The sequence below is a fragment of the Myotis lucifugus genome, unplaced genomic scaffold (assembly GCF_000147115.1).
Source record: "Myotis lucifugus unplaced genomic scaffold, Myoluc2.0 scaffold_13, whole genome shotgun sequence".
Lineage (NCBI taxonomy): Eukaryota > Metazoa > Chordata > Mammalia > Chiroptera > Vespertilionidae > Myotis > Myotis lucifugus.
Genome location: NW_005871061.1, coordinates 8159127 through 8231215, shown reverse-complemented (window position 1 = coordinate 8231215; position 72089 = coordinate 8159127).

The following is a 72089-nucleotide window of genomic DNA, read 5'->3' as shown; positions in this document are numbered from 1 at the left end:
ATCTATTGATATGATCATGTGATTTCTGTTTTTCAATTTGTTTATGTGATGTATCACGTTTATTGACTTGTGAATATTGAACCAGCCTTTATCATTGGAATAAATCCCATTGGTCATGGTGTATGATATTTTTAATATTTTGCTGGATAAGATTTGCTAATGTTTTGTTAGTGATTTTAGCATCTATGTTCATCAGGGATATGGGCCTGTAATTCTCTTTCTTTGTAGTGTTTTTATTTGGTTTTGGAATTAGGATAATGCTGGTCTCATAAAAAGAGTTTGGAAGTATTCCTTCCTATTGGATTTTCTGAAATAGTTTGAGGAGTATAGGTGTTAGTTCTTCTTTGAATGTTTGGTAAAACTCCCTTGTGAAGCCATCTGGACCTGGGAGTTTATTTTCTGAGAGTTGTTATTATTATTATTATTATTATTATTATTACTGCTTCTATTTCAACAATTGGTGTTAGCCTATTCAGGTTTTCTGATTCATTTTTGGGAGATTGTATTTTTCTAAAATTTGTGCATTTCATCCCCATTTTCCAGCTTGTTAGCATACTGTATAGTTGTTCATAGTATTTTCTTTTTTTTTTTTTTAATATATTTTATTGATTTTTTTACAGAGAGGAAGGGAGAGAGATAGAGAGTTAGAAACATCGATGAGAGAGAAACATTGATCAGCTGCCTCCTGCACATCCCCTGAGGATGTGCCCGCAACCCAGGTACATGCCCTTGACCGGAATCGAACCTGGGACCTTTCAGTCCGCAGGCCGACGCTCTATCCACTGAGCCAAACCGGTTTCGGCCATAGTATTTTCTTATAATCTTTTGTATTTCTGTGGAGCCAGTTGTTACTTCACCTCTTTTGTTTCTGATTTTGTTTATTTGGTTCCTCACTCTTTGTTTCTTGACGTGTCTGGCTAACAGTTTATCAATTTTGTTTATCCTTTCAAAGAACAAGCTCTTGATTTCATTGATTTTTTTTGTATTGCTCTTTATTAATTCCTTCCTTCTACTTACTCTGGCCTTTTCTTGTTGTCTTCTAGTTCTTTAAATTGTAGGGTTAAATAATTTATAGCTGATTTTTCTTCCTTTTTGAGGTAGGCCTGTAGTGCTATGAACTTCCCTCTCAGGACTGCTTTTGCTGTGTCCCAGAGATTTTGGATTGTTGTGTGTTCATTTTCATTTGTTTCCAGGAAGTTTGTGATATTTTTCTTGATCTCATTGATAATCCATTCATTGTTTAATAACATGCTATTTAGTCTACATGTGTTTGAATGTTTTGGGGTGTTTTTACTGTGGTTGATTTCTAATTTTTACTGTGATCTGAGAAGATACTTGATATGATTTCAATCTTCTTGAACTTGTCTTCTGTCCTAACATGTGGTCTACATTTGTGAATGATTCATGTGCACTGGAGAAGAATGTATATTCTGCTGCTTTGGGGTGAAATGTTCTATAAATGTCAATTAATTCCATCTGATCCAGTGTCCTTTAGAGGCATTGTTTTCTTATTAAGTTTTAGTCTAGAGGACATATCCAGTGAAGTCAGGGGGTGTTAAAGTTCCTACTATGACTGTATTGTTGTCAATCTCTCCCTTAAAGTCCTCTAGAAGTTTTTAATATATTTAGGTGCTCCTATATTGGGGGCATATATGTTTACCAGGGTTATATCCTCTTGGTGGATTGGTCCCTTTAGTATTATGTAGTGACCTTTGTTGTCTCCTGTGATGACCTTCATTTTGAAGTCTATTTTGTCAGATATGAATATTGCTACTTCAGTTTTTTTTTGTTTTTGTTTGTTTGTTTCTTTTCCATTTGCATGGAAAACATTTTTCTATCCCTTCACTCTCATCCTGTGTGTGTCTTTTGTTCTGATGTGGGTCTCTTATAGACAGCATATAGTTGGGTTATGTTTCACCTTGTCTCACAGCTCCCTTAAGCTGTCCTCCTGTTTTTTAATTGTTTTTCCTTTTTGGTTCTCTGACAGTGATTTTTTCAACCCTGTCTTATAATTCACTAATTTGATCCTCAGTTTCCCATAATCTGCTTTGCATTCAGCTACCCTATACCTTTTAATTGGAGCATTTAATCCATTTACATTTAGGGTTATTATTGAGAGGTACTTATTTATTGCCATTTTAATTCTGTATGCCTAGGTTTCTCTCTCTTTATTTCTACTTCTCATTACAGCAGTCCATTTAGTATTTCTTGTACTGCTGACTTAGTGGCAATGTACTCCTTTATTTATTTTTTATTTTATTATTATTATTATTATTATTATTATTATTTTTGTCTGAGAAGCTCTTTATTTGACCATCTATTTTGAATGATAGCCTTGTTGGATATAGTAATCTTGGTCTCAGATCCTTTCTTTCCATTACCTTGAGTACTTCATGCCATTCCATTCTGGCTTGTAGAGTTTCTGATGAGAAATAAGGTGTCAGCCTTATGGGAGCTCCCTTGTAGGTAACATTTTGCGTTTCTCTTGCTGCGTTTAAGATTCTGTCTTTATCTTTAATTTTTGACATTTAAATATGATGTGTCTGGGCATGGGCCTGTTTGGGTTCTTCTTGCTTGGATTTCTCTGTGCCTCATGCCCTTGTGTGACTTTTTTCCTTTACCATGTTAGAGAAGTTTTCTACCATTAGTTCTTCTAACATGTTCTCTATCCTTTTTTTCCCTTTCTGCCTCTTCTGGCATACCTTCTATTCAAATATTTTTATGTTTCACCTTGTCTCACAGCTCCCTTAAGCTGCCCTCCTGTTTTTTAATTGTTTTTCCTTTTTGGTTCTCTGACAGTGATTTTTTCAACCCTGTCTTCTAATTCACTAATTTGATCCTCAGTTTCCCATAATCTGCTTGCATTCCTTCCAATGTATTTTTTTTAAAAAAATTACATCTTTATTGTTCAGATTACTACAGTTGTTCCTCTCTTTTCCCCCCCATATCTCCCCCCCACCACTGACCTCATCCATAGGTGTACAATTTTTGTCCAGTCTCTTCCCGCACCCCCCACACCCCTTCCCCCCCCCCCCCCGAGAATAGCAGTCCACTCCCTTTCTATGCCCCTGATTCTATTATATTCACCAGTTTATTCTGTTCATCAGATTATTTATTCACTTAATTTTTAGATTCACTTGTTGATAATGTGTATTTGTTGTTCAAAATTTGTATCTTTACCATTTTCTTCTTCTTCCATTCTTAAAGGATACCTTTCAGCATTTCATATAATACTGGCTTGGTGGTGATGAACTCCTTTAGCTTTTTATGATCTGTGAAGCACTTTATCTGACCTTCAATTCTGAATGATAGCTTTGCTGGGTAAAGTAATCTTGGTTGTAGGTTCTTGCTATTCATCACTTTGAATATTTCTTGCCACTCCCTTCTGGCCTGCATAGTTTCTGTTGAGAAATCAGCTGACAGTCGTATGGTTACTCCCTTATAGGTAACTGAGTTTCTTTCTCTTGCTGCTTTTAAGATTCTCTCTTTGTCTTTTGCTCTTGGCATTTTAATTATGATGTGTCTTGGTGTGGTCCTCTTTGGATTCCTTTTGTTTGTGGTTCTCTGCGCTTCCTGGACTTGTAAGTCTATTTCTTTCACCAGGTAGGAGAAGTTTTCTGTCATTATTTCTACAAATAGGTTTTCAATATCTTGCTCTCTCTCTTCTTCTGGCACCCCCATAATTCGGATGTTGGTACGCTTGAAGTTGTCCCAGAGGCTCCTTACACTATCCTCATATTTTTGGGTTCTTTTTTCTTTTTGTTTTTCTGGTTGGGTGTTTTTTGCTTCTTTGTATTTCAAATCTTTGACTTGATTCTTGTGATCCTCTAGTCTGCTGTTGGAACTCTGTATAATATTCTTTATTTCAGTCAGTGTATGCTTAATTTCTAGTTGGTCCTTTTTCATAACCTTGAGGGTCTCACTAGATTTCTTGAGGGTCTCATTAAATTTATCAGCAGTTTCTAGAAAATTCTTGAAAAACCTTATAAGTGTGGTTTTGAACTCTATATCCAGTAGTTTGCTTTCCTCCATTTCTGTCATTTGTGACCTGTTTCTTTGTCTCTGCATTTTGGCTGCTTCCCTGTGTTGATAGAGTGGCTTTCTGTGCTAAGTGTCCTATAAGGCCCAGTGGCTCAGCCTTCCCAATTACCTGAGGTGGACACTCTTGGTACACCCCTTTGTGGGCTTTGTGCACAGTCTTGTTGTAGTTAAGCCTTGATTGTTGTAGGTATCACTGGGAGGAATTGACCTCCAGGCCAATTGGCTGTGAGAATCAGCTGTGTCTGCAGTGGGAGAACTTCTGTGCTGGAGACACCCTTCTGGGGCAAGACTTGCGTCAGTGGGGCTTTGGTGCTCACTGAGTCTTCCCCCTGAGTGTGTCCCTTATGGATCTGAGGAGTTGTAATCTGGATGGTCCCACTCTGACCACTGGGTACACTGGCTTTTGGATCTCTAAGGAGGTGCTAATTTAGCCTCTGCCTGAGGCTACCCAGCAGGAGCTATGGAGAGATCTGCCGATTCCTCCTCTTTGTTTGTGGTTTGGAGGTGCCCAGATGTGGCCCATCTGTGAAGTAATGCAAGCTGCTGTGGGGCCTTGGGCCTTCTTTTGGAAGTTCTGGGTCTCTCTAACCCAGCTGCAGTTTGTTAGGTAATTTTCAGATTGCAAAGGACCAGGCCTTTCATATGCAAAAGCCTCTGTGCACAGCTTGGGTGGGGCGGGGTCTCAGGGGATCAACAGGGCGGAGCAAACAGCTATGGCTGCTCCTCAGTCCTACCCTAAGAGGCCCCACGTCTCAGTGTCCCGGTAATCACTGCAAGCACCTCCGAGAGAAAGCTGCCCTCGAGTTCAGACAGATGCCAGACGGTCCAGTTTCTCCCCGTATGAGTCTGGGTCCCCAGAGACTCACCCAGAACTGGAGTTCAGAGCAGTTGGGAGCTTGTGACTCCCTCCCAATTGAAAAAGACAACCTTGTCCTCAGTTGCCAGCCCTTTCTGCGTGCGCTTCCGTACCTCTGCACTTTACTTCCACACCTCCTCTGAGTTTCAGTGTACTTTTCTCTTTCCTTCTTCTTGTAGAATTTCCACTCAGCCAGCCTTCCTGTGGTTCTGAATATGTCTGTTTTGTCTTTTAGTTGTATTTTTGAAATGGTTGTGCGAGGCAGCAATTTCTGGTGTTTACCTATGCCGCCATCTTGGTTTCTCCCCAATGTATTCTTTTTTTTTTAAAATATATTTTATTGATTTTTTTTTACAGAGAAGAAGGGAGAGAGATAGAGAGTTAGACACATCGATGAGAGAGAAACATCGATCAGCTGCCTCCTGCACACTCCCCACTGGGGATGTGCCCGCAACCAAGGTACATACCCTTGATCGGAATCGAACCTGGGACCTTTCAGTCCGCAGGCCGACGCTCTATTCACCAAGCCAAACCAGTTAGGGCCCCAATGTATTCTTCATTTGTGTTATGTCATTCTTGATTTCTGACTTCATTTTTTCATAGATGTTATAACTTTTTTCATGCTGTTGAGCATCTTTACCATCATTACTGTGAACTCTGTTTCAGATAAATTTGTTTCTCTGCTTCGTTTATCTCTTCTTCTGGAGCATTCTCTTGTTCTTTCATTTGGGGGTTGTTTATTTGTCTCCTCATTTCGGCTTTCTGTTTGGGTTTGTGACTATGTATTAGGGAGATCCTCTATTCCTCTCAATCTCTAGTGCAGGACAGTGTCAAATGCTATTTCTGACTAATTAGATCAGGAGAAGACTCAAAGCCTCCAGAGACCACCTCTGCCTACAGACTGATAGAATTCCAACTTGAATTGCCCCCATGTAATTGTCCTCAGGTGTGGTGAAAGTTTTTTTAAACAGGGTGGGGCAGTTGCTTCTGCCTGAAGGCTAATTGTTAATTTTAGTCTCTCAAGTGGCCTCAGGGCAAGTTGTTTTCCAATAGGGTGTGTCAACTGTTTTTCCCCCAGGTAAGGCAAATGTCTGTATGGGAAAGATGTCCTCCACTGTGTGAGGGAATGACTCAGCACAGGATATGGGGGAGGGGAGGACTGTCTGCCTTCTGAGCTCAAACCCCTGAGTCCCTAATCCTGGCTTTTGCTCACACAGCTCCAGTCCACTCTGCTCTCCCTCTGTGCGAGCACAAGATGGGTGGTTCCATAGGCAATTATGTGTGTTGGCCCTTTAAAAGTGTACCTGAATTTTCAGCTGTCACTCCCTGACAGGCAGCAACCCAATGCTCCTTTTCACAGCCAGATTTTTTATGGGTACTGTTCTCAGTTCTGGTTCTCTCTGCTGGGGGCCCAGCTTTTGTATTAGATCCCAGAGTTCTCAGTGGCAATCCCCCACAGATGAGATATCTCTCTGGAACTTCAGTTGTTGTCTGTGAGCTCCTGGACAGCCCTTTCATGCTTCCACCCCTCCTACTAGTCTCTATGTGGTCTCCATTTTAGGTCCTTGGGTATCAGGGTTCTCTCCTGCTAGTCTTCTGTTGATTATTCAGGAAGTTTTTCTGTACTTTAGTTGTAATTCCAGTTTGTTCCTGAGAGCATGTCCGTGCAGCAACCACTTACTCTGCCATCATTTTTAATCTCTCAAGGCCACTATATTTATATCAAACAATTACATAAGGTCAACATAGTGTCACGAACAGAGGTTCACTACATAAAATAAAAAGGATCAAAGCACAATGAAGTTGTAATCATAAACTTATATGCAGCTATCTATAGAGGAAGTAAAATAATTTCCCCTAAACCCTTCTAGATTCTTGGCTGATAATTAGGAGATAAAAGCTTTTTTTGTGTCTGCTGGCTCTTGATTGCCTTCAGCTTCACATACCAAAGTAGATAGTTTGGGTTGGCACATTCTGCTACACTTCACACCTAACGGCATTGCCTCAAATTATATGAAGCAAAAAATAATACAACTGCAAGGAGATATTGCCAATTATATCCACATAGTGAGATAATCAATGTAGCTCTCTCATGAGATTGGAAAATAATATACTAGATTTCAAAAAACAAAATAAGCTTGATTTATTGCACTTATATAAAACACTGCAACAACCAAATAGGAAAAAAACAAACATGTGGAGCATTAATGAAAACTTACCATCACAAAACAAGTCTAATTCTAAAACTATTTTGTTTCATTGAAAGCATTTTTCAAGAATTCTATAAATCTCATCGAGATGACAAAAGGAACTTTACATATTAAAAATTCTGAGCATACCAGACAATATCTTGTTATTGTCTAAAAGTCATACCCTTGGCCCCACCCCAACATGGCTATAATCTTCACTTAAGGTTAATATTAAAAAATAAAACATCTACATCACTTTGAAATTTTATTTAAAACTTGATTTCAAAGTTATAAAATACAGGATTCATATTTTTTTTTCTGTATATCATTCTGTATCTTCTAATTCATTAGTTTTTACACGTAGCTCCCAGACTCAACATTATTAGAATGAAATCAGGTATTTACCACCATCCTACTCAGAGATCAAAAACTAAAATGAATCTTAAAAATATTGGGTCTTTAGAGAGCTAGTCCTTTTTTAGACAACTGATCTACAAATCACCAAAATACTTCAGGGTTAAAAGTTGGCATTTGGTATGTATTAGTAAATAGCATTAGGCTTAAATAACTTTTTATTCTCTTTAACTTTAAATATTAAAAATAATAAATTTCTTTAAAATGTAAAAGTATGTTGTATTATGATAAATTAAACACAGTATATTTGTTTTCCATTCTAATTACTGGAAATATAGCTTTGCTATTTATAAATAGTTAAATTAACACATCCACATTTTAAAAAACACCTGTTTCTGTGGAGGTTTTTTTAAGCATCAGTGAAAAACTTACCCTTATCTGAAAGGTCACTGAAAATTTTTAACCAAAGTTTTAAGGCATTACTGCAATTTAGATATAATATAATAGTGGCGACAACTTGCTACATAAGATTTTTTGTGTGTGTGCTTTTTGCCCCTGTGGCGTGAAGGAATTTTTAAATTAAATTTATTGGGATGACATTGGACGATTTTGTTTTTCTTATGCCCTTCCCCCCCAGGTTATTATATTAGCTTCCTTCTGAATGTGGTTAAATGGTATAATATCTTAACTATGGTTTATAAAGCTATTTGTAGTACAATTTTAGTTTTGGTAATATTATTTTAGCTGTGTGACATTTATAAGAGACTGCAATACATTTTATTATAAGCTAAAGCAGTGGTTCTCAACCTTCTGGCCCTTTAAATACAGTTCCTCATGTTGTGACCCAACCATAAAATTATTTTTGTTGCTACTTCATAACTGTAATGTTGCTACTGTTATGAATCGTAATGTAAATATCTGATATGCAGGATGGTCTTAGGCGACCCCTGTGAAAGGGCCGTTCAACCGCCAAAGGGGTTGCGACCCACAGGTTGAGAACCTCTGAAAAGGATAGCATTATTTGAGTTTTTATTGGTTTTAAATATTACTTTTTGATGTTTTCAGACATTTAGTTTATTACTTTGCATCTACAGAACTAAATCAAAACTAAAATTTGAATATTCTACTTTGTGCTGTCATATAATTTGCCTGTTGGAAATAAATTTCAGAATTTCAGGAGTATAATTCACTTGCACGTAGGCACACTAATATCCTGATCTCTAATCATGAAAAAAAAAATAGGTGGAAAAGATCACTTAATGCTTTATCTCTTGTAGATCTGAAAAAAAATCATATTTGAAAACTTTGACCCACTTTTCTGTCTCTAATTATTATCACTACAGTTGTATTGATCAATTTTATGATTACCTTATTCCTTTATTATTATTATTTTTCTTCTTGAAGGTAGAAGGTGGTGTTAGCTACTATTGTGATAATCACTTAAAATCTACATAATAGCTATCTGTTAAATGAATCTTTCAAGATGCAGGCAAAAGTGCTCAACTTTGATTATTTATAAATGATGTTCTATAGTTGTTTAAAAGATGTGATAGTCCTAACCTGTTTGGCTCAGTGGATGGAGCATCAGCCTGCAGAATCAAGGGCCCCAGGTTCAATTCCAGTCAAGGACCTGTACCTTGGTTGTGGGCACATACCCAGTAGGGAGTGTGCAGGAGGCAGCTGATCAATGTTTCTCTCTCATTGATGTTTCTAACTCTCTATCCCTCTCCCTTCCTCTCTGTAAAAAATCAATAAAATATATTTTTTAAAAAAGATGCTGATAAAGAAAGTGGGGTGGGGTGATGTGCTAATATAGCTAAAACAAACCAGATCAAGTGATAGAACCTAGAATTTTAGTTTCCCACATTAAAGGAAATATGTTTTAACTAGAGGCCCAGTGCACAAAATTCATGCATGGTGGGGGGGTTCCTCAGCCTGGCCTGCACCCTCTCCAATCCGGGAACCCTCAGGGGATTTCTGACTGCCTCTCGCAATCTGGGACCGCTGGCTCCTAACTGCTCACCTGCCTGATCGCCCCTAACCCCTATGCCTGCCTGATCACCCCTAACCACCTCTGCCTGCCTGCCTGCCTGATCACCCCTAACTGCTCCCCTGTTGGCCTGATCTCCCCTAACCACCTCTGCCTCCCCCACACCCAGGACCCAGGATTCCCTCCTCCAGCCAGTACAGGCCCAGGACCCAGGCTTCCCTCCCTCTGGCCAGTGACAGGCACCCAGGACCCAGGCTGACTTTGCCCGGGCTGGCTGCAACCACAGGGGACCGTGGGTGGGTGGCTTCACCTGGGCCACAGCTGCAGGCACCTGGGACTGAGGGGCAGGCAGCTTGTTCCTCTCCCAGGCAGGCCGCAGGTGCAGGCACAGCCACTGGTGCCTGGGACTGCAGGGCAGGCAGCTTGCCCCTCTCCCGGGCCACAGCCTGGCTGGTCCCCGTTCCTCTCTCCCCAATGTTGAGTGTCTGAGCCATTACAGCGTGATGGCATGAGGGTGTGATGACCGTTTGCATATTAGCTCTTTATTATATAGGATAATCACTTAACACAATTAAAAATACCTTTACAGATGACAATCCCAAATCACTGAGAAAATTGATAAATTCACACATTCTACACCTTGGAGCTATGACTACTATTTTTGTCTCAATTTTTTGCTTATTTTATAATTGTATGGTAAATAAATAAGTTTTGACTAAGCTCAATCATATAGAAAATTTTCATACTTAACAAAATCTGTTTTTCTCTTCATGAAAAGTTAAATTTTAATATCATTTTTGTAAAATATGCTTTAGATTAATTAGAACAATAATCCTTTAAAAGTACACTAGAAAAATATCTTAAACTTTGGCCTTTGCATAGATAATTTTTCAAAATTTGTGGTTGTTTCATTTACATAATGGATCCAAGTCATTATTCTGGAATTGACCATTAACAACATCCTTAAGAAAATCTTGATAATTAAACTGGATGAAGAGAGAAAAGATAACTAAAAAGTATTTTTAATCATTGAATTCTTTATATGCTCAGGACATTAAATTTTATAAGTGTTCTCAATGTAGGAAATATACTAATGTTTGAATTGGTACTATGTAATGAAAATTTGTTTTGGCTATAGTTCATTTTTTTAAATTGTTTTCCTTTAGATAAATACTGATTCACTAGATGTTACCCTTTAGATAAATACTGATTCACTAGATGTTTTTAGAAAGAGTAAAATATTTTGTCAAGGATACAGTTGAATTTAGCAAATTAGAATCATTTTAGTTTTGTATTGATCTTGGTTTTCTAGAATTATTTTAAGAACTAGAAGGAAAGATCCCAGTTTGAACTGGGAGTAAAAGATGAATAGTATGGAAAACATACATATCATACATGGAAAGATATATAAAGAAATAAAAATTGATATGAACAACAGGTAAAAATGAATAAAAGAGGTTAAGAAAATACAGAATCAGCTATAACTTAGCTAAAGTTTCAATGAAGGCAGTTTATCTTTGGTATATTTCACCTTGCCTTTCTGTATAGTTTTCTTCTTGTGACTTACAGCACCATAAGGAGAAGAGTTAATAAATCATTAACAATTATTATCAGATTCACTTGCATATTCAAATGGATACAAAAAGAAAATTTTCAAGGGAATAAGTCTTTAATGATATAATTTAAGTCATAATGGCATTTGAATGGAGACATTCATCTAGGGCTGAGGGGCCCCTAGACTATGCTTTATATCATTTTGTGCTATGCCAGACTATACTTGCTGTAGCAAGGAGTGTCCTTTTTAATGAAGCTGCTCTGTGACTTTTTTTTTTCCTCATCACCACTTTGTGCCATATTGAAGAGAAACAAAGTTGAGGTTGTAGAAAGTTTTTTTTTTTCTCAAACTATTCAAATAGTGACATTATTCTGAAATCCCAAGAGACAAAAGGTGGCAGGACAGAAAATGAACACTGACAGATGATCAGCCTAGTTCTCTACTAGGCCTGTAACATGGGTATAGAAGAACAGACACTGTTGGTCTCCTTAAGGCATTCATTACGAAAAGAAATTACAATCTGTAGGAAAGGCCAGGAGGATAAGTTCACATACAGAAACCAGTAACTGTGGCTTCGGTTTCATAAGCAGTGGTATGACCAGCTAGATTCAAGGGGTTGCCTAGGCTATTTCCTTTATCAATTCTAGGCTTTCCTAAGCCAAACATATTCAGATACAAATGGGCTCAAGTTGTATTAGCCTTCTTCTGTTTGTGTGAGGGATAGTAAAGTCTTTTATGCACTCTCTTGGGAACTGAGATCAATGTGTGATAAAACACAACACACTGGAGCAAATTAAAAAAAAATGAGCGGCATTGAACTGTTGCAGTGTTCACTTTAAACTTCAGTTTCCTCAAATAATAATGCTTACCACATTTGGGTCCTTATAAGATGAAATGACGTGGTATTTGTGAAGTGTTGAGAACAGCACATAACATGTTGTAGCTACTCAATAAATTACCAATTTCAGCTCAGACAACTCAAGTATTATTCAATTATATATATTGGCAAAATACAAAATTTTTTTGTGTGGAAGATTTGATTTGATGAACATCTTTAAAAACTAGGTTTTAAAATCACTTGTCTCATTGATCTAAAAATCGTTCCAAATTTAGTTTGTTAATGCTTACACCCTCGATCCCTCTACAATGTATCTGGGAAAAGGAAGACACCTGTAATAATGTCAACATTAAAAATTTTCAATAAAATAACCCAAAAAGAAACAGGTGGCATGGTATTTGTAAACTAAACCAAAATGAATGGAAAGTCACTGACTACTAAAATGTCTTCATTTAAAAACTAAGAGGTCCTTTAACACTGGTAATATATGAGTATTTTAGAAAGTACCTAGGCAAATCTTTTTATAAGAATAACTTTGTTAATTATACGTATGTTACAAAGAATATAACTAACACAAAAACATAATTAAAATTGAGTGAATTTTTAATGGGTCAAAAATAGATGTAAGGAAGAAAATGGAAAATAGAATAAAGATAGTTCTTAAACAACCAATGACTGAAAAATATTTTTTGGTTTATATTAACATTATATTAGGACTTCTTAAAAATAAACTATTGAGAATATAAATTTGTCCACCCACACAAAAATAAAGTTAACTTCTGATTTAGAAAGTATCTTTGTCTAAATGAGATTTGTGACTGTAGAACCAGATTATTTCATTCACAGCAAATTACTTATTAAATTCATTTGTGGCAAATCTTCTGTATATTACCAGTTCCAATCTTTGTTAAATTGAAAGTATGATCCAACTTCTCAGAAAAGCATCGTTTATAATTGTACTACTGTTTATTTAAATTGAATGTAAAAATTTTAATTAAACTCACTGAATAAAATATTAATGAAGTTATAAACTGGAAATTCCTCAAAATATGTAATTGGGGGGGAGGTCTGAATGTATAATATTGTGAAAAGAAGAGCAAATTAAATGAATAGGAAAATTAAAAAATTTATTTTGACACAATGAAAATACAGTGACCTGCTTTGTATTTTCTTGGGCAAAGCAAACTGCATGGATAATTATAAAAATACCCTATGCAAGAGTTTTGGCCCACTTTATTTTGACCCTCAAAACATAATATTATTTAGACTAATCATAATCATAATATAAGAAAGAGAATAGAAAAATCAGTCCCAAGTAATTATAGGTCTAGATGTTAATCTTGAATCTCCTTACATTTCACTTTATTTAAAATCTGGAAGAGATTATTGATCTAGAGAGTGTAACAATAATACAAAAGTTGTTTATATGATCATTATTCTTTTATGCATAATTCCTGCATTATAGAAAACTAAATACAAATTCTAAAATTAAGTCTGAGAAACTACATTATATACTTTAACTTCAAATGCCAGTGTATAATAAATGGCAGTTACTCTATGAAGAAAATGTAAAAGTCCACTAAGTAATAAAATAATCTATTTGTTTAGTTTTCTAATAGAAAAAAAATAATTAACAAAAAAGGTGAAAATTCAATATGAATAGCTAGAAAACCTAGTAAATAGTATTGGTGAGCTAAAGCAAGATGGAGAGGGGTAGACTATTGTTATTGCCTCTATTTAAAGGACTAAGAGGTTGTATGAGAGGTCCTACAAACAAATTTAAAAAATATACTAGTAGTCTAAGTAAAAGTGCTTGTAGATATACATTTACCTGTTAAAGAGGTAATGAGTGTGACTGGGGGGCAAAATAATCACAGCAAAGGCATTGTGATCCTCAGAATAATGTCCTTTCGAAGATGCCCATGCCTTAATTCCTAGAATCTAGGAGGATGTTCCCTTACATGGTAAAAGGAACTGCAGCTGTGATTAAGGAGATGAATCTTTAGATGTAGAGATTATCCTAGATTAGTCAGAAAGAACCAGTCTAATCATTATAAGAGTAATTAGGAACGCAAGCCCTTTCCTGGCTGTGGCTTAAAAAGAGATGATGACAGAAGGTGGTTTACAGGGAGAGTCAATACTGCTGGCTTTAAAGATAAAAGGTGGCCATGAGCCAAGGAATGTGAAAGACCTTAAGTAACTGGAAAAAAATAGGGAAACAGATTTTACCTAGAGCCTCCAGAAAAGAAAGCAGCAGTGCCAAAAGCTAGATTTTAGAACCATAAAATCATGTTGGACTTATGATCTACTCAACTGTAAAATAATATGTATTGTTTAAATCATTGTTAGTGGACATTAATTTCAGTAACAATAAAAAATTAATACAGGGCATTTTTCTATTTTTTACAAGGGAACCTTATGTAGCTGGATGTTGTACCAATTTCTTACATGTAAACAATGTGAATTATATACTATGCCGTGCTCTCATATTTAAGGCAAGTGCATAATATATCAAAGCCATCATAATCAAATACTTTCTATAAAAGAATTATACATTATTGGATGATAACAGTAAGGACCAAATTATATTCTGAAATATGGACAAAGTAAAAGAGAATACAAAAGCTAAGGTAGAGTTGGCTAGGATTGGAAGGAGTGTACTATCTCAGAGCTAATCGGAAAAGTATAGAAAACTTGTTTTTTATTTGTTGATTTTTTGTTTGCTTGTTTCTATGCTTTTTTGCCATCACAAATTAAAGAAAATTTCTGCAAGGCCATTGTATACGAAAAGACAAAATGGAACAGAGGCTTCAGTGACCACACATTACAAAAAGTACAATCTTTGAAAACATAAATTAGAATAGCCATTAAACAAATGTACAATTATAGCCCAAAGCAAACAACAACAGGAAAACCTGAAGAGGAGGGAGAATTTGCTTCCAGAGTTAACATAATATGAGTCAAGTGTCTGGTTTTCAACAACAACAAAGAGATATGAGGCTTTTTAAAACAACTAAGATGTAGAGTTAATTCAAAGGAAAAAAAATAAGTTGACAAAAACCATCCCTAATGAAGTCCGACATTGGTTTTAGTAGACAAAGACTTAATTATTTTATTGACATTACTAGAGGCCCGGTGCACGAATTCATGTACCAGTGGCGTCCCTCAGCCTGGCTGGCAATCAGGGCTGATCAGGGCCATGGGAGGTTGGTCAGGGGGAGGGGCCGTGGGAGGTTGGCTGTGGGAGTGCACTGACCACCAGGGGGCAGCTCCTGCATTGAGCAACTGCCCCCTGGTGGTCAGTGCTCATCATAGCAACTGGTCGACAGGTCGTTCTGTTGTTCAGTCGCTTAGGCTTTTATATATATACTAGAGGCCCGGTGCACAAAAATTTGTGCACACGGGGGGTGGGTCCCCTCAGCCCAGCCTGCACCCATTTGCAGTCCAGGACCCCTTGGGGGATGTCCACCTGTTGACTTAGGCCCACTCCCTGGGGGATCAGGCCTAAGCTTGCAGTCAGACATCCTCTGGCAGCCAGGGAGCCCTCGGGGGATGTCCAACTAAAGGCTTAGGCCCCCCAGGGATTGGGTCTAAACCATTAGTTGGACATCCTTAGTGCTGCCACTGAGGTGGGAGAGGCTCCTGCCACCACCTCTGCGCTGGCCAGCCATGAGCCAACTTCTGGCTGAGTGTCACTCCCCATATGGAAGTGCACTGACCACCAGGGGGCAGCTCCTGCATTGAGCGTCTGCCCCCTGGTGGCCAGTGTGCATCATAGCAATCGGTCATTCTGCCATTCAGTCAATGTGCATATTAGCCTTTTATTATTATTATATAGGATGTCCCTATTTCCCCCCTTTTCCCCCCTCTACCCAACTCTTGCCCCCCACTTCTCTCTGGCCATCACCATACTGTTGTCTGTGTCCATGGGTTGTGCATATATTTTCTTTGGCCAATCCCTTATTTAAATTCATTTCTTTAAATTTTTATTTTCAGATAAGTGCTTATAACTGCACTATTATATATTTTCTATTATGTCATTTAGAATTAAGATATCTTTTAATTGAACCCTTGTAAATTTTAGCACAATTTAATAAATTATGCTAGAAGCAATTAGGAGATTTTTCATGTAATGCAGATACATTTCAATTAATATTTTATTAATTTTTAATTTTTTAATATTTTAATTTGAAATAATCTCATACATGTAAAAAAACCTATAAAATACTACAGAATATTATATGTACCCTTCACCCAATTTCTTAGGTGTTAATAATTTAAACATAACCATTATACAACTAACGAAATTTAGAATATATTTTTCTAATAATCTCTTTAATGTTACTTAATCCATTTACTTTGTTTTTGTTAATCTTCACCCGAGGATATTTTTCCATTGAATTTTAGAGAGAGTGAAGGGAAAGGGAGAGACACATTGATTGGTTGCCTCCTGCACATGCTCTGATAGGGATTGGGGATCAAGCCAGCAACTGAGGTACATGCCCTTGACTGGAATCAAACCTGGGACCCTTCAGTCCATGGGCTAGTTCTCTATCTACTGAGCAAAACAGGCTGCAGTTTAATTCATTTACTTTTAATCTATATGTGTCTTTATATTTAAAGTGGGTTTTGTTTTTGATTCACCCTCATAATGTCTTTTAATTGGTGCATTTATGCCACTGACTTTCAGAGTGCTTACTGATAGAGTTACTGCCATATCAGGTGGCTTCTGGGGCTTCTGGGGCCGGCCAGCATCCTGAGATCGGATCCATCACGGGTGGCAGGCAGGCGGTTTCTGGGGCTTCTGGGGCTGGCCTGCACGTTCTCCCATGCAGTGGGTTTTCTTGTTGTTTTGTTGATGGTTTCTTTTGCTGTGCAGAAGCTTTTTATTTTGATATAGTCCCATTTGTTTATTTTCCCTTTAGTTTCCATTGCCCTAGGAGCTGTGTCAGTGAAGAAATTCCTTCGGCATTTATCTGAGATTTTGCTGCCTGTGGATTCCTCTAATAATCTTATGGTTTCCCGTCTTAAGTTTAAGTCCTTTATCCATTTTGAGTTTATTTTTGTGTATGGTGTAAGTTGGTGGTCTAGTTTCATTTTTTTGCATGTGTCTGACCAAATTAACCAGCACCATTTATTGAAGAGACTGTCTTGACTCCATTGTATGTTCTTGCCTCCTTTGTCAAATATTAATTGAGCATAGTGGGTTGGGTCGATTTCTAGGTTCTCTATTCTATTCCATTGGTCTATATGTCTGTTCTTGTGCCAGTACCAGGCAGTTTTGAGAACAGTGGCTTTGTAATACAGCTTGATATCTGGTATTGAGATCCCTCCTACTTTGTTCTTCTTTCTCAAGATCGCAGCAGCTATTCGTTTTTTGGTGTTTTGGTTTTTTTTGTTTTGTTTTTTTATTCCAGATGAATTTTTGGAGAGTTCTTTCTATGTCTGTGAAATATGCTGTTGATATTTTAATGGGAAGTGCATTGAATCTATAGATTGCTTTGAGTAGTATGGACATTTTGATGATGTTGATTCTACCAATCCATGAACACAGTATGTTCTTCCATCTGTTTATGTCTTCATCTATCTCTTTTTTCAATGTCCTGTAGTTTTCTGGGTAGAGGTTTTTCACCTCCTTAGTTAAGTTTATTCCTAGGTATCTTAATTTTTTTGGTGCAATAGTAAATGGGATTGTTTTTTTTAAATTTTTCTTTCTGTAAGTTCACTATTGGCATATAAAAATGCCATAGATTTCTTGGCGTTAATTTTGTATCCTGCTACATTGCCAAATTCATTTATTAGGTCTAATACTTTTTTGATGGAGTCTTTAGGGTTTTCTAAGTACAGTATCATGTCATCTGCGAATAATGACAATTTTACTTCTTCTTTTCCAATTTGGATGCCTTTTATTTCTTCTTCTTGTCTAATTGTTTTGGCTAGCACTTCCAGTACTATGTCAAACAGGAGTGGTGAAAGTGGGCATCCCTGTCTTGTTCCTGTTCTTAAGGAAAATGGTTTTAGTTTTTGCCCATTGACTATAATGTTGGCTGTAGGTTTTCATATAAGGCTTTTATTCTGTTCATATATTATCCCTCTATTCCAAACTTTGCTGAGTGTTTTTATCAGAAAAGGGTGTTGGACTTTGTCAAATGCTTTTTCTGCATCAATCAATATGATTATGTGATTTTTGTCTCTCAACTTGTTTATGTGATGTATCACGTTTATTGATTTGCGGATATTGTACCAGCCTTGCATTCCTGGAATAAATCCCACTTGGTCATGGTGTATGATCTTTCTAATGTAATGCTGGATCTGGTTTGCTAGAATTTTGTTAAGGATTTTAGTATCTATGTTCATCAGGGATATTGGCCTGTAATTATCTTTCTTTGTGGTGTCTTTATCTGGTTTTGGGATTAGGGTAATGCTGGCTTCATAGAAGGATCTTGGAAGTGTGCCTTCCTCTTGAATTTTTTGGAATAGTCTGAGAAGGTTTGGCTTTAGTTCTTCTTTGAATGATCGGTAAAACTCCCCTGTGGAGCCATCTGGTCCAGGGCTTCTGTTTGCTGGAAGCTTTTTGATTAGTGTTTCAATTTCATCAGTAGTTATTGGCCTATTCAGGTTTTTTGATTCTTCCTGATTGAGTTTTGGAAGCTTGTATTTTTCTAGGAATGTGTCCATTTCGTCGAGGTTGTCCAGTTTGTTGGAGTAGAGTTGTTCATAGTATTTTTTGACAATCCTTTGTATATCAGTAGGGTCAGTTGTTACTTCACCTCTTTCATTTCTGATTTTGTTTATTTGGGTCCTCTCTCTTTGTTTCTTGGTGAGCCTGGCGAGAAGTTCATCAATTTTGTTAATCCTTTCAAAGAACCAGCTCTTGGTTTCATTGATCTTTTGTATTGTTTTTTGGTCTCTATGTTGTTTATTTCTGCTCTGATCTTTATTATTTCCTTACTTTTGGATACTGTGGGCTTTTCTTGTTGCCCTCTTTCTAACTCTTTGAGTTGCAGGGTTAGATCTTTCATTGTCAGTTTTTCTTGTTTTTTTGAGGTGGGCCTTTAGAGCTATGAACTTCCCTCTCAGGACTGCTTTCATTGTGTCCCATAGGTTTTGGATTGTTGTGTTTTCATTGTCATTTGTTTCCAGGATGCTTTTTATTTCTTCTTTGATCTCTCTAGTAACCCAGTCATTGCATAATAGCATGCTATTTAGCCTCCAAGTGTTTGATTTTTTTCAATGTTTTTATTGTAGTTGATTTCTAGTTTTATGCCATTGTGATCTGAGAAGATGCTTGTTATGATTTTTATTCTCTTGAATTTGAAGAGACTTTGCCTGTGTCCTAATATATGGTCTATCTTTGAAAATGTCCCATGTGCACTGAAGAAGAATTTATATTCTGTAGCTTTGGGGTGAAATATTCTGAAGATGTCAATTAAGTCCATCTGATCTAGTGAGTCATTTAGAATTGCTGTTTCTTTGGTGATTTTTTGTCTAGAGGATTTACCCAGTGGTGTCAGTGAGGTATTGACTCCCTTTGTTCTGAGGTGGGTCTCTTGCAGACAGCAAATATATGGGTCATGTTTTCTTATCCATTCAGCTACCCTGTGTCTTTTTATTGGAGCATTTAATCGACTTACATTTAATGTTATTATTGAAAAGTACTTGTTTGTGGTCATTTTTATTCTCGTTTGTGTTTCCTCTTTTCTTTCTGTTTCTTCTTTTTACAGCAGTCCCTTTAGCATTTCTTGCATTGCTGGTTTGGTGGTAATAAACTCTCTTAGCCCTTTTTTGTCTCTGAAGCTCCTGATTCCACCTTCAATTTTGAATGATAGCCTTGCTGGGTATAGTATTTTTGGATTCATTCCCTTGCTTTGCATCACTTTGTATATTTCATTCCATTTCCTTCTTGCAAGTTTTTTGTTGAGAACTCAGCTGATATTCTAATAGGAGATCCCTTGTAGGTAACTTTATGTCTCTCTCTGGCAGCCTTTAAGATTCTTACTTGGTCTAACCGGTTTGGCTCAGTGGATAGAGCATCGGCCTGCAGACTGAAGGGTCCCGGGTTTGATTCCGGTCAGGGGCATGTACCTTGATTGTGGGAACATCCCCAGTGGGAGGTGTGCAGGGGGCGGCTGATCGATGTTTCTCTCTCATTGATGTTTCTGACTCTCTATCCCTCTACCTCCCTCTCTGTAAAAAATCAATAAAATATATTTTAAAGCCCTAACTGGTTTGTCTCAGTGGATTGAGGGTCAGCCTGCTGACTGAAGGGTCCCAGGTTCGATTCTGGTCAAGGGCATGTATCTTGGTTGTGGGCACATTCCCAATAGGGGGTGTGCAGGAGGCAACTGATGGATGTTTCTCTTTCATTGATGTTTCTAACTCTCTATCCCTCTCCCTTCCTCTCTGTAAAAAAATAAAAAATAAAAATAAATCAATAATATATATTTTTAAAAAAAGATTCTTACTTGGTCGTTGCTGTTTTCCAATTTAATTATGATGTGTCTTGGTGTTGGTCTTTTGGGGTTCATCTTGTTTGGCACTCTATGTGCTTCTTGGACTTGTGTAGTTTTTTTCTTGCCAGTATCAGGAAAGTTTTCTGTCATTATTTCTTCAAACAGGTTTTCTATTCCTTGCTTCTCCTTTCCTTCTGGTACCCCTATTAAGCGAAGGTTGTTTCATTTTGCATTGTCCGAAAGTTCCCTTAGGCTCTCCTCTTGCTTTTTAAGTTTTTTTTTCCAGTTGCTCCTGTGTTTGTGTGTTTTTTCCTACCTTGTCTTCTAATTTGCTGATGCAGTCCTTAGCCTCTTCTAGTCTGCTGTTTAAGCCTTCCATTGTGTTCTTTATTGCAGCTATGACATTCTTTATTTCCTCTTGGTTCCTTTTCATGTTGGTGACATTCTCATTCAGCTCCTTATAATTCTCATTGAGTTGTGTGTATTTGTCATCCAGCCGTTTGAGCATCCTTATAACCATTACTCTGAATTCTTTCTCTGATAAGTTAGTAGCCTCAATTTCATTTAACTCCCTTTCTGGTGATTTCTCTTTTTCTTTTCTTTGTGGATTGCTTTTTTGTCTTCCCATATTTTGCTGTAATGTTTTAATTGTAGCTCCAATTGCTTTGCTACCCAGTTTCTTTAGGGTATGGTGCTACTGGTGTGACCTCTCAGGTCTCCTGGGTTTGTTAGTCTAGTGTAGCTCCCTACTTGAGCTATTTGGGTTCTCTTGATGTAGGCCTTTTCCCCTCACTCACTCCCTATCCCTCACCTCCGTTCTGCCATCTGCCATCTTTTTCTCTTCATTGGTTCTTATCCTTGTGTTTATGTCTGTTGTTTTTGTTTGGTGGTATTTTATAATTCTTTTCTCTGTTTCCTCTTTTCTAAAGCTGTGTGACCTGGTATGGGGATTTTTTGTGTGAGGTTACCATTAGGTTTATAAAAAATGAAGTTGTATATATACCATAGCTTTTTTAATTTTGAGCATATCAGATCTTCACCCTCCCCTTTTATGTTTTTGTTGTCACAAATTATCCACGTTTATGCTGTAAGATTGTTGGTGGTCTTACTCATCACATTGTGACCTTATGTTCTTTATTTCATGTTCAATAACTCCCTTGAGTATTTCCTGTAATGAAAGTTTTCTGGTGATAAATTCTCTCAGATTCTGGAGGTCTGGGAATATCTTTATTTCTTCTTCATATTTAAAGAATTTGTTTGAAAAGACTCTCTATTCCCTGTTCCTTTTCTTCCTCCACAATACCTTTAATTCTAATATTTTTTTTTCTAATGGAATTAGATAGTTGTCATATAGCTCTTTCATTTTTCTTTATGCTCAGGTCTTTCTCTTCTTCCCTCTGCATCATTTCTTGATTCATATCTTCAATTTTATGTATTATTTCCTCCATCTGGTTGTCTCTGTTTCCTATGCTCAGTAGTTCACTCTTAATCTCCTTCATTGCATGCTTCATTTCCAAGATCTCTGATTGGTTTTTTTTTTTTAAGTTTCAATCTCTTTGATTAAAGTACTCATTTTGTTCATTGATTTTTTTTTCTGAGTGTATTGAATTGCCTGTCTGTATTTTCTCACATCTCCTTTATTATTTTCAGAAATGCAAGCTTGAAATCTCTGTCATTTGTATCACATATTTACATGTGTTCCAACTTGCTTTCTGGGGATTTTCATTTTCTTTCTGATCATCCTAGTTAACATGGTTATTCGTGGTATTTGCTATTCTCCTTTGTGTAGACCTGAATGCTTGTCTATATTAATTACCTTCTATATAGTAGCGTTCTCTGAAGAGGTCTTTCTACTAATTTCCAGTATATTGAGCTGAATCACAAGATTTCAGTCACTATGATCTCCCAGTTATGACCTCCATGGCTTGCATAAGTCAGTAAAATCACATTGAATGGGTTATCAATGAGATCAACAAATAAATAAAACTTCCTGGAAACAAATGAAAATGAACACACAAGCCAAAATTTTGGGGACACAGGAAAAGCAGTCCTGAGAGGGAAGTTCATAGCACTACAGGCCTACCTAAATAATAATAATAATAAACTATTTAACCTCACAACTTAAAGAATTAGAAAGAGAACAACAAGAAAATCCCCAATTAAGTAGAAGGAAGGGCATATTAAAGATGAGAGCAGAAAGAAATGACATAGAGATTAAGATAAACAAGAATGATGAAACAAAGTGAGAGGACTCACATAAATAAATCAGAACTGAAAGGGATAAAGTAACAAATGGCACCACAGTAGTACACAGTATTGTAAGAAAATACTATGAACAACTATTTGCCTACAAGCTGGAGAATGTAGATGATACGGACAAACTCCTAGAAAAATATAACCTTCCAAAACTGAATCAGAAAGAATCAGAATACCTGAATAGGCCAATAACAACTCTTCAAATTGAAGCAGTAATAATCAACAATCTCCTAGCAAACAAAAGCCCTTGTCAGAACGGCTTCACAGGGGAGTTTTACCAAACTTTCAAAGAAGTAACACCTATTCTCCTCAAACTATTCCAAAAAATCCAATAGGAAGGAACACTTTCCAGCTTTTTTTATGAGGTCAATATTATTCTAATTCCAAAATCCAATAAAGAAACTACAAAGAGACAGAATTACAGGCCAATATTTTGATGAACACAGATGTTAAAATCCTGAACAAAATATTATCAGATCAGATCCAGCAATGTATGAAAAAGATCATACACCATGACCAAGTGGGATTTATTCTGGGGATGCAAGGCTGGTACAATATTTGCAAATCAATAAAAGTGATATATCACTTAAACAAATTGAAAGTTTAAAATCACATGATCATGCCAATAGAAGCAGAAAAAACATTTGGAAAAAAATCCAACACCCTTTTTAAAAATATATATCTTATTGATTTTTTTACAGAGAGGAAGGGAGAGGGATAGAGAGTTAGAAACATTGATGAGAGAGAAACATAGATCAGCTGCCTCCTGCAGACCTTCTACTGGGGATGTGCCCGCAACCAAGGTACATGCCCTTGACCAGAATCGAACCTGGGACCTTTCAGTCCACAGGCTGACACTCTATCCACTGAGCCAAACCGGTCAGGGTGCAACACCCTTTTTTGATAAAAACTCTCAGCAAAGTGGGAATAGAGGGATTATACCTCAACATAATAAAGGCCATATATCACAAACCTATATCCAACAACATAGTAAATTAACAAAACCTGAAACCATTTCCTTAAGAACAGGACCAAGACAGATATGTCTGCTTTCACCACTCTTATTCAACATAGTACTGGAAGTGCTAGCCACAACAATCAGACAAGGAGAAACATAAAAGGCATCCAAATTGGAAAGGAGGAGGTAAAAGTGCCATTATTTGCAGATGACATAATATTGTGCATAAAACACCCTAAGAACCCCACCAGAAATATATTAGGTTTAATGAAGTAATTCGACAATGTAGCAGGATATAAATTAACACCCAGAAATTGAAGGCATGTTTATACACCAATAATGAATTCTCAGAAAGAGAAACTAAATAAACAATCCCATTTATCATTGGAACAAAAAATTAAGATATTTAGGAATAAATTTAACCAAGGAGGTAAAAGAATGATAGTTGGACAACTACAGGACATTGAAAACAGAGATAGAGGGAGATATAAACAAGTTATAAAATGTACAGTGTTCATGAATTGATAGAATTAACATCATTAAAATGTCCATACTACCCAAAGCAATCTATAGATTCAATGCAATCCCTATTAAACTATGAACAGCATATTCCACAGATCTAGGACAAATATTCTAAAAATGTATATGGAATTAAAAAAGACCCCAAATAGCTGCAGCAATCTTGAGAAAGGTGAACAAAGTTGGAGGGATCACAATACCAGATATCAAGTTATACTACAAAGCCACTGTAATTAAAACAGGCTGGTACTGGCACCAGAACAGGCATATAGATGACTGGAACAGAACAGAGACCCCAGAAATTGATCTAAACCATTATGCTTAATTAATATTTGACAAAAGGGGCAAGAGCATACAAAGCAGTCAAAATAGTCTCTTCAATAAATGGTGTTGGGAAAATTGGACAGATACATGACAAAAAAATGTAACTATACCACAAACTTACAACATACACAAGAATAAACTCAAAATGGGTAAAACACTTAAATATAAGTTTTGAAACCATAAAAATCCTAAAAGAAACAATAGGCAGCAAAATATAAGACATGTCTCATATCAATATGTTTTCCAATACATCTTCTAAGGCAGTGATGGCGAACCTATGACACGTGTGTCAGAGGTGACACACGAACTCATTTTTTGGTTGATTTTTCTTTGTTAAATGGCATTTAAATATATAAAATAAATATCAAAAATATAAGTATTTGTTTTACTATGGTTACAAATATAAAAAAAATTCTATACCAGAGTTAAGTTAGGGTTTTTCAAAATGCTGACACGCCGAGATCAAAAGGTTCGCCATCACTGTCCTAAGGCAAAGGAAACTAAGGAGAAAATAAACAAATGGAAGTACATCAAAATAAAATGCTTTTGTACTGCAAAGGAACCATCTACAAAATGAAAAGGAAGCCCATTGTATAGGAGAACATATTTGGCAATGAGACATCTGATAAAGTTTTAATATCCTGAATATATAAGGAACTCATACAGCTTAACTAAAGGAAGACAAACAAACAAATTGCAAATTGGGCAAAAGACCTAAATAGACACTTCTCCAAAGTGAACATACAGATGGCCAAGAGACATATGAAAAAAAATGCTCAAAGTCACTGGTCATTGAGAGATGAAAATTAAAATGACAATGAGCTATTACTTCAAACCTGTCAGAATAGCTACCATCAATAAATCAACAAATGACAAATGCTGGAGAGGATGTGGAGAAAAGGGAACTCTAGTACACTGCTGGTGGGAATGCAGACTGGTGCAGTTATTATGGAAAAGAGTATGGAGGTTCCTCAAAAAATTAAATATGGATCTGCCATTTGACTCAGTGATCCCACTTCTAGTAATATATCCTAAGAAACCCGAAACACCAATCAGAAAGAATGTATGCACATGTATATTCATAGAAGTGCAATTTGCAATAGCTAAAATCTAGAAACAGCCCAAGTGTCCTTCAGTAGCTGAGTGGATAAAAAAGCTGTGATACATTTACACCATAGAATACTATGCAGATGCAAAAAGAAGGATCCCTTACCCTCTGAGACAGCACGGAGGGATCTGGAGAGTATTATGCTAAGCAAAATAAGCCAAATCAGAGAAAGACAAGTATCACATAATCTCACTCATATATGGAATCTAATGAACAAAATAAACTGATGAACAAAATAGATGCAGAGACATAGAAGCATGAAGCAGACTATGGAATCTCAGAGAGAAGGCAGGGGTAGGTTGGAGGAGATCAACCAATGAACTTGTATGCATATATGCATAACCAATGAACAAAGACAGTAGGGTGGTGAAGATCTGGGGTGGGGCATGGGACGGGTTAGAAGGTGTCGATGTGGAAAAAAGGGGACATACTTGTATGTAATATTTTCAACCATAAATATTTAAAAAAGGTAAAATTTGATAAATTTATAATAAAAAATAGACATGCAACAAGAAAATATAATAATTCGGAACAATGTATATGCAACAATAGAACCTTAAAATACTGAAAATAAACACTGACATAATTGAAGCAAGAAATAAATAGTTTAATTATAGTTTTTGGACATATCAATACTTGCATGTTCTATAATAAATAGAACATATAGATAGGAAGCCAGTAAAGAAATGCAAGTTTTAAACATTATAAATCAAATAACTCATACATCTATACAACTCTGTACTCCCCCAACAAAAGAATACACAGTATTTTAATTGTACATGCTTTATTTTATGGGATAAACTATATGTTAAGTCATAAAAAGACACAATAAATTTTAAAATATTGAAATCATACAAAGTATTTTTTTATCTTCAACCAGAGTAGAATGAAATTAGAATTCAATAACAGAAGAAAATTTGAGAAATTCACAATTATGTGAAAATATATTTGTAAAAACATTCCTAAATGACAGAAAGTTAAAAGAAAATAAATTACATATAAAATTATAAAAAATGAGGGATATATAAATGTGAAAACACAATATACTATAACATGTGGGAATCAGACTTTACATACTTTCAAGGAAATTATAGCTGTAAATGTCTACATTAAGAGATAACCAAGGGGAGTGAAGTTAGTAAGATGGTGGAATAGAAAACTCTGAAACTCCTTCCCCCCACATTTAGACTGAATCAACAAAACATGGACAACTTCCTTTTGTGAGAAAGCCAGAAACCAGTCACATCAAATCAAGTAGGGAAATTCTTTCATTATAATTCCTATTCTGGAGCAGGACCATATGATCAAGAGGAAACGCTTAGATGCAAACTTCTCCTTGGGGAGAAAAGAGTTGGACCACATGTCCAATGTTCAACTTTTCCAAGCTCCAAGCTCTGTCTCACTTGGCTCAGAGTGCTGAGTGGACCCAGTGTATTCTAGGTGTCAAAGGGCCATTGAGAACAAAGACAGCAGTTTGAACTAATATGAAAGCACTGGTAAGAACTTTTTCCCTCAGCTAAACTTAGAGTGAATGGATCAGACATCCCAAATCCATTTTTTTCCTCAGAAGAGAAGGAATTGGACCTCATGCAAAATGTTCAAATTTTACAGGGGGTTGCCTGAGAGGCTGGCTTCTGACTTAACCCTGTTGGAGTGCCTGGAATACTCTATATACCTGGGGCCACTGAGAACAAAAATGCTAATCTGAACTAAGATAAAGGTTTGAAAAGCTTCCAGAAACCACTTGCTGGTCAGATTGGTGAGAGTCTTCTTCTATACAAAGACAGTCTATAAGGATTGGGAATGATGTGTTTCTCCTAATGCATAGATACCAACACAGAAATCAAGAAAAAATCACACAAAAGTATAAACAAAGGTAAAGGTTTTAAACAAAAGATCAAGTTAAATCTCAAAAATAAAGAAAGGGTATAGGCCTCAAATCAATAACCTAGCTTTCCAACTAAGAAAACTAGGAAAAGAAGAGCAAACTAAAACCAAAGGAAGCAAAAGAAAGTGAATAATAATGATGTAGAGCAAAAATAAATTAAATGAGAATTTAAAAAAAAGTAGAGAACAACAAAACCAAAGTTTGATTGTTGAAAATGTCAACCATATTGGTAAACCGTTAGTAAAAGTAATCAAGAAAAAAAGGAAGAAAACTCAAATTACTAAAATCAGGAATGAAAGTGGGATCACTATTACCATGCTCACAGAAATAAAAAGGATTATAAGTAATACTTTGAACAGTGTTATACCAACAGCCTATATAACCTATAAAATATGAACAAATCCCTATAAAGGTAAAACTTACTGAAAATTATCCAAAATGAAATTGAAAATCAGAGCTATAATAAGAGATTGAATTTAAATCAAAACCTTCTGCCCAGCCAGTGTGGCTCAATGGTTGAGTGTCAACCCATGAACCAGGAGGTCAGGGTTCGATTCAAGATCAGGGCACATGCCTGGATTGTGGGCTTGATCCCTGGTAGGGGGCATGCAGGAGACAGCCAAAGGATGATTCTCTCATTATTGATGTTTCTATCTCTCCCTCTCCTTTCCTCTCTCTGAAATCAATTTAAAAAAACAAACATTAAAAAATCTTCCCCCAAAGAAAGGCCCTAAAACAAATGGCTTCACTGAATTCTAATAATTATTTTAATAAGAATTAGCAGTAATCCTTCAAAAATTATTCAAAAAATATAGAAGAGGAGGGGAAACTTCATTCTACAGGTCAGTATAAACCTGAGACCAAACAAACACATCTCAAGAAAACTATAGACTAATAGTGCTTATAAATACATATAAATGTCTTCAACAAAATATTTTGAAACAGAATCTATCATCATATAAAAGGATTCTACACCATGACAACGTGGAATTTATTTTAGAAATATAAGGCTGATTAAATATACAAACATCAATCAATGTAATTAACAATATTAATAGAATGGAAACTCACATGATAATACATCTGTAGGGATGCAGAATGTTTAAACAAATTGAATACTTATTTATGCTTAAACAGCTCATTCAAAGTATGAATAGAACTTCCCCAACCTGATGGAGGGTAGCTAAAAAAATCACAGCTGTCATCATACATAATAGTTACATACTGGAATCTTTTAAGCTATAATCAGGAGGGATATAATGATGTCCATTGTCACCACTCCTATTCAATATTGCACTAACATTCTCATAAGTAAATAGTACGTAGGGAAAGAAAATGAAATAGAAGATACCCATGTGGGAAAAGAAGAAGTAAAATTTTCTATTTGCAGATTGCGTAATTACTCTTTAGAAAGCACTAAAGAGTCCATAAAAAAATGATGAGAACCAATAAATGAGTTCAGCAAGGTTACAGGGTACAAGATCAACATAGGAAAATAAACTGTATTTGTATATACTTGCAGTGAAAATTCAGAAAATGAAATTAAGAAAGCAATCCCATTTACAATAGCATCAAAAATACAAAATATTAAGGAATAAATTTAACCCCAAAGTGGAGGATTTGTTTGTTAAAAATTACAAAGCATTATTTAAAGAAACTGGAGAAGACATAAATAAATATACAGATATGCTATGTTTTGGGGTTGGAAGACAATATTAAGCTGGTAATATTTTCCAAATTGGCCTATAGATTCAATGTAAATTCTATCAAAATCCCAATCTCTGTTTTTACAAAAATTGACACATTGATCCTTAAATTAATGTGGAAATGCAAGCGATCCATTATAGCTAAAAACAATCTTGAAAAAGAACAGCAAAATTGGAGAAATTATGCTTTACAATTTTAAAACTTACTACAAGGCTACAGCAATCCAGACAGTGTGGCTGACCAGTGTGGTTCAGTGGTTGAGCATTGACCCATGAACCAGGATGTCATGGTTTGATTCCCAGTCAAGGCACATGCCCAGTAGGGGGCAGCCAATCGATGATTCTCTCTTATCATTGATGTTTCTATCTCTCCCTCTCCCTTCCTCTCTCAGAAATCAATAAAAACATATTTTTAATGAAATAAAATTGAGAGTCCAAAAATAAACCCATACATCTATGGTCAATTGAATTTCAAGAAAAATGCCAAGACCAATGGATGGGAAAAGAATTAGTCTTTTCAACCAGTATTGTTGAGATAATTGGATATTCACATGGAAAAGTATGTCTTTGTTCTCTTCACATCATACACAAAAATTATCTCAAAATTGATCATAAATCTAAGTGTAAGAGGTAAAACCATAAAATTTTTAGGAAAATAAAAACACAGGGGAAAATTTTCTTTACCTTTTATTAGGCAATGATTTCTAAGATATGGTACCTAAACAACAAACAACAAAAACAAAACTGATAAACACAACTCATCAAAATTAAGAAATTACTTTTAAAATATATTTTATTGATTTTAGAGAGAGAAAGAGAGAGGGAGAGAGAGATGGAAACATCAATGATGAGAGAGAATTATTGATCAGCTGCCTCCTGTACACCCCCCACTGGGGATCAAGACCACAGCCTGGGCCTGTGCCCGAACCGGGAATTGAACTATGACCTCTGGTCAACGTTGGTCAATGTTAAACCACTAAACTACACTGGCTGGGCAAAATTTTTTTTTTTTTATTTTTATTTTTTTTTATTTTATTTTTTTTCTCATTACTTCTTTTTTTATTTTTTATTTTTTTTATCCTTTTGTAAAAAAAAATATTATAATAAGTATTACAAAGGGTATTACATATGTGTCCTTCCCCCACCCCCCGCCCTTGACAATCCCTGCCCTCCCTTACCCCCCAGTGTCTTATGTCCATTAGTTATGCTTATATGTATGCATACAAGTCCTTTGGTTGATCTCTTACTCCCCTCCCTTCTGCCCCCCAACCCTCCCTGGCCTTCCCACTGCAGTTTGACAATCAGTTTGAGGCAGCTCTGCCTCTGTATCTATTATTGTTCAAAAGTTTGTAATGGTCTTTATTATCCATGAATGAGTGAGATCATGTGGTATTTTTCCTTCATTGACTGGCTTATTTCACTTAGCATAATGCTCTGCAGTTCCATCCATGCTGTTGCAAATGGTAAGAGTTCCTTCTTTTTTACAGCAGCATAGTATTCCATCGTGTAGATGTACCACAGTTTTCTAATCCATTCATCTACTGATGGGCACTTAGGCTGTTTCCAGATCTTAGCTATGGTGAATTGTGCTGCTATGAACATAGGGGTGCACATATCCTTTCTGATTGGTGTTTCTGGTTTCTTGGGATATATTCCTAGAAGTGGGATCACAGGGTCAAATGGGAGTTCCATTTCCTGGCTGGGCAAAATTAAGAAACATTTATGTGTCATAATACACCATCAAGAAATTGGAAAGATAAAATAAATAATGGAGGTAAATATGTAAATATATATCTGATAAGGGTCTAGCATCCAGAATATATAAAGAACTCTTACAATTTAACAATAAAATACAAGTGATGAAATTATAAAATGGACAAAGGATTTGATAGACATGTCTCAAAATTATTTATAAAAATAGCCAATAATCACAGGAAAAGATGCTCAATATCATTAGTCATCAGGGATATGTAAATCAAAACCCCAATGACATATCACTTTATGTTCACTAGGATGGCTACAAGGTTTTTTAAAAAATGAAAATACTAAGTTTTAGCAAGAATGTAAAGAAATGGGAACCTACATACATTGCTGATGTTATGGTCAAATGTAGTCCCTGTGGAACACTGTTCAGCAGTTCCTCTAAAAACAAAACATACATGTGTCTTGTGTCCCAGCAATCCTCCTCTCAGGTATATACCCAAGAAAATTGAAAAAAAATATTCAGACAAATTCTGTGCATGAACGTTCATTAAAGTATTATTCACAATAGCTAAAAAGTGGAAACAACCTAAATGCCCATCAAATGATAACTGAGTAAAAAAAAAGTGTTATATCCATACAATGGAATATTATTTGGCCATAAAAAGTATTGATTGATATATACTAGAGCACAAATGAATCTTGAAAACATTATTTCAAATGAAAGAAGCAAAACTCAAAATGCCGATATTATATGGATTTTATATGAAATATTCATAAAAGGCAAAGCCATAGGGACAGAAAATAGATTAGCAGTTTCCACAAACTGGATGATGAGGGTGGAGAAGGGAGTCACTATTAATGGAAAAGGTGTTTCTTTTATGGATGAGTAAAAATTTTGTAATTAGATAGCGGTGATGGCTGCACAACCTTGTTAATATACTAAAAATATTGAATCCTACAAGTTACAGTTGTGTTTTCTACTATGTAAAACACATATTTTTAAAATGTCACAATTACAGTAGGTGCATGTGGCCTAAATTATAGCACCATGTTGGTGCATTTATTGACATAAATATTTACACACCTGAAAGGGGCACCTCTAGTATTGCAGAAATAAAGCCTCTATTTGTCTATCACTCTACTTCAGTGATGGCGAACCTTTTGAGCTCGGCGTGTCAGCATTTTGAAAAACCCTAACTTAACTCTGATGCCGTGTCACATATAGAAATTTTTTGATATTTGCAACCATAGTAAAACAAAGACTTATATTTTTGATATCTATTTTATATATTTAAATGCCATTTAACAAAGAAAAATCAACAAAAAAATGAGTTCGCGTGTCATGGGTTCACCATAGAGTCTACTTCATCTCTTAATTTAGTGTTTTCTTTAACAGAATGGTAACTTCCAGTCAAAAGGTGTCTCTTTCATTGTTCTAAACCAAGAAACAATAACAGTGTGCTAAATATTATCAGAATCTTTTTCAGTCATCAATAACATGGAGAATGTCGGTTTAGAAATTTGGCACAAGAGAAGTTCCTTTTAGGTACCATTTATCGAATGTAATACAATCAATAATTTTTGTTGATATTGTTTGTTGTTTCTTTTTGTTTGTTTGTTTTTAAAACAGAACATGATTATATTTAATACACAAGTTTGATACAACCAAAAAGTAAAACACCAGAGTAAAATAGTAACAAAAAACATGGTATTTCATTTGCAATGCATGAGAAATGGTTAACATCTTTAGTCATAAAAAAGCTCTTAAAAACCAGTAACAGACACTATAATAATGAAAGGAAACTGGAAAAAATAAAATGAAAAAATATAAGTGATGATTAAGCATTGAGCATATATGATTTTGCTGAGCAGTGATGAAGAATAATTTCTCTGCAGTATCAGTGAGCAGAATAAAGACACTGACACCTAATATTCTACAGTTTTGAACAGTGTTGTGCAGTTTGAACTCTCAAACACCAGGAAGCAGATTAATGAGATAGACCTATAATAAGGGGGAAAGCTAAGTTTTGAATCTATATATAAGTTGAGTATTTTTAGCCAGAGCAATTCCAATTCATTGGGATTATTTCAACAAGTCAATTGAATAAATTCGGAAGGAATGATATAAAAGCATGTTTAATGCAGAGAAAAATGTGTGGCCATCATAAGCGCCTAAAACACTACTTGCCTACTATTATCAATGTCTGAGCACCACCAAAAGGGTGCCCACTAACTCTATTAGTGGTAGATGATAGCGTAGGGAGTACAGTCAGTCATATTGTGATCTATATATATGGGGCCTGGTGGGTACCAGAAATATTGAGGGGGCATTTTACTTTTCAGTATACCTGAAACTAATACAAAATAAAATTGAATGTAATCTAACTGAAAAATAAAAAGACATTATATGACATGGGGGGAGGGTAAAATTAAAAGGAAAACAAAGGTACATAAAGTAATAACTACATACTTAACAAATTTCTATGTCACCTAAAATCTACAAAAAGACTTTTTTTTAGTGCATTTTATTTTATTTTTTTAATATATTTTTTTATTGCTTAAATTATTACAAAGAGTATTACATATTTCTCCTTTTTTCCCCTGCCCTTGACAATCCCCTGGCCTCCCCTACCCCCCAGTGTCTTATGTCCATTGGTTATGCTTATATGCATGCATACAAGTCCTTTGGTTGATCTCTTACCACCCCCCGGCCCCCCCACCCTCCCTGGCCTTCCTGCTGTAGTTTGACAGTCTGTTCGAGGCAACTCTGCCTCTGTATCTATTATTGTTCAAAAGTTTATAATGGTCTCTATTATCCATGAACGAGTGAGATCATGTGGTATTTTTCCTTCATTAACTGGCTTATTTCACTTAGTATAATGCTCTCCAGTTCCATCCATGCTGTTGCAAATGGTAAGAGTTCCTTCTTTTTTACAGCAGCATAGTATTCCATCGTGTAGATGTACCACAGTTTTCTAATCCATTCATCTACTGATGGGCACTTAGGCTGTTTCCAAATCTTAGCTATGGTTAATATTTGACAAAGGAGGCAAGAACATACAATGGAGTCAAGACAGTCTCTTCAATAAATGGTGTTGGGAAAATTGGACAGATACATGCAAGAAAATGAAACTAGACCACCAACTTACACCATACACAAAAATAAACTCAAAATGGATAAAGGACTTAAATATACGACGGGAAACCATAAAAATACTAGAAGAATCCAAAGGCAACAAAATCTCAGACATATGCCAAAACAATTTCTTCACCGATACAGATCCTGGGGCATTGGAAACTAAAGAGAAAATAAACAAATGGGACTACATCAAAATAAAAAGTTTCTGCACAGCAAAAGAAACCATCAACAAAACAAGAAAGCCCACTACATGGGAGAACATATTTGCCAACATTATATCTGATAAGGGCCTAATCTCCAACATTTATAGGGAACTCATACAACTTAACAAAAGGAAGATAAACAATCCAATCAAAAAATGGGCAAAGGACCTAAATAGACACCTTTCAAAAGAGGACATTCAGAAAGCCAAGAGACATATGAAAACATGCTCAAAGTCGCTAATCATCCGAGAGATGCAAATCAAAACAATAATGAGGTATCATCTCACACCTGTCAGAATGGCTATCATCAACAAATCAACAAACGACAAGTGCTGGAGAGGATGTGGAGAAAAAGGAACACTTGTGCACTGCTGGTGGGAATGCAGACTGGTGCAGCCACTATGGAAGACAGCATGGAGTTTCCTCAAAAAACTGGAAATGGAACTCCCATTTGACCCTGTGATCCCACTTCTAGGAATATATCCCAAGAAACCAAAAACACCAATCAGAAAGGATATATGCACCCCTATGTTCATAACAGTACAAAAAGACTTTTTAATGAATACATTTTAAATCTACGCTATGATAATAAGTAAAATAGAAATATATGGGAGCCCTGGAGGAGGCCTCGCAACGGCAGGTCTCCAGCTTTCCATCTCCTGGATCCAGTCCCACAGCAACAGTTCTCGCCATCGCCCGCTAGGTCACCTTGGACACGAGCGTTCTCACTCCTGTTAGACTGGCAGGGAGTGTCTATGGCCACACCCAAGAGGCACCTCTGAGCCCTTCTGAAGACTGGCGGGTGTTTCAGATGGTGGCAGAAGCAACCGCACATGTCTGTTCCGGCATCCCATGTGTGTCAACAGGGGCGCTTCTGGGCCAGGGATGGGAGTGGGACACACTGAGTGAGGACTCCGAGGCCGGTGTTGCTGTTCTTGGGAACCTTCATCATGTTTTTCTTTACTTTTTAAAAAATTAAGTTATGAGGGAGCTTATAATGATTTGCTGTTGAAATGATGGGCCACAATGGTGTGCATGCAACCTAGGGAATGGTCTCCCAGTTCAGGGATCTCCGGATAAGAGTGGTTGAAGACAGGAGTATGGAGACCAGCAAAGAATAATTCAGGGGCAGACCAGATGGGGAGCTTCAGTACCTTAAAGTTTGAACTGGTTAGTCAGGAAGGGCACTGGTCTAGATGGCTGAATTGATTCAGAATATGTTGATGATTAGAAGAAAATGTCCAAGGTGGTTTAAGATAAGGATTGGCAAAGAGACATAGATCCTTGATTCTGTGGTTTAGAAAGTGTCAGGCAAGGATGGTCTAGTGCCCCTGAATATTCTGTTATGGAGAATGTTCTGTAAATGGTTGATGATCGAATATACTTTTTTCTCTCAGAGTACCAAGACTATTAGTTTGACTATAGTTTTTCTCTGACACTTGTACTTTACAGAGAACTCCATCCCTTTTTGAAATGCTTATTTCTTATGGAATTATAGAATTGTCTCTATTTCCTTTAGAATCTTTTGGTCTCTACAGGAATGCATCATAGAATTTGACTTAAGGCTTTACAAAGTGTAGTCTATTCTTTGTTCGCGGTGTGCTATAAGAGCTCTCTTCATCTTATAATTTATACCTAGGAACCTAACTCTCAAAAGAAGGAAAGCTAGATAGAGATGAAGAACCTTACAGCAAGGGGAAGTGACTCCAAGTGAGAGAAAGCTACTGGTCACAGTGTTAATTGCTATCATAGGGAGCAGGGACTGTAAGCTGGAAGACAACACTGAAAATCATATGCAGCTTCAGAATGGCAAAATTTCCCTACCTGACATGAAAATTTAGATGAATTACTTTTATTTTCAGTTTTCTTTCAGATATTTGGTGTTGCATGATCTGACCCGTTGTGTGGTATGCAAGACAAAGGTAGATGCATACTATATTACATAATCATGTCTAAGTTCTGTCTTATTTCTAAGTTGTCTTTGTCTGACTTCTCTCCTAATACATTTAAAAATAAGTCTTCCATTAAGTCACATAAACCCTAATGCTCTTTAAACTAGATATATCTCTTACATTATTTTTCCAAATAACTTTATGAAACTGTTTAGCATAAGCACACTCATGCCAAATGGGACAGCTAACTAGTGAGAGGAGGGTACTAATATATTTTTCTCCCTTTAATATCTGACTTTCAAAATCATCCATTTGCCCTTTTCTTCATAATGCCAAGATGTACAATATCTAATATTGTTGAATGACTTTTGGTAGGAATAAAAACAAAGAAAAGTGGTTTCCATAGCAACATGTCTTTCTGTATGAGAACACTAAGAGCATTGCTCTCATCACTATTCAAGTTTTGTCTTGTTTTGTCAGTTTGCCTATTGATTTACTCAGAGGATAGGGCAGATGCTGAATATCATTTTGAGAAAAGAATAGAGGCATATGGACAGTTAAAAATGTATTGTAATTTCACACTAAAAAAATTTCTGAGTAAGCTATTTAGTGACATAGGGTGTCTGATATAGGCAAATTATAAAACATGATATGAGGGAGAGAATTAAGCTATATGATAAGAGGGTGTCTTGTAAATTTTGCATGGAAATGTAAACCAATAGATTTGTGGAATTGGCATTTTAAGATGAAGGGCTATTGATTGATTGTACTATAAATACACATGCATGAAATGAAGTTTGACACACACTAATAACGGGCCAGATTCAGAAGAAAATCTGGCACTGAAGCTTTTACTGGAGAGTGAGGTTGCTGGTGCCTCAAAATTCATACATCCCATATGAATTAATGGCAATAAATCAAGGCTGGATCCCTGACTCAGCTGAATGTATTACCTGAGTTTTTTTTTCCTTTTCTTTTCTTTCTGTGCTGTCAACCCTTGAATTTGGCACATAAGTCTCTGTGTGTATGTCAGAGTGAGAGACAGGGAGGGAATAAATGAGGAGAGAGAGAGAGAGAGAGAGAGAGAGAGAGAGAGAGAGAGAGAAATTGAGATTTATTGAGTATGTATCAGGCAGTTTTCTGTTCAATGTACAGGTTATTATAAGCACAGATGAAGAACAATTCATTCTATCTTGCAAAAGCCAAAACAGGCTTGATGAAATAGATGACAATTAAATTGGCCATTGAAATATGACTAGGAGTTCTTTAGGAAGATGAGGAGAGGGAATTTCAAAACAGAGAAAAAAATAACACAAGCATTAGAAGGAAGGCATAAAAAAGGCATGATTTGTTTTGAGAGAGAATGTAGCTTCCTGTGCTTTAAGTGCACATATGGTATAGTATAAAGAGAAAAATATTTTCATATTTGAGCAGTCCTGACATTATTTGGGTCATGATGCCAGTGTGAATTAATCCCATTTCATCAAATAAGGGAAGGGAACCGAGATTAGAGATATGTGAGGGAAATTGGGTGACTGGATAGATAGTGGCTATAAAGATATTCAACCAGGAATCCATGTGACTAAGATTGATATAAGCTAGAAAAATTGTAGACTAGGGAGAACAAACAGTATGTAAAGGGCATTTAACAACTGACAGGAATAAGAAATTGCGATGACCCTCCTGTTTTAACAAATTGTACTATGTCTGTGTAGTAAAACCTATCTGCTTAAAGCAAGTTTCTTCACATGAGACCTAATAGCAAAGCTTTCTCTATGAAAACTTGTGAAAATAGCCTCCTTCTACCCTTTTTTCACTTTACCCCTACATGTACATATACTATTCTGAAGCCTTTTGTACCAGAGGTTCTCATGTCATTCATTGGTTGCCTCAAAATCCCCATAATGGTGTTCTGTTCAGGCTTATTGTGCAATAAGGTAGATGACACATACCCCATGCCAGTCTTTCCCTCCCTTGTCAACTCAGTCTTCCCAGTTCTGCGTCCTAGGTCTTATCAGTTATACATCCCAGTGCATATCAAATATGTCCACTGTTTTCTGTTCTAAGTACCTTTGACCTAATGTTTAGTCCTCTATCCTTCAATGGCTCCCTATTAGCTGACAGCATAAAATTAGAACTGTAATGATAATGGTCTTAAATAAGTTAGTGTAATTTATAAAATTAACTATACTTCATGAATTTGTTTACACTGTAAAAATAGTCTGCCTTGTTATATCAGCAAGATGTGAAATACATGAAAAAATTATATCTGTCATATTAAAATGTTTACAGAAGAAGCAGGTTGGATATGAAATTTTGTAAATTTAAAGACCAGGTATAACACAGTCGTAAAAAAATTGTTTCATTGGTGTAATGTTTTGAAAAAATATATATATTTTAAAGAACACCATTAAAATACTGAATATGCACTTATATGGGTGCTCTCTCTAAACTGTTAGTAAAAAAACTCCTTTTGTATGAGGTACTGTGCAATTTCAGTGGTAATTATGTAATGAATCTGAATGTCTTTAAATAGGTGTTTTGCATTTAATTTTCCATCTTTTCTACAGAAGGCATAATCTTTGAATACAAAATGGTTTAGATTGTGCAATCAGAGAAATGTAATCCTTTAGAAACATGAGATTTTCTTCTTGTTTTAGACCCATGGGACCTGATTTTTAATTTTAAACTTTTGAAAGGGTATTATGTGTGACCTTGGCCAAGTCATTTAAACCATATGGCTCAGGTTTTCATCAGTAAAGTGAAGATAATAACAATAATATTTATGATAAGGTTGTTGTGAGAATTTAATATAATGCATGTGAGGTAATTCGCATAGCTCCTATCACATGGTAGGTTTTATTGAATATTAGCTGTCATTATTGTCATTATTATGATTATTATATACCTTCTAATATCAGATATTTACAATATATTTTAATCTATTATCTACTTTCTATTTGTTAACTATTCTGTCATCAATGGTTTTAAATAATAATAATGTGTTGAGTCCTCAATGTAACTGATATGGCCTGACCTCAATGAGAACAGGAGTATGAAAAAGAGAACATATATCAGAGAACATAGTGCAGCAACACACAATTCCAAAACCTTAATGATATAAAACAACAATGGTTTATTTTTTACTCATTATATGGGTTCATTAGAGATAATCAGAGGTCTCTGTTCATCATAATTACTAAAGATCCCAGGCTGACAGAGCAGCCACCGTATCATTGTCAAATAACACTAATGACTATAACAAGACTCAACTGCATTCTAAATTTGGGTAGATGGTATTGTCAGGTAAAGTTTCTGTTTCTTTTGAAGCTCAGAGATTTTATATCCTTGAGTTTACTATTAAGGATTGAAGAGATAATAAACTTTATTCACTCTATACAGTTAAACAGGACACAACCCAATCCAATAATTTACTCAGATTCTTTATGATGGCTTTATGAGAAGTATTCCCAATAATGGAGGTCCTTGCCACTTGAATATGGGTTAAAAATTGGAGTGCCTGAGTCTCTAAACTGTATGAAATGTAAAATAAATATACTTAATTAAGGATTGTATCATTAGTTGACATGAAGAAACTTCGCAAACTCTCAAGTCTCTGATTTGAGTAACTGGATAGATGGTAGGTGTCTTTTACTGAGGTAAGGGTGAGAGAAGAATAGGTGGATGACTGTAAAAGGTAGAAGATGAATTCAATTGTGGGCAGGAGTTGAAGGACCTACATGGTATCTGTACTTAGAGAGACAAATCTGGATTGGTTATAGAGTTTGTGGAATCATCATTGCAAAGGTTAAAATAGTTAACATTATTAGTACTAATATTATAATCAAGAAGGTACATATACACTGATAAAGTGTACCAACAAGGATAAAACTTTGTGGATCAGGTAACAACCCAGATGTGGATTACTTGGTAAATGAATAAACCAACTGTGGTACATCCATACAATGGAAAACTACTTGGCAACAGCAAGGATGAATCTCAAAAGCATTATGCTAAGTAAAATAAGTCAAACAGGAAACACTACATACTGTATGATTCTATTTATATGAAATCTGAAAAAGCAAAACTACAGGATCAGATATCAGATCAATTGCTGTCAGGGTCTGGGGACGGAATTGGAGAAGAATGATTGCAAAGGAAAAACAGAGAACTTTTTGAGGGAAAGAAAATATTCTATATTTTTATTTTAGTGGGAGTTATAAAATAGTGTACATTTGCCAAAATGGCACACTTTTAAAGGCACTCTTTTGAGTTAATCAATTTAAAATGAGGTCATAGATATAGAGAACATATCGATGGTTGCCAGATGGGAAGGGGAGCACTGGGCAAAAAAGATGTAAGGGATTAAAAAGTACAAATTGGGGGAGAAGGAAGATGGCTGCCGACGGGAAGGCAGACTGCAAGATAGTGCGTGAGTGAGAGAACCGAAAGGAGAGTGTGTGGTCGCACGGGGAGTGTTTGTTTGTGAGTTGAGGGACAGCTATATACTCCAGGGGACTGTGGGGGATTGCCAGACGGGGTTCCCCTGACCAGGCAGCCTCCACTGCTGCTGGGATCCCTCCCAGAGCAACTGGCTCTGACACGGAGACCGCGCCATCTTGAAGGGGCGAGTGGATGTTGTCAGAAGCATGAAAATCCCGGGAATCTACAACAGCAGAATGCAACGAACAGCTGCGAACCCGGGAGCACGGGTCCCCAAGCGGTGCCTGAGCATGGGGATTTGGAGGAGCAATACACCCCTTATGGAAAGGTCAGATTTCACCTGGGATATGGTAAGGTCTGTGGTCTGGGCAGGAGAGAGAAACGCGCACTGGGGGAGCTGGAGGATCCAGGGAAGTCTGCGCCCAGAAAAGTCCATGGCCACTGGGGCTGGCATGATCCGCGAATGTGGAAGGGGATCCACAGGGCTGCTAACAGAAGGGAACTCTAAAAAGCAACCCATAGCTGAACTGGGTGCAAAAGGGCAGCCTGAAAATTTTAACAGTGTGCCGGCTGCTTAGACCCAAGGGGAAAAAAGACGGCACAGACTTGCCCCGCAGTGCCGGAGTTCACACACTTACTCTGGCTCTTTTTTTTTTTCCCCTCTTTAAAACCTTGCTTTTGATTATTAAGCGCAGTACATAGGATCGCCCAATTGGGGACACTCTAAGAAACTGCAGGGGAAAGTTGTTTTTGTGGAAAGTGGGGATCAGAGTGGGGAATAGCGATCAGAGAACCATCTCTGGGGCAGCCCATTTCCCCAAACCAGTATTAAGTGCCACAGGGAAAACAAAATCTAAACACTAGCTAGAGAGGACCTATAGACCTGGAGGTCAATCCAGAAACACTGCCACCCAGGGGTTGAATCACAAATTGACTCTTGTGTAAACACAAATAAAGGAGCATAAGAAACAAAGAAGTACTGCCTGCTTGAAAATCAGGACTGTGGCCTACAACACTGAGGAGCAGTGGAACGCAGGGAACTTCAATACTGTCCTGACTAGGAAACAGATGTGCCAAACAGAAGAGTAGAGGAAGTGAATGACCTTCACTAAGGCACATTTTTTTTTTCATCTTTTAAGAACTAATTTTTTTTATTTTTTCCTCACTTGATTTTACCTTTTTAATTATTACATTTTTATTTTTAATCAGTATTATTATTACTACTAATTTACTTTTTTAAAAAATTATATTTTATTGATTTTTTACAGAGAGGAAGGGAGAGGGAGAGTTAGAAACATTGATGAGAGAGAAACATCAATCAGCTGCCTCCTGCACACCCTCCATTGAGGATGTACCCGCAACCAAGGTACATGCCCTTGACTGGAATCAAACCTGGAACCCTTCAGTTCATAGGCTGACTCTCTATTCACTGAGCCAAACCGGTCAGGGCTATCTTTTTTTTTTAAGTGTAATTTTATTTTCTCATTATGTTATTTTGGGATTAGTGTTCTACATTCTATTTTCATCTTTCCTTTAGCATCATTTTACTCTATCTCAACTTTACCTTTATGCCAACACTCTCTTCCTCACTTTTCCCCTTTTGTTGTCCTGTTTCTCTTACCCTATTCCTGCTTTAGATTTTCCCTATTCCTTATTTTTACCCCCTGTTAAACTTTCACCCTATTTATATATCTAATTTCCAATCCCCTACTCTAAGTCCATATACACCTCTCTCTTCTCTTTCTTCACTATCCAAATTTTTTTTCTCTCTGTCCTTTTTGTTGTTGTTTGCTTGATTGTTGATTATATTGGTTTATTTTATGCTTATTTGTGAGATTATTTTGCTTTTTCTTTTTGTTTTTTTGTTTTGTTTTTGTTTTTTGCTTCTGATTACCCTCGCCTCACTTGATATTAGTTGTTATTTGTAGTTTGCATTCATTTCTAGGTATTTGTTGATGGCATTTGTAGGGATTAGTGGCTGTTCTATTGGAGTTTTCTCCCCATATAAATAGTTTTTTCCCCTCTTCTTTTTTATTCTTTTTCATTTCTCGCTTACTTTTTTTTCCTTTACCCAATTTCATTTTTGCACTCCTTTTTTCCCTCTTCTTCTTTCTTTCTTTATCCTCTAATTCTCTTTTCTCTGGTGGTCACCTTTATTTGGTGTTATTAGTATTGTGAATACATTTGTGTTCAGTGCCTTGTGCGTTGTGCTTTGTTGTGCTATATTTTGTGCCTTTAAGTCAACGCAGGAGAGAGAGAACTACATAACCAGACACCCAGAGAAGAGAGATCATGGGGAGACAAAGAAACAGCCCACATATGAAAGAAAAGCAGGCATCATCAGAAAAAGAAGTAAACGAAATGGAGGCAAGCAACCTGTCAGAGAAAGAATTCAGAGAAATGGTCATAAAGTGGATGAAAAGAATGGAAGACAAATTCAACAATATGTGTAAGAACCAAGAGGAAATGAAGAAGAACCAAGAAGAAATGAAAAATGACATTATTGCAATAAAGAACTCAATAGAAAGCATCAACAGTAGACTAGAAGAAGCAGAGGACCGCATCAGTGAGCTAGAAGACAAGGTAGGAAAAAATACCCAAGCAGAGCAGCTTCTAGAAAAAAAAAATTAAAAAGCAGGAGAAGAGCCTAAGAGAACTTTGGGACAACATGAAACAAAACAACATCCGCATAATAGGGCTTCCAGAAGGAGAGGAAACTGAGCAAGGAATAGAAAACCTGTTTGAAGAAATAATGACAGAAAACTTCCCTGATATAGGGAAGACAAAACTCACACAAATCCAAGAAGCTCACAGAGTGCCAAACAAAATGAACCCCAAAAGACCGATGCCAAGGCACATTATAATTAAATTGGCAAACACCAACAACAAAGAATCTTTAAAGCAGCCAGAGAGAGACAGAAAGTTACCTACAAAGGATCCCCCATCAGACTAGCCACTGATTTCTCAACAGAAACACATCAGGTAAGAAGGGAGTGGAATGAAATAGACAAAGTCATGAAAAGAAAAGGCCTGAATCCAAGAATACTGTACCCAGCAAGGCTATCAATCAAAACTCATGGTGAAATCAGGAGCTTTACAGACAAAAAAAGGACTAAAGGAGTTTATTACCACCAAACCAGCAATGCAAGAAATGTTAAAGCAGCGGTTCTCAACCTGAGTCGTGACCCCTTTGGCGGTCGAATGACCCTTTCACAGGGGTCACCTAAGACCATCTTGTATATCAGATATTTATATTACGATTCATAACAGTAGCAACATTACAGTTATGAAGTAGCAACGAAAATAATTTTATGGTTGGGTCACAACATGAGGAACTGTATTTAAAGGGCCAGAAGGTTGAGAACCACTGTGCTAAAGGGTATGCTGTAAAAAGAAGAAATAGGAAACGAAGAAGGAACGCAGGGGTAAAGAATAAAAATGACGACAAACAAGTACCTATCAATAATAACTTTAAATGTAAGTGGATTAAATGCCCCAATCAAAAGACATAGGGTAACTGAGTGGCTAAGAAAACCTGACCCATATATCTGCTGTCTACAGGAAACCCACCTCAGAAAAAAAGATGCACACAGACTGATGGTGAAGGGATGGAAAAAGGTTTTTCAGGCGAATGCAAATGAAAAAAACAAGCTGGGGTAGCAATACTTATATCTGACAAATTAGACCTCAAAGTGAAGGACATAAAAAGAGATAAGGAAGGCCACTTCATAATACTAAAGGGAGCAATCCAACAAGAAGAAATAACTCTGGTAAACATATACGCACCCAATACAGGAACACCTAAATACATAAAAAAAACTTCTGGAGGATATCAAGGGGGAGATTCATACAGCAATACAATCACAGTAGGGGACTTTAATACCCCACTATCACCATTGGAAAAACCCTTTAAACAAAAAATAAGCAAAGAAACATCAATCCTAAATGACTCACTAGATCAGATGGGATTAATTGACATCTTCAGAACATTTCACCCCAAAGCCACAGAATATACATTCTTCTCAAGTGCACATGGGTCATTTTCAAAGATAGACCATATATTGGGTCACAGGCAAAGTCTCTTCAAATTCAAGAAGACAGAAATAATATCAAGCTTCTTAGATCATAATGGCATAAAACTGGAAATCAAATACAATAAAAACAATCCAAAAAAATCAAACACATGGAGACTAAATAGCATGCTACTAAACAAAGACTGAGTAACAAGAGAGATCAAAGAAAAAATAAAAATCATCATGGCAATAAATGACAATTAAAACACAACAATCCAAAATCTATGGGAAACAGCGAAAGCAGTCTTGAGAGGCAAGTTCATAGCTCTACAAGCCTACTGCAAAAAAACAAGAAATAATGGTAATAAATTACCTAACCCTACAACTCAAAGAGTTAGAAAGAGAGCAACAAGAAAAGTGCAGTGTAAGCAAAAGGAAAGAAATAATAAAGATCAGAGCGGAGATGAACCACATAGAGACCAAAAAAACAATACAAAAGATCAAAAAAATCAAGAACTGGTTCTTTGAAAGGATAAACAAGATTGATGAACCTTTAGCCAGGCTCACCAAGAAGTTAAGAGAGAGGACCCAAATAAACAAAATCAGAAATGAAAGAGGAGAAAAAACAACAGACCCCACAGAAATACAAAGGATTGTTAAAAAATACTATGAACAACTCTATTCCAACAAACTGGACAACCTGCAGGAAATGGACATGTTCCTAGAAAAATACAACCTTCCAAAACTCAATCAGGAAGAATCTAAAAATCTCAACAGACCAATAATTATGGAAGAAATTAAAGCGGTCATCAAAAAGCTTCCAGCAAACAAAAGCCCAGGACCAGACAGCTTCACAGGGGAGTTTTACCAAACATTCAAGGAAGAACTAAAACCTATCCTCCTCAGACTATTCCAAAAAATCCAAGAGGAAGGAACACTTCCAAGCTCATTCTATGAAGCCAGCATCTCTCTCATACCAAAGCCAGATAAAGACAACACAATGAAAGAGAATTACAGGCCAATATCCCTCATGAACATAGTTTCCAAAATCCTCAACAAAATCTTAGCAAATCGGATCCAGCAGTACATCAGAACGATCATACAGCATGACCAAGTAGGATTTATCCCAGGGATGCAAGGATGGTACAATATCCGAAAATCAATAAACGTGATACATCACATAAACAAACTGAAAAAAACACACCACATAGTCATATAAATTGATGCAGAAAAAGCATTTGACAAAATCCAACACCCATTTTTGATAAAAACTCTCAGAAAGGTGGGGACAGAAGGATCATACCTCAACATAATAAAAGCCATATATGACAAACCCACAGCCAACATCATACTCAATGGGCAACAACTGAAATCATTTCCCCTAAGAACAGGAACAAGACAGGGATGCCCACTCTCACCACTCCTGTTCAACATAGTACTGGAAGTATTAGCCATTGCAATTAGACAAGAAGAAGAAATAAATAAAAGGCATCCAAATTGGAAAAGAAGTAAAACTGTCCTTATTCGCAGATGACATGATATTGTACATAAAAAACCCTGAAGACTCCATCAAAAAACTATTAGACTTAATAATTGAATTCGGCAATGTAGCAGCATACAAAATTAACGCCAAGAAACCTATGGCATTTCTATACAACAATAGTGAACTTACAGAAAGAGAGACTAATAAAGCAATCCAATTTACCATCACACCAAAAGATTAAGATACCTAGGAATAAACTTAGCTAAGGTGGTAAAAGACCTATACGCGGAAAACTATAGGACACTGAAAAAAAAGATAGAGGAAGAGATAAACAGATGAAAGAACATACCATGTTTATGAATTACTAGAATCAACATCATTAAAATGTCCATACTACCCAAAGCAATTTATAGATTCAATGCACTCCCCATTTAAATACCAATGGCATATTTCACAGACCTAGAAAGAACTCTCCAAAAATTCATCTGGAATAAAAAAAGACCCCGAATAGCTACAGCAATCCTGACAAAGAAGAACAAATTAGGTGGGATCTCAATACCAGATTTCAAGCTGTATTACAAGCCACTGTTCTCAAAACTGCCTGGTACTGGCACAAGAACAGACATATAGACCAATGGGATAGAATAGAGAACCCAGATATCGACCCAAAACACTATGCTCAATTAATATTTGACAAAGGAGGCATGAACATACAATGGAGTCAAGACATTCTCTTCAATAAATGGTGTTGGGAAAATTGGACAAATACATGCAAAAAAAAATTAAACTAGATCACCAACTTACACCCTACACAAAAATAAACTCAAAATGGATAAAGGACTTAAACATAAGACAGGAAACCATAAAAATACTTGAGGAATCCACAGGCAGGGAAATCTCAGACATATGCCAAAGAAATTTTTTTCACTGATACCGCTCCTAGGGCAATGGAAACTAAAGAGAAAATAAACAAATGGGACTACATCATAATAAAAAGCTTTTGCACAGCAAAAGAAACCATCAACAAAACAACAAGAAAGCCCACTGTATGGGAGAACATATTTGCAAATGTTATCACTGATAAAGGGTCAATCTCCAACATTTACAGGGAACTCATACAACTTAATAAAAGGAAGGTAAATGATCCAATAAAAAAATGGGCAATGGACCTAAATAGATACTTTTAGAAAGAAGACAGAGTAAGGCCAAGAGACATATGAAAACATGCTCAAATTTACTAATTATCTGAGAGATGCAAATCAAAACGACAATGCAGTGTCATCTCACACCTGTCAGAATGGCAATCATCAACAAATCAACAAATGACAAGTGCTGGCGAGAATGCGGAGAAAAAGGAACCCTCGTGCACTGCTGGTGGGAATGCAGACTGGTGCAGCCACTGTGGAGAACATTATGGAGTTTCCTCAAAAAACTAAAAATGGAACTCCCATTTGGCCCAGTGATCCCACTTCTAGGAATATATCCCAAGAAACTAGAAACACAAATTCGAAAGGATATATGCACCCCTATGTTCATAGCAGCATAATTCACCATAGCTAAGATTTGGAAACAGCCTAAATGCCCATCAGCAGATGAGTGGATTAGAAAACTATCGTACATCTACACAATGGAATACTACGCTGCTATAAAAAAGAAGGAATTCTTACCATTTGCAGCAGCGTGGATGGAACTGGAGACCATTATGGTAAGTGAAGTAATCCAGGCAATGAAAGAAAAATACCACATGATCTCACTAATTTATGGAAAATAAAGAACAAAAGATAGAAAACTGATGAACCAAAAGATAGATACAATGGCAGTAAAGCATCGAACAGACTGTCAAATTACAGCTGGAAGGCTTGGGAGTGTTGGGGAGGGCGGGGGAAGAGATCAATTGAAGGACTTGTATGCATGCATATAAGCACAACCAATGGACACAAGACACTGGGGGTGTGTGATGAGGGAATGCGACGGGGCTGGGGGAGTCTGGGGGAAGGTTAATGGGTGGAGAAAGGAGATGTATGTACTACTATGTGTAATACTTTAAACAATAAAATAAAAAAGTACAAATTGGTAGTTACAAAATAGTCACATGGATGTAGAGTACAACATAGGGAATCCTATATAATAAAAGCCTACTATGCTAAGTGTCTGGTTGTCCGTTCAACCAATCAAAACACAATATGCTAATGATATGCTAAGGCTGTTCAACAGCTCACTATGACGTGTACTGACCACCAGAGGACAGATACTCCGACTGGTAGGTTGGCTTACTGCTGGGGTCTGGCCAATTGAAACTGAGCGAGACAGGCCGGATATGCCCTGGAGCCCTCTCACAGTCCCTCCCCAGCTGGCCAACCTTCCATGTCCCTCTCTAGCCCCGATTGTGCACTGGTGGGGTCCCTTGCCTTGGCCTGTGCCCTCTCACAATCCGGGAACCGTCAGGGGATGTTGGAGAGCCGCTTTTGGCCCAATCCCATGGGCCAGGCTGAGGGACCTCACTGGTGCATGCCTCTACTCTATAATAATAAAAGCGTAATATGCTAATTAGACTAGACATCCTTCCAGTCATCCTTCCAGACAACCTTCTGGATGAAGCTGGGGCTGCGAGGGAAGCCCAGGTCCCAGGTGTCTGCTGGCAGCTGGAGGGAAAACAGGGTCCCGGGTGTCAGAGGAAAGCCAGTGCTGGCAGCCAGGGGAAGGAAGGCCTACTCTTGCACTAATTTTGTGCATTGGGCCTCTAGTATACTATGTATGATGACAAGTAGGTATTAGACTTACTGGGGGCATCACTTTATAAATTATATGAATGTCTAACCATTGTACTCTACACTTGAAACTAATATAAAGTAGTGTTGTCAACTGTAATTGAAAAATTAAATAAAATGAGGTCAATAGAGTGGGCCCTTATCCAGTATGACATGTCCTTATAAAAAGGGAAATTTGCAGACATTCATAGAAAGAAGACAATGTGAAGAGATAAAGGAGAAGATAACCACATGCATGTCAAGGAGAGAGGCCTGGAAGGAATTCTTTCCTCATAGCCCTCAGAAAGAATCAACCTCCATGACACCTTGATTTGGGACTTCTAGCCTCCAGAACTCTAAGGCAATAATTTTTTGTTGCTTAAGCCACCCAGTTTGTGGTACTTTGTTATGACAGTTCTATAAAAGTAATGCAAAGGTCTTCTTTACTAAAATTGGAGTGACAGAAGGCAAGATGAGTCTAATACCATTAAGATTGCCAGTGGCAGTCAGCAATATGAGAGTCCATGCCTGAGAGTCTGTTTTAACTAAGATGTGAAGTAGTCAATTAAAATGAGGATGTAGAAAGATAGACATAAATGGTGATTATTTGAACTATTCGTTCTGTAGAACAGGATGAGGAGTTGACTAGTGATATTATAAAAGTTATTATTGGGCAGTATTAGAAGCACAGGTATGGAATTGTACCAATTCCTGTGTGCACTGCTGTGTTCTTCTACAGTAGTGATCATATTTCTGGAGGAAATAATGAAGAGGTAGATAAATGAACTGATTAAGGGTTTTAGGGTGTGATCAGTGAGGGCAGATAGTACAATAGGACATGGCAAGAGGAATAGTAGTGGGAAATGTTATGTAGTCTGGAGAACAAAAGAACTAAAGGTTGAAAAGGCTGATATGTTGAGGGAAAATAGACAGGAATGGGAAAATATTTTTATATAATATATCTGATAAGAGGCTTGTTTCCAAAATTATATAAAGAACTAGTACAAATAAAAAGTCAAATAACCCAATTAAAAAGTGGGAAAATGATTTTAATAGATATTTATCTAAAGACTTACAAATGATTAATAAGCACATAAAAATATACTTAACATCATTAGTCATTAGGGAGATGCCGATCAAAAGCACAATGAGATACCACTTCATACACACTACAATGGCTATAATAATTTTTTAAAACTATAAACAACAATAAAAACCAGGAATAAGTACTGGCAAGGATTGGGAGAAAATGGAACTCACACAATCCTGGTGAGAATGTAAAATATTGTAGCTGCTATGACAGTGAGAGAACTCAGATCAAGGACACAGTATTTTTGCCTCTGCTTTTTTTTACAAAGGATTCCACATTCACAATTTGCAATAGCCCCTAGTTTATGTAGCTGACCCAGAACACAGTTCCTAGAATGCAGTAGCATTTACTATTTTGTTGCTTTTATAAACATATATATTACCAGTAAGTAAGAGTTTAGAGAAAAAATATTAAAAGTACTAAAGGCAATTTTCATTTGATCCAAGCTACTATAACTTTTTAAAGATATAATACTTCCAATAGTGGTATGTGTGATCACAATTACAGAAAATTATATATATCCTATATAATGAAAGTGTAATATGCAAATAGACTGAAGAGCCTAACATTAGAATGACCATCCGGACAACCATCCAGATCACCATCTGGGACCATACTGTGATAGTTACTGACGCCAGGCCAGCCAAAGCGGGTGTGATGTGATTGGTCGGGGGCTTGGCCATCACCCCATGATCGCCCCGCAGTAGGTAGGCAGGGCTTCCCTCTGCGAGGGAAACTGGTGCCGGCAGCTGGGGGGAAGGAAGTAGGCCTCTCTCTCTCTCTCTCTCTCTCTCTCTCTCTCTCTCTCTTTCTATATATATATATAGAAACAATAGATATCTCTCTTTCTATATATATATATATATATATATATATATATATATATATATATATATGAAACTGACAAAATGGCAGTAGGTATGCATAGTTGGTTATATTGAGCACAATTATTTTGTCTATTTTTTAAAATCTTCACCCAAGGACATGTTTTCCTTTAATTTTAGAGAGAGAGAAAGGAAGAGGGATAGAAAGAAACATCAATGTGAGAGAGAAACATGGACTGGTTGCCTCCTGTATATGCTCCCACCAGGGATGGAACCCACAACCTGATTATGTGCCTTGACTGGGAATTGAACCCGTGCCCTTTCTGTGCATGTATGATGCTCCAACCAACTGAGCCACACCTGTCAGGGCTATTTTGTCTATGTTTAAAAATATATTTTTATAAACTGAATATTTTTTCCACTCAAAATTCATATGTTGGAACCTAATGCTAATGTTATGGCATTAAGAGGTGGGGCCTTTGAAAGGTACTTAGGTTCTGAAAGTGTAACTCTCATGAATGGGATTAGTACTCTTATAAACAAGATTTAGGGAGTTCTCTCCACCATGTGAGGGCAGTGACAAGGCACCATGAATGAGGCAGCAGACCCTCACAGACACCTTTTCTGCTGGTGCCTTGTTCATGGACTCCCCAGCCTCCAGATCTGTAAGAAATAAATATCTATTGTTTATAAGTTACTTGGTCTATGATATTCTGTTATAGCAGTTTGAACAGACTCAGACAGGTATGCAGTATAGCCTTTTTATGATATTTAAAATTTTCACAACTTTGTACTAGGGTGCTTAAGGAAACATTGAATCAAAAACAATATATAGTTTAGATATTTTTTCAAGTAAAAATACTTTCAAGTTGTACTAATAATGACAGACATATGCAAATATATCAATGAATTTACCTTGAAGTTCTATGATTAATAATAATAATAAAAGCAATAGCAAATACTTTTATTGAGTGCTAATTAGGTCCAAGCATAAAGTACTTCACTTAATCCTCTCAATAACCAGTGACATAAGTTAAATTTATCATTTACAACTTACATATATAAAATCTAATAATAAGTAAAGAACTTCGCTGTATAGTAATGGGAACATGGACCCCTTCCCATGCTCTAACTCTGCCTCCCACCCTGTGGGAAATATAGTGAAGGCCATTTGTAATTGAACGGGGAGACCTTGGGAACCTGAACAGAAGAAAGGCCAAAGAGAAACTGCTCCTAGATGTAATCCTGGATTGTAAATAGCTAGTGTTTTGATCTAATGCTTGTACCCCTCCCCCGGCATGCCTTATTTTTCTCTGTTTTCTGTGCTCTATAAAACCATGTGTTGGGAAAGTCTGGGCAGTGATGAAACAATAGCAACAGCCAGCTGCCCCCTGTGTGGTCCATCCGCAAACCTGATAGGACTTAGGGGTTCATCTTCATTGTTGGCAGCCAGTGTGGTGGTAAACTACCAGTTGGCCACCACTGGTGCACATGAAAGTCCTAATAAACCCCTGTCTTTCACAGCCAGTCCTCCGGATTATTTCTTTGAAAACCAAGAACAATACACTGAGGTTTTCTGGGACCTCAGCACTTTCCGTAACACTTGCTCAAGGTCACACAGCTAGGGAATGGCAAAGCTAAGAACCTAAAACTGTCTGACTTAAGCATTCATAATTTCAACTACTTTCTGCTACCAACCCTAATCCATTGAAATAATAGTAGTATAATCAGGATTGAAAGAAGGATCACCGAAGACTCGGCATGTAGAATTAATAAACTATATAAATGTATGTGTCAAGGACCAAAATAAAAGAAGCATATCTTAGAAATGGGTAGAGGCAAAGATTGAAAGATTGAGAAAAATCCTATAGAGTACAAGATGCATGGTACTCTTGGCTAATATCAATAGCCTTTGGACTATATAGAGAACAAATATAAACAATTGTAGAACTATGTTGTACACTATAATAACAACTAGCCACACAGGCCTATAAACATGTGAAATGTGGCTGGCCTGAATTAACACGTGCTGAAGGTATAACATACAGAGAACATCTTGAAAAATCAGTAGGAAATAGTTTCATTTGATTAATAGTTTTATTTTATTAATGTTGAAATGATATTTTGGAAATATTGGGTTACTATATATTATTAAAAAATAATCTCGCTTTAATTTGAACTTTTTTTCTGTGTCTATGAGGCGTTTTGTTTTTTTTCTTAATCCCTTTATATTTTTCACCAAGCCCTCACCCACCTCCCCTTGGAGAGCTATCAATCTGTTCTCTGTATCTATTAATCTGTTTCTATTGTGTTTGTTAATTTATTTTGTTCATTAGATTCTACATATAGGTGAGATCATGTGGTATTTGTCTTTCTCTGACTGGCTTATTTCATTTAGCATAATACTCTAGATCCATCCATGCTGTTGCAAAAGGTATTTTGTGCTTTTTAATGTGGCTAATAAATACAAAACTACATATGTTGCTTGCATTATGTTTCTATTAGACCAACAGACACACACACAATCAAACAAAACAAAATCCCACAAAAATAATACTCCTGATTGACTGACCTAGTATCCAGGCTTTACTTTTAATGAAAATGCCTACAGATTTAAAAAATTACATTTTTTATTGAGGTGACAGTGGTTAATAAAATTATAGTGGTTTCAGGTGTACAATTCTATAATGCATTATCTGTATATTGCATTATGTGTCCATAAACCCCAAATCAACTCTCCTTCCACCACCATTTATACACCCTTTACCCTCTTCTACCTTTCCTACTCCCCTTTCCTCTGGTAATCACCATACTGTTGTCTGGGTCTATAAAGGTTTTTGTTTGTTTGTTTGTTTGTTTTTTCTTAATCCCTTCACCTTTTTCATCTGGCCCCACAACCTCCCCACTGACAGATACCAGTGGTAATATGCTAAGTGAAATAAGCTAGTCAGAGAAAGATAAGTACCATATGATTTTATTCAAATATGGAATCTAATGAACAAAATAAACTAACAAACAAAACAGTAACAGACTTATAGGTAGAGAAAATATAAACATTTTAGAGTTGTTAAGGGTCTCAAATTACACAAATTATCTCTCTATCTCAAATTGATCAGGTATTATTAAGTCTCCACTTCATTATATATCTATAATAATAAAAGCATAATATGCTAATTAGAGCTGACAGCCAAATGACCTTCCAGACATCACTCTGGATGTCCTTCCGGAAGAAGCCACTGTGGTGGGGGCTGAGGCAGAGGCGGTTAGGGGCGATCAGGCAGTCAGGCAAGCAGTTAGGAGAGATCAGACAGGCAGGCAGAGTGATTAGGGGCAATCAGGCAGGCAGGTGAGCAGTTAGGAGCAATCAGGCAGACAGGCAGAGTGGTTAGGGGCGATCAGATAGGCAGGCGAGTGGTTAGGGGTGATGAGGCAGGCAGGCAAAGTGGTTAGGGGCAATCAGGCAGGCAGGCAGGCGAGTGGTTAGGAGCCAGTGGTCCCAGATTGCGAGAGGGTGTAGGCCAGGCGAGGGGATCCCTCCCCGTGCATGAATTTTGTGCACAGGGCCTCTAGTGTTTACATAATAAAAAACAATTTATTTGGTAAGAAATAAAATAGAGTAGATGCATTTTACTGGTGAGACTCAATAAACAAACTATATTCATTTAATGAAATGTTAATTAAAACTGTACTGTGGACACTAGTGAATTTTATTTAATTAAAGATATTTTAAAGTTCTATATACAATGATTAAATATTTAATTTAGAAAAATTTTCCAAAATCTTCACAATAATTGTGCCTAAATGTAATATGGCCTGTTTATTTGCAAAGGACTTAGCCATCTGCTAAACCTATCTAATAAAATTGTAATATGTAAATTAACCATCGCTCTGTCACAAAGATGGCGGTGCCCATGGCCACTCTCAGCTCCACCGAGAGTCCCCCATTCCCAGGGGGGTGGCCACTGAGAGCAGGCAACGTGAGCGGCCTGGTGAAATGCTTGCTTCGTCGCCACGGCAACAAGGGCAAGCTTTCTGCACTGGGCCATAGAGGGAGGGCCTCCAGGCCAGGCCAGGTGCTGATGGGAGAAGCAGCCCTGCAGGGCACCTGGCAGGCCTCACAGCCCCTGGTGGGTCACGGACGGGGTGAATCATGGAGCCCCAAGTGCAGCCACCAGTGCTGCCAGACGATCGCCTTGCCAGTGCGTTGGGAGAGCGGGATCTACGGCACAGCCCTCCTCTGATTCTCATGCTGTTAAAAAGGCTGGAGGCCCAGGTGACACAGTTCAGAAACTAAGCACGCAAGGGAAAGCCCATACTGCCGCTGCCTCATGGTCGCCTTTTGGGGTGGACCCTACCCTTCACGGCCGCCGGGCTTCTCTTCCCACTTGGGAGAGTCACATGCTCACCTGGCAGGAGTGGGAGCTCTTGGGAGCACCCAGCATATAGATGGCCTCTCGCTCCTGCTTTCCCCTGCCGCTGTGTGCCCACTGGAGAGGCCAGCCTCTCAGGTGGCTCTGCCTGCCCACACTGAGTGATTAACAAGACATCAGCTCAGGGTCCTGTACAGCCTGTGGCTATGGCCCCCTGTGAACGACCAGCATGCCTAACATACTGGCCGAGGATGCTGGGAGGTCAGGGGTCAAAAGGACCCACATGAAATAGCTGTGGTGAGGGAGCCAGCCTTCTGTCAGCAGGTGGCATGACAGAGGCAGGACGCGTCCTGGAAATGTACTGTGATAGGCTTGGGAAAGTTACAGTCCAGAGCCAGTCTCCTGCCAGTCATTGCCCCCGAGGTGTAGCTGCCAACTCTCTTGATTTTGTGTGTCCTTTACCCTCAGCACACGCATGCATGCACATCTGTGATATATATATATATATGACACACAGATCCTACCTTTTCCCACATATGCAGCTCAGACACCTGCAGGGAATCACCGGCGTTATTCCATAGGTTCCAGGTAGTTGGCATTTCCTGCTGAATGGAGTTGGGGGTGGAATTTATGATGTAACTAAACCAATTGGATGCGATGAGAGTGAATGTTCTGTCTGGCGGCCTGGCTGTCTTGGCAGCGGCATTGGCCGGGCGCAGAAGGCCTCTGACTGGGGAGGGCAGTTGGGGGCCATGAGACTGGCCTGGGAGGGCTGTTGGGAGCCATGAGGCTGGCAGGGGAGGGCATTTGGGGGTGATCAGGCTGGCAGGGGGTTAGTGGGGAGTGAGCAGGTTGGCAGGCAGAGTGGTTAGGGGCGATCGGGCAGGCAGGCAGGTGAGCAGTTAGGAGCCAACAATCCTGGATTGCAAGAGGGATGTCCGACTGCCAGTTTAGGCCCAATCCCACAGGGACATCCCCCGGCAGTAGGACATCCCCCAAGGGGTCCTAGATTGGAGAGGGTGCAGGCCAGGCTGAGGGATATCCCCTCCCCGTGCACGAATTTCATGCACCAGGCCACTAGTCATGTTTATACTAGTAAAAGCCAGGTTTCCTCTTTAGTCAGATCAGACTGTGATTAACTGAAATTTCTCTGCCTGGATTCTCAGATATATCATTGAGGGACATATTACCTATGCTGTACTGAAGTGGACATTTTTTTGTCTCCACAGCATACATTTCATCTCTTCCTCATTATATGGCAGTCATGAATTTGGGTGGGATTGGCCTTTGATAATAGGGTGAGATTTGAAAAGCATAATCCAATTAGCACAATTTCACTTCCTCTGCAATACCAATTAAACTATGGATAGTTAATAACATTGATTTAAAGCAATAAGTGTATGATATACCCATAGCAACCACATGGGTCCAGATTGGTTCAGAATGAAGTACAGGACTTTTGCATAAAAGTGTAGTGTGCTGATAGAAATCCTATAACTTCTGCAGACATTTTGTGACAATGAGGAAGAACAGTCTGAAAACAATGACAACACATGGAGGAAACCAAGGTTGAAAGAATCTCAGAGAAACTGAGCTTGAGAGGCCTGATAAAACTGTGTCTGAAATCCTGTCCCTAAACTTTTCCAATGGTGTTTGTTAATACATTTCTTTCATTATATAAGATAATTTAAGTTGAATTTTCTGTAGCATATAATCAAAAGCATCCAACCTTTAATTTTTCCTTGATTTATTTTTCATACTTTACTGTAAAAGTTTCTCTGGCTGTTTGATGAAATTTCTTATTCTTCATTCCCAATCTCAGGACATTCTGTATTTTTTCCTCTAGTCTGTCCTCTGCATTTTTATCTTCCTGGCCCTTGTAATTAGGCATCACTATTTTTGGACAATACAGTTTATTTGAGATTCAATTAGAAGAGCCTCATCAATTAAAAGTTGGCATGACTATATTTGATCTTTAGATTCCTCTTACATCCAAAATTTTGGTCAGTCATATTGGTCTATTTGTAAATAGGCAATATTTTTCATTGGTAAATCTTCACAACTGGCAACTAATGTTACAATACAGCAAACTGACCTTTTGAGATGCCAAAATAAATGGTTTGATTTTGCTGCTCAATTATAATAGTATCTGATTTCTATATTAGTCAACGGGTTTACAATAAAATTCATTCTTCTATTTAATAAAATGTCCCAAAACACTAGACCAAGTTTTTCTTTAAATCCAATAATTTTAAGCATGTAGATCCATTAAAACATAAATATATTTCTATCTTTATGCTCATCTCCTTTCTCTTGTATGTGATTTTATATGTTCTACCTATTGCTCCAGTTTCATGCCTCCCTGGGCCATATTTTTTTGCTTAGTTTCTCCATACTCACTTAACAATGCTTCTACTCACAATGACTATTCTACTGACCATTACTCTCTAATATATGACATATACCTCATATTCCAAATTGATTCAATCTTGAAAGTCAGAGTTTTACAATATATCCAATATACATTGTGAAAGGTTGTTTATATAACCCACACAATGTGGTCAAGATTGAATAAATAGGAAATACAAGAGCTACTGCTTTCTAGGGTATATTGAGTAGCATTGTACATGAAATTATCTGGTAACCATTTTCCTGAACCATGAGAGAGATCTTTTTTAGTTCAGAGACCATTAAATTGAACTTTGCTACTGCATGGCAGAGATGATGCACAATATGAAAATATAGATGAAGATCTGAAGCAATCAGATAAGAGCCACACCACAATCTTCTAGAGTTACACTAATTCATTAGACTGTATACATATGTGGCTGTTGATCCATTTAAATGTATGTAGCTAGTCCAAATTGAGATGAGCTCTAAGCGTAAAATATACACTGGATTTCATAAACTATACCAATTTGAAAATAACATGTAATACCTTATTAATAAAGATTTTACATTGATTGCATGATGAAATGATAATATTTTGGTTTTACTGAGTTAAATAAAACTATTAAAATTAATTTCACCTATTTATCTTTAAAGCTACTAGAGAACATAAAATTATAAATATGTTGTTTGCATTATGTTTCTATTGAACAATGCTGTGCTATGGCATATCTAAATAACTCAAACCATTCAATACAGATTGATTGATAGGAACTTAAAAACTAAAACCTGCATAAGCAAGTTTTAAGACCTAGTAATAAGAATACTGAAACAAGGAAAAAAAAACAAAACCTTACCATCTGAAACAAGACCTGGGACTCTTAACAAGTTCCTTAGGTAGATTGAAAGGCAAGGTCGGTTTTGAGAACCACTACTTTATAGTCATTTCCAACAAAACCTTTCATAGTCTTTGTAAATTTCCAGACTAAGGATACCTGTGAGGGACTCTTATAAAATAATTCTTTACCTGGTGGACTCTCCAACATTAGTTAAGTAATCTCTTCATAATGGTGGTCTAAGGATGCACCTTGTGGTCAAGTGGGCTATAAACAGAAAAAAATGTGGAAAATATCATTTTCTAAAGGTTTTCAACCTATGGATACATATATATTTTTCCAACATCACAGATGTACTTTAAAGCAACAAAACTTTCGTTTAGCAAGATACCCTCACTCTATAATGAACTTTGCTTTAAATACAATGACACTATGGACAGAAGTAACAAGTCACAGAAATAAAAAACAAAATTGATATTTAGGTAACGAAAGTGTTATTTGCTTCTACAACAAGAGAAGAGGCAGATTTTGTTTAAGAGAAAAACTGCTGTTTTATATAATTACTTTAAAACTGTTTTAAAATATGTTTAGTATTCTTTTAAAATATATTTAAATGTATTTTGTTCTGATAAGTATACAGATACTGTTGGAAATAAATTCTAAACCTTTATCCTCTGGATGAAAATAGTAAAAGCAGATGGACTAAAGCTAGTGCTAGTGTCATCTTTAGCTAGAGAAAATGACAGCACTTAACACAAATCAATAGGTAAAATAAAAGCTAGGAATAATACCATTGTGATTAGCTAATTGTTAAGAATAGGAAAGGAGCAAAGGGGAAAGCCAGACCTTATAGGCATGTCACTTAGACAACTTCACCTGGAAACTGCAACTGAGCACTCCCCAGGGAACCAACAGCCTATTCCCTGGGAAACACTGGAAGAAGGGATCCAACAAATGGAAGATATACCCAGCAAAGTTGGGGGGATTAGGGCAGGTGCTTGTTATCAGTCACACCTGGGGACAGAGATGGTTGGCCATTATGGACATGGCCACTGGAGGCTCATGAAAATTTGGTAATACGCAATCCCCTAAGCAAGGGAACTCTCTCTTGTTGCGCTTGACTTTTGGCGTGTTAGGCTCTTCTACTCCTGTTTCCTTGCATTTGACCCTATGGCCCACGATGATGTGGACCCCATGCTCAATGGAATGATGGACTGCAGCTAGAAACTCAAGCTAAGCTAGCCTGATACTAGACTGGACCTGCCTCCAACATGGAAAAGAAACTCTGGACACTGGCTCTGATTTTAGCTCTACTGAAACCCCAGCTACATTTCTTCTATAACTGGTCTAAGGCAAACAGGGCTTTGGAAACCCAAGGGTGTAATTCCATGGAAATAAAGCTTTCTACTATAGCTTATCCTCCTTCCCTGTGGTGGCTGGGTACCCCCTTCTGCGGCCTGTGCTTGGCACAGCCAGGAGGATAAGGCTTGATGTCATAGAAGGGGAGGCCCTGACAACCAGCCCCCAAGCCCGTGGCTCCCCAGAAGATTCTGAGGGCCCCTCCCTTATCAGTCTGCCCAGCCTGCCATAGGGAGAGAACCAGCTTGGGCCCAGCCAGTGACTAAGCTTCATGTCCAGTCAGGACAGTGTGGACTCAGACCACCTAAGTTATGATGGTGGCAGCAGTGGCTCTGACAGTGAGGGTCCCAATGAGACCCTGGGTGAGAAGGCCCCCTTCACATTGCGGACAGTACCTGGCCAACATCTCCACAGCCTTTGCTCTCAGGTCTCCTTGGCACTGCCTGGCTGACTTCTGACTCATCCTCCGGATACTGCAGGGGGAAATAAGGAGATACAGGTAGGGCTAGGCAGTCAGGGATGGGACCATGGGAAGAAAGTAGAATGGGGAAGTCTAAGAATAACAGGCTGCAGCCTACTGACTGAGCCCTGTTCTGAGAATAACCACAGTGGTTTACAAAAGGACTTAGAACTAGAACCAGCTAGGTGAGAGTTGCTAGGGCAACCCAGCTAGGCGGGAACAGTGATGTCACCTCAGACCTGAAATGGCAGTCCTCAATCAGGTCCATCCTACCTGCAGGGAACTTGAGCTTTTTAAAATGTATGGATGTTGCTAAGACAGAATTTTTTACAACAACCAATCAGGAGCTAGGAAAGCATATATCTACCCCTAGACAGAGAAGCATACTCTCTTCTCTCTCTGTGGCCCACTGCGTTCCTGGATCTCCTGTGGCAAGGGATAAGCTCCCCTGCACCTACGTGGCTTATGGCCATGTGGGACTCCACACATGGACTGATGGACTTTCATTAGCTTGGATGCTGAACTATATCCTGCTGCAACATAGAACGGAAGCTCTGGACACTGGCCTGCTTTTGGCTCTCCTGGAACCCCAGCTGCACCTTTTCCAGGACTGCCTCAAGGGGCATGGGACTTTGGTACCTGAGATAAAGAAACCACTGGCAACCTGCTTGGGCCCCCTCCCTTCTGCTCCCTGCTGCAGGGAATCTGTCTCTCTCTCAATAAACTTTGCTTCCATTTACTGTTTTTGCCTGTGAACTCATTCTTCAATTTTGAGATAGCGAACCAGGATCTGATCACAAAACTTTGGTTTCAATTTCAGCTCAGCTGAAGCCACAGCTATATTTCTTCTATGACTGGACTAAGGCAAATGGGACTTTGGAAACCCAGAGGTGTAATTCCATGGAAATAAAGCTTTCTACTATACCTCATCCTCGCATGGGAGCCTCTAGAAATTCTTATTCCAGCAGTACCCCAAAACTCCACTTCCACTAGCAACCAGAGGAGACCAACCCTTCTCCTATCCTGTAATAGGAACATTTTATTACCTAAGAAGATTTTCCTGAGTAGATCAGATAATTCCTTCCTTATGATTAGGAGGAAAATAAGGTATGTAAAGTCATCAAAAAGCCCTACTCACACCTGGAACTCGCCCTCGGCAGTTTGCCTGTGGAAACAACAAGAGAAAGCAAGAGTACTTGAAAGGTACAGGAAGACTTCCCTGACTAGGTACTCATTCTTAAATTCAAAGACTATCAGGATCTGGAGAAAATTATCATGATTCCCTGACCCAACTCTTAGCCCTAGAGTGACCAATGAAAAGGGGCATTCTAATGTGACTCTTCCTTCTTTCTTTTTTCTCTTTCATTTTTTCTCCTATGAAATAAATTTTAAAAATTATTTCCCGTTCTTTTTATTCCTCTATTTTATTCTTGTTCCCTCCCTCTGCTATGATGCTGTACTATATTTCTCTTTATTTTTTTTTCCTTTTAACAACTTGTTATTTCTCTCTCTTTCTCCTCCTTTCTCATTCTCTTTATTCCCCACTCTGTCTTTCCCTCTTTTCTTCAGTCCTTTTTATTACTCTCTTGTCTTCCTCTTCCTCCTGTTCTTTCCTTTTGTTAACATAAGAAACATTCAAACTGTAAAGAATTGTGTGAGTTTATTTCAGCCAAATTGTTGACAATTGCTAGGAAGCAGAATCTCAAAGGATTGAGATAATGTTCCCAAGAATGGCAGTTTTGCACATTGTTTTATACATTACAATCAAAAGAGGAGACATAAGTGGGTTACATGAAACCCATTGGTGATAGATTAGGGAGGCAGGAGAAAGCAAAGCAGCAGGGGGGGTACCTCTGGGATTGGATAAAAAAATAAAATGATAGACACATGCTTCTTTTACATAGGTGGGTACAGGATAGTTTACAGTCAACAATTAATATAATAACAATGAGGGAATTTGTGGTCTCTGCTCTGGTACATTGGTTGTTCCATGAGAAGTCAGGAAAAGGGAAGTTACCTTGACATTCCAAAGGTATGTTATTGTAGATGCAAAAAGACAATATGCTCAGTTAAGGTCAAAGTTGATCTTTATCAGGAAAGATACTGGCCTAGGACATGACTACCCACCATAGACTGCTTTGTAATTTAAAAGTTTTAATTTCAGACCATCCTTTGTGGTTACTTTAGGTCTCCAGGTTTGCAGATAAGGCCACCATGCAGGACTTTTTGTCTACATTCCTCTTTCTCTCATCCCTTTTTCCTGTTTACTGCTTTTCTCTTCCCCTTTCACTTTTCTCTCTGCCTTCTTAAGTGTTAAAACAAAACATGTATGTTCAAAATATACAAAGAAAACCAAATGACTTGGAATATATATATGTATATATATATATATATATATATATATATATATATATATATATAAAAGCCTAAGTGGAGGAGAACCAAGATGGCGGCATAGGTTAACGCCAGAGTTTGCTCCCTTGAACAACCACTTCAAAAATACAACTAAAAGACGGAACGGACATCACCCAGAACCACAGGAAGGCTGGCTGAGGAGAGATTCTACAACTAGAAGTAAAGAGAAATCCATACCGAGACTCAGAGGAGGCTCAGTGCGGAGGTGAAATACTAAGGTGCGGAGGTGCGCGTGGAGCAGGCCTGCGGCGGAGGACGCAGTTGTTGTTTTCAATTGGGAGGGAGTTTCAGACTCTGAGCTCCAGATCCGGGCGAGTCTCTAGGGACCCAGACTCAAACGGGAGAAGCGGGAAGGCAGCTTTCTCTCCGAGGTTTGCAGCGGTTGCAGAGCCACTGGGGACAGAACTGAGAGCAGCCATAACTGATCGCTCCGCCCGCCCTGTAGATCCCCGGGGACCCGCCCCGCACAAGCCCTGCACAGAAGCATTTGCCGGATAGCCTCAGGCAAAGGCTAGATTAGCACCGCCCTAGAGATTCAGCACAGAAGCTCTCCCACTGCAGACACAGCTGACTCTCATAGCCAGTTAGCCTGGAGGTCAATTCACCCCTAGTATTGCCGACAACAATTAAGGCTCAACTACAACAAGACTGCGCACAAAGACCACAAGGGGTGCACCAAGAAAGCATAAAAAATGCGGAGACAAAAAACCATGACAGAAATGGAGGATATAGAGCTAAAAAACGCACTTTTGAGGGCTTTCAATAATTTGCTAGAAACTGCCGATAAACTTGATGAGACCCTCAAGAAATCTAATGAGACCCTTGATGTTGTGATAAAGAACCAACTAGAAATTAAGCATTCACTGACTGAAATAAAGAATATTATACAGACACCCAACAGCAGACCAGAGGAGCGCAAGAATCAAGTCAAAGATTTGAAATGCGAAGAAGCAAAAAACACCCAACCGGAAAAGCAAAATGAAAAAAGAATCCGAAAATACGAAGATAGTGTAAGGAGCCTCTGGGACAGTTTCAAACGCACCAACATCAGAATTATAGGGATACCAGAAGATGAGAGACAGCAAGATATTGAAAACCTATTTGAAGAAATAATGACAGAAAACTTCCCCCACCTGGTGAAAGAAATGGACTTACAGGTCCAAGAAGCACAGAGAACCCCAAACAAAAGGAATCCAAAGAGGACCACACCAAGACACATCATAATTAAAATGCCAAGAGCAAAAGACAAAGAGAGAATCTTAAAAGCAGCAAGAGAAAGAGACTCAATTACCTACAAGGGAATACCCATACGACTGTCAGCTGATTTCTCAACAGAAACTTTGCAGGCCAGAAGGGAATGGCAAGAAATATTCAAAGTGATGAATACCAAGAACCTACAACCAAGATTACTTTATCCAGCAAAGCTATCATTCAGAATTGAAGGTCAGATAAAGAGCTTCACAGATAAGGAAAAGCTAAAGGAGTTCATCACCACTAAACCAGTATTATATGAAATGCTGAAAGGTATCCTTTAAGAAGAGGAAGAAGAAGAAAAAGGTAAAGATACAAATTATGAACAACAAACATGCATCTATCAACAAGTGAATCTAAGAATCAAGTGAATAAATAATCTGATGTACAGAATGAACTGGTGATTATAATGAATCAGGGACATAGAAAGGGAATGGACTGACTATTTTTTGGGGGGAAAGGGGAGTGGGAGATGCAGGAAGAGACTGGACAAAAATCGTGCACCTATGGATGAGGACAGTGGGTGGGGAGTGAGGGCGGAGGGTGGGGCGGGAACTGGGAGGAGGGGAGTTATGGGGGAAAAAAGAGGAACAAATGTAATCTGAACAATAAAGATTTAATTTTAAAAAATAAAAAATAAAAATAAAAGCCTAAGTGACCAGCCAACTGGCCGACCAGTAGCTATGATGTGCATTGACCACCAGGGAGCAGATGCTCAACACAGGAGCAGAAACCACAGGCATGGAAACATGGAACAGACTGATGAATCTCAGAGGGAAGGGTGGAGAGGGGAGGGCGGAAAGAGATTAACCAAAGATCTTATATGTATACTAGAGGCCCAGTGCACGGATTTGTGCACCAGTGGGGGTCCCTAGGTTCTGGTCTGCACCCTCTTGCAATCTGGGACCCCTCAGGGATGTCAGAGAGCCGGTTTTGGCCTGATCCCCTCAGGCCAGGAGAGGAACCACATCAGTGCACAAATCTGTGCACCAGACCTCTAGTCCTATATAATAAAAGGATAATAGGCAAATTGAACCTAACAGCAGAACAACGGGGATTGACCAGTCACTATGATACGCACTTACCACCAGGTGGCAGATGCTCAATGCAGGAGCTGCCGCTGGTTGTCAGTGGGCTTCCATAGGGGGCACTCTGCTCAGCCACAAGCCAGGCTGATGGCTGAGAGCACAGAAGCTCCCAGGCTGCCAGAGGGATGTCTGACTGCCAGCTTAGGCCTGATCCCCCCGAGGGCTCCAGGACTGCAAAAGGGCTCAGGCCGGGCTGAGGGACCCCCTGACCCCCCAGTGCACGAAATTTTATGCATTGGGCCTCTAGTTGTATATAATTGAAATCCTTCATACACACTTCCAACTCCCTTGAGGCAACCATAGTTTGCTTTTTCTTCTTTCATACCCTTTCTTTTGGACTTGAAAGAGAGAGGTTTTTCAATTGTTATCTTTTTTTACCACAGTAGTAATCAATTGTTCTGCATTTTAAACAATTTAACCTTTTTGTTAACATCTATATATATATATATATATATATATATATATATATATATATATATACAGATCTACTTCATACGTTTAAAAAGCTCTCTAAGTCTCAATTTCTTCATTTGTAAAATGAAGATAATTGAATCTACTAACCAAGATGGATTTAATATTCCCCTCACTCTAACAAAACTTTATACAGGCTTCTTTCTGACTCCAGGCTCCTGGCCTTCCTTTTCTTAGGTTATTTAGTTTAGAAAACTTGTAACTGTAAATTTTTTCTTAGCTTCTTTGAGATGTAAATCTTTTTAAAATCCTCTTGCCAGTTTTATAACCCAGGAATGTCTTTCTCAAGGTTCCATATGCCATCCCTTGAAATGTAATCATCAAGAAAGATAGCTCTCTTTCTACCAATCTCTGTGGGAGAGTGGGAGCTTAACTTTGGAAAGGGTGCTTTGATAAAGCTGTAAAAGCATCTGCTGTCATGAAGATACCAATTTCTTTTTCCTTTGGATAAAGCCAATTAGCAAACACAGATGACCTATGACCCCCGACTAATGTTCTCAAGTACTTTCCCGCTAATTCACTCCAGTTCTTAACAGACTACACTCTTTGTTTCAGCAGACCTGAGTTCAGTCTGAGTTCTGACCTTTTTGCTCTGTGGAAATAGTCTTGAATAGAGTCTTCCTTACCTGTTTACTCTGCTCATTTCAATTTTTGCTTTGACCCTACTTTGTACAGTTATTAAGAGGGATAAGTGAGATAATAGACATAAAGCATCCAGTGCAGTACTTGGTGAGTGTTACATGTTCAATAACTATCAGGTATTTTAGCTACCATAATTGATGTAATCATTCCCACATTGAATGACACTTTTATCACCTCTAAAAATGTTTTCATTTTTACAGTGTTGAGTGAATATTCCTGTATATTAACACTTCTACAATTATACAAGTATTTCTATAGGTTATTTTATAGAATTATGGTAGAATTGTATTTTAAATTTTAGTGTGGATTTAGAAAGTGGATTTCAAACAGTAAGAGGAAGCCTCAAGAACTTGTCTTAGAGAATAGATCGGTCGAGTAAAGGAGAAGTTGCACAGTGATTTAAACTGAACTCCCAACTTCTGCTTGAACTAAATCATCTCTACTTTTATTTGTTTTATATATGTAAGTTCAAGATAAGGTTTTCTGGAAAACAAAAAGACTAAGTTGTTCTGTTGGTAAAAACAGTAACCACCACTTTGCACAAACACTTGTTAGGAGATGGGGGTCCAAGGAATTGTGTTTTCAACAGTATTTCTAGGGATCCTGATGAACATTAAATTGGATAAATGATGGAAAATTTAAGAACATTTGCTTGGAATTAGATGCATCTGGTATTCCTAGGCTTGAATCCTAAATTTAAATGTACTACTTATAAGCTGTAACAATGCTTCCCAACCCATCATGTGCTTTTCCCTAGCTTACTTTAAACCGCACATGCTCAGTTAAACAGCCACCTCAGGGTTACAATCCCTCTCCCTTACAACTGTCCTTGTGGAGGTGATTATTGAGAACCAGTTAATCTCTCTTCTCCCCACCCAAGTCTACTGCTCTGACATGACTGATTCTTCTCTCAAATCATGTTAGACCTATTTCTCTGTAATCCAAAACTCTCAAACTTTGATACACATTAGAATCTCTTAAAGAGGTTTTAAAATACTTATTCCCAGGTTAAAACCCATACCAATTAAGTCAGAATGTCTGGAGAGGGGCTCCAGGTATCAGTTTTTAAATAACCCTAGGTGACTCCAATTTGCACAACTATTGGGAACTACTGCTCTAACCCATGACAGGCCTGATTTGTTGATTACTTCCCAAATATTTTGGTTAGCTGTTAGGCCTTGGGTAAATTCTAGCTTCAAAGGCTCAATGTAAACATTAGATCCTACTTTCCAGCAGCATCTCAGCAGTCCAATCACAGTGCCCCTAACACACCCCTAGCCCAATACTAAGACTTCTCCTTATCCATCCCATCCTTTTCAGCAGAAGCAATATATATATATATATTTGGCGCGGGAGGCGTTGGGGCAGGGGATTAGCTCTGGAAAAACATCAGAGATAAGGTATTTGCAATAGCTTTTAAGGATGGGAAAACATTTCACCAGTGCAGAGATGGAGGAAAATAGCTATTAAAAGTGGCAACAGCCTAAGGAAAGGCATGAGTAGTGCTAAAATGAAGAGCATAATATTAGATGTTTTGATGTTGTATCAGTGTGTTTCAGAGTGAGTCTAAAGAACAGCTGTATCAACATCACTTGGGTGAGAACCAGACATTTGCACATTTGCCAAGTTCCCAGAGTGGTTTTCAAGTTTGATCTTCACCGAAGGGGCAGTAAAATACCTTCTCAATGGGAAAATATGGTTAAAATTCACCTTACCTTGCACTTCTTTTCTCAATCCTGCATGCTTGCTAGCTTCTGCACAACCCCCAGTTGGTATTTGCTGCCCCCTTGTGGAACGTTTTGGGAATTATTCTTTCTCGCCCCCCTCTTGCTGTGTATGGCCTGGGAAAGCACATTATCCAGGAATATTGTTCCCAGCAAGCATCCTTGGTAACATTGGAGAGATTCTTGGGACATCTTTCTTCTGTACTTATTTATTTCTGTAAAAATGAATCTCTTCTTAGCTAACTCCAGGAAATCCAGTCTACAGTCTTCTTTTATCACATCCCTGTGGACAAGGGAGGAAGATTTTGAATGGTAGTCTAAGAAAAATGTTCTTTAGGAGTGAAGATTTTGTTTGGAGAGTATCTTTCTGGAAATTAATGTGACAGAGGCATTCAGGATGGATTGTATGAAAGAAAAACTGGAGATGGAGAGTTAAATAAGACCATTTAATTAATTAAGGAATATGAAATGGTAAAGAAAGGATAGAGTTGACAGGCATTGTGAACAGATCCCACAGAATCAAGTGGTTTACTAATATCAGGAGTGTGGGACAGAAAGAATAGGATTCATTTCATAGTAAACAATTGGCTTTTTTTAAAACCTGTGACTGAGGCACTAATCTCACCTCTTAACAGTTTCTTTACCTGAAAACTCAATACTTTTGAGATGAAAGAACTTCAGTGAAAAATGTTCAAATCTCCATCTCTGAAGTAAAGCTAGTAATGCCTCTGGCTGCAAGCAGGGCTACTTCCATATAGAGGTGGCTACTGAACCCTATGCTGGCTATTCATTTTTCATAGGACATTGTCTCCAAATGAGCTCTAACATCAAATGTTCCCTATGAAAAATTAATTCATCAATTACAATTATCTCTAGTTATAAAACCAATTAATTGATTAGCTTCATTAGCATTTACCAGGTTGTAGAAAGACCAGTGGGAATGGTGTTTATGATATTAAATAATTGCTGGGTAGGTGTATCAGGCTACAGTGTAAGATATTACTTGGAGGGACCAAGAATCACCTTCAAGCATCATGAGAGTCTTGGATCCTCAGCCAGTACTTATAACAATTGTTTATGTGGCTGCTTACTATATGTTAGGCACTGGTCAAACCTTCTTACATGTATTAACTCAATTATCTGCCCAATCTCATGAGGTGATAATTACTATAATTATCTCTATTTTTATAGCAGAGGGAGGTAAAGTATGTAGAGGTTAAATAATTAGCCAAGGACACAGTTAAGAAGTGAGGAAGCCAAGACTGGAAGCATGACAGTCCGACTCCATTGCCCCCATTATTAACCCCAGTGTTTTTATACCTTAAAATATTGTAAGAAAATATTTGTTTATATGGCATAATATAGGGGCCTACAGACGTTAGAATGCTCACGATCTTAAGAGTTTAATGCCACTCCTTCAAAATGATCCAAGAAAAAAGTCAGTACTGAAAAGGATCTGGCAGCACCTTCCAGGATAGATCCAGAATAATGGGGAGCAGGGGTTTGGCTGGGGGGAAGCAAAGGGATAAATAAAAATTGAGCAGTTATGAGGAAAAAGTAGAGGAGGAGAAGTAAAGTGGATGGGGAATGTTAGGAAGATACAGAATGACCAAGGAAGATTCTATATGGGTTGGTAGGTGAAATATAAATATGTTGAACCATCTATTGATTCCATATTTGTACATAGCAGGCTACTAGTAAGACTTCTTTCTGGTAATGAACCATTTCTTTATGTCTTTCCCAGGTATTATGGAACTAAGGAATAATGTAACAAATGCTCCTACTATGATACTAAATCTTTTGTGTCATAAAGGGTAAAGCGATGCCTTGAAGAAGCTGGTGGAAATATGGTGCCATAGTAGATAATGAGTAAATTAGATTATGTAATAGTAAAATATTTTTTAAATCCCCTAGCTTTAAGGCTATGGATATACCATTTTTTTCTATGTTACACACATACACACATAAGAAGAGACCTTAAAAGCAATCGTTACCATAGGTTGTAGACAGAACAAAAATGATTTGTTAGATATCTATAAATGGGTTAACTGACCTGCCCCCATTTCATGACGTTATCTTATGACCAATTGTAACACTTAACATTCGAAATTTGAATTTTCCACAACTGATAAAAAAATCTATCATAACTCACTGCATATGACCATCTAGATTGCCCCTTTTCATTTTACTCCCAAGTAAATACTTCCTTGGAAATAAATGCCTATTAAAAACATTATTATATCAGCCATCATTTTTAAGGTGTTAATCATGAGACATCCTCACTCTGCCTTTTCCTCTTAGCTATCATTAATGAAGCACTGGTGTCATTTGACTTTTCATGGATAATTGAGTTAATTGTATAATGATTAATTTTTTGATAGCTGAAATCATGATAAATCTCATCTTAACTAGAAAGCGTATGTGTCATCCGTGTATTAATGACAGTTTAAAAAAATGTGGAGTGCAATATAAAAGCAATATTACGCGTCAAGATAAGGCTGGGTGGGTGGGAAGAGATTAAGCAAAGAACTCATATGAATATGTACATAACCCATGGACACAGACAATAGTGTGGTGAAGGCCTGGGGAGGGGGAGCGGGGTGAGCTAGAAGGATCAATGGGTAAAAATGGGGTATCTGTAATACTTTCAACAATGAAGCTAAATTAAAAATAAAGTTAATAGTTGCTAAGAAGCAGCATGGTTAATTCTAAATGATAATAACTAGCACATATAGTACTTAGTATGTAGCAGATATTGTTCTAACAACTATATATATTTTTACATATTTAATACTTGATACAACAATAAGATGATAGTATTCGTATCTCCTCCTTTTTACAGATGAAGAAACCCAGGCAAAGGCAAGTTAAGATACGTGCCAATGTCAAACAGCTACAAAATGGCAGAAGTGACATTTAAACCCAGGCAACCAGGCTCCAGATCCTATGCTCTTAACCACTGTACTATTCCACATTTTAGATGAAAGAAGCTGGAAAAGAAACATCTTAGATACAGTGGTCGCATGCCAGTTAGGATTCTAGTGTGTGTGTCCCCCCGCAACCCCCCCGCATTCATGAATAATACAGTGGCTCTTTTTTTTTTCTTCAGCAAGTGTGTTTGCTCACAATGCAGTATACCTGTATTTTCTGTTAGAGCTGACTTCTAATATCATCTATACATAATTGTGAGCTTTCTGAATATTATTATGTGACCTGGTGCTGAGTATCTAAGAAGGCATCATTTAAATTCTGGGTTCGTTAATGAACCAATACTTTTCTTTCTCCTTTGGAAGTTATTGGGATGCATACATCTCCGTGGGCTCCAAGTAAAATTTATATTTTACACAGTCATTAGAATGCAATAAAATTTTTAAGTACTAAAGTTTAAATACTAGGGAGACAGTGTCATCTTTTAGACTTTTTTTCAGTACAGTTGCTACATTAAATATGTGATAGACATGAATGTCCATATACTGTTATATCTAACTAGAGGCCCGGTGCACGGATTTGTGCACTTGTGGGATCCCTCAGGCCTGGCCTGTGGGGATCAGGCCAAAACCTGCAGTCCAACATCCCCTGAGGGATATAGCAGTGCGCGAAGCAGCAGCTGGCCAGGGAGGAGCCTGAGCCCGGGCAGGCGCTACTCAGCTCCTGCTCATCCCAGCCCTGCTGCACCTGCCATTGCCATTCGGTAGCTCTGTGGAGGAGGAGGGAAAGGCTCATGCCACCACAGGTGTGCTCGCCAGCTGTGAGCCCCGCATCTGGCGCCTGTCAATCAGCTGAACCACGCTCCTGCTGTGGGAGCACACTGACCACCAGGGGGCAGCTCCTGCATTGAGTGTCTTCCCCCTGGTGGTCAGTGCGCATCATAGCAACTGGTTGACCAGTCATTCGGTCGCTTAAGCTTTTATATATATAGATTTCTTACAAAGCTAACAACCTTATAAAATTATTTTGTGCCTTAGCTAAATATAAGACCAAAAGGGGGAATCAATTCATGTTGGCTTTGAATCAATACACAATAGGCAGTATGTTTTATTTTTTTAATTCTTTGTTGACTACCTTTATAACTCTTTATAGTTCAACCTAAGCATAAATCTCCTTTGCTGAATTAGAAGGATGATTTCAAATACAACTTTTAAAAACTGAACCATTGGCTAACAAGACTTTGTTTGTGAATTGTACTTTTTGAGGTAAAATTTAAAAGAAAATCACAGCTAACAATATAAAGGACTCATGGTTAATAGTAAACTCCACTGTTTGTTTTGGATTCAGTCCAGATTTTGATGTATTTTCAACATTCATTGTTTTGTGTGGAACCGGTCTTAAGCAAAATTGTCAAATGAGTCACTTTGTCTTAAGGGCACACAAGTGCTTCCTGGCTTTCCTTGGCCACCCATTCAGGCTTTTCCATCTACTTTCCTTCTAAAATGTTCTTCTTCTCACCACATTAAAATTATTATGCAGCTGGTTAATCTGACCTCAGCTTAGCTTTTAAGAGAAAAATATTTG